This window comes from Cupressus sempervirens, chromosome 1 (genome assembly GCF_028749045.1).
Source record: "Cupressus sempervirens isolate cs-2001-9-10 chromosome 1, ASM2874904v1, whole genome shotgun sequence".
Classification (NCBI taxonomy): Eukaryota; Viridiplantae; Streptophyta; class Pinopsida; order Cupressales; family Cupressaceae; genus Cupressus; species Cupressus sempervirens.
Window position 1 is genome coordinate 853,159,236 of NC_143118.1, and position 72,089 is coordinate 853,231,324.

Here is a 72,089-nt window from a genome sequence, read left to right on the forward strand (position 1 = left end):
TCGTGAAAGATTTTCCACAAAGTTCACTAATAACCTCATTTATTTATTTGAGGTCCTCTACTTAAGAAATCTTGTGTACAATACAAATAATATACATCGCTAATAAATACGTCTGAAATCACAATCTGATTATCACTAATAAACATCTTGATAAGGCATTTCAAATTCATCCTCAACAATAAGTTAAAGAAACCAAAATTTATTTGATAATTAGCTATCATTCATATTATCCTATTATTATTAGTGTATCTTAATTCATTTAATGAAACTCTTAAAGATAAAGGATCTGTGATTATGGAATTATGGAAACTTACTTTTTTTGTGAGTTTGTGAAGCGTAAATGAAGTTGCAAGGTTACTATGGGCTCATGTAAAATAAGAAGCGGAAAAAAGACAATTTAAATAGGTTAAAGGTTCTAAAAAAGCACCAGCATTTCAAAGAACACAATTCAGATGCCATAAACCTCCTTTCAATCTATGCGAGAGAAACACCAATTGTAAGATATTCAGGATTGCGTGTCCTAGACCCTTATATATTAAAGGGTGACTATATTTTCTAAAAATTTGTAAAGCTTCTTGTAAAGTAATTTAAATGTTCTGATAAGTCACGAAGGCCAGTGTATTTGCATGAAATCAGGACAAATGACTCGGACAACACTAGGGGTTTCCTTCCCTATTCTTTTCTCTCCAATGCATGCACTTTGAACGGGGATAATTTGTAAAATATTTTGAATATATATATAGGATTTTTTTTGCCTTCTACCGATCCAAAAAAAATATTATTCATCACACCATAGAATTGGGCCTACAAACTGTTTGTCATATTCATGCTAACAGAAAATGCATTTCCTTGTCATGAGTAGATAATGGTTATAAGATTTATACATCTGTTGCTCTAAATCTTTTCATTTTATTAGGATTGTACAACTGCTACTCTATAGTTTTTTTTCGTACCTAATGAGAGCATCTTTTTCCTTATCCAAAGGCTATGTCCTTGCCTACCAGCCTGAACATAACACAGGATTTTATATCACTCGTGAAAATGTTATTTAAAAATACCAGGTCAACTCGAGCATTTTATGATAGACTAAACACCTCGAATGCTAGAATCGTCTGTCTGGCAGGCAGACGTAGCAGTTTTTTAGTCCCTGCCTATGAACTAATGATCCCAGTGTTGGTCACTATTAATTTTTGCTATCAAGATCAATAGGTTTCTAAAGCTTAAAAATCAATTTATTTTAAAATTAATTTTCATTCATCAAATTCTAATTTCTGATTGGTCAGAAGTAATTTTAGCAGGGGCAAAATTAATTTTTCTGATAACAAAATTCGAGAAAAATTAAATCTGGAATGTTCTACGACCTTCCACAATGGGAAGCTGAAGCTTTGTTTGCCAAAAATATATTCCTTACTCACAGAGTCTCACGTAATCACCCCATGCTAATCTAGATTTGAAAGAAAATCTGTGCAGAAATAGGATGCGTAGGAGCAAACACCGTACACTCCAGCAACGACATCTCCTGTCACGTGTGATCTTTTGAAGCTATGATGGGGACTCTTCTTCAACGCCACTCTCTTGGAGTTGGAGGAAGGAAGAGATATTTGTGGATACACGTACTCCAGCAGATGCCTTTCATTAGAGTCTGCCCTCTTTCCAATAACATCGTTTACCGAAGACTCTATTGAGCGCACTAACTCTAGCGGTCTATTAAAGCCAAGAATCCGAGATGGACTTTGGCTGCTGCATAAATCTCGCTTAGATTGATCGCAAGTTTTCCCTTTTGGACCGGTGATGCTACGGTTGGCAAATACTAGTTTTGGAATGTTTTCATCGCTTCTCGTCTGTGAACAAACATACATCGCATCACAAAAATAATGTGATGCAATGACCAATATAGATGGACTATTTTCGTTGCCGAAATATGATCACATATTCCTCTGATAATGATGAAAAAGCAATAATTTAAACTGATTATAATCACGGTCCAGAGGAAGGGGAAAGCACATAGCAAGCTTGGAAATGTTGCCTTGTTCCTTCATCCGCCACCGCCATGCTGAAGCCTGTAGCAGATTTAACTCAGTAATATCCCTAGATCACCGTTTACACTATGGGCTTGTTGACTAGAACTAGAGGTTAGGTGAAAACGATAATGCTTTATTTATTGCATTTGCATCTGATAACTCCGACTGAAATATATCGCATCGACATTAATATATAGTCGAAATTGCTGCATAGTCGTTCGCCTAAGATATTTTAAATCTCCTAGGATATTTAAAATTGTTTTAAACAAATTTTAATGTTTCAACTTTTAATTTATTTTCAAAGAGTTTAAACTTTTAGTTTATTTTCTAAAGAGTTTTGCGTTGTCAAATATAGGTTTGAAAACATTATATTTATTTTTAGATTTTTTAATTGTTTACTTTGTATTTTTAATATGATATTTTTTTAAAATAAAAATGTAAAATTATCAAGTATAATAATCTATAAGTTTAAATTATGAAAATCTTTTTATTGATTATTTCAACGAATAATTAAAATAATAATAGAATTGAATTATATTTAATATTTAAATACATTATAACAATATTATCTTTAAATAATATCTACTAAAATTTTATATTTTCAAATTATAGAATAATAAATTGATATGTTAAAATTATAAATTATAATACATTAAAATATTACATATACAATAACAAATGAATTTTATAAATAATTTGGCATAGTGATGTAAATGAATATGCACCAAAGTTTTCACATCTTCTAAGTTTGTGGACTAATAGGTCATATTGATGGTAGATAAAGGCTACAATGAAAAACCATCACTTTTAAAATTTGGTGATATCTCTGACTGTTACACATACCACTGATCATTTTTCTGAGGCAAAGCTAGAAGTTTCAAGTTTAAGAATCACCACCAATGGTAGTGTAAATTCAGATAAAGTTTCAACTTTCAGAATCACCACCAATGGTGGTGGTGGTGACGAAGATTCACGAACCCCCTTTTGCATTCAATCACTGCACTTCAACCACATCAAAAATAATCAATCTTCTCTTTCTTCCAAAGGTAGGGACTATAGCTCTTGTTAATTTATTAATTTTGACAATAGAAAGTCTAGCCTCTAGTATTTAATGAATTTGGCACTGACTAGAGATGATTAAAATGCTCTAAGTGCCATCAAAACTATTGAAGCCCATATTTGCAGATCGGGTCAAAAATTATGAGTTACAGTGCAACGTAGGTCGTTAGGTCAAGGTACAATTTGTTTTCCAAAACAAAGAGCAAGGGCTCAGAATGGGCCCTTCCATTTCAAAGCAAATTAATACGCGACACAGAAAATGGCAAATACATTATGAAAAATGTCACAATGAACTTCAACTGGAACGTTGACAATAATTATCAGATATCTCTGAAGTATACATGCTTTTTTCCAGACATGTGCAATTTCCAAGCAGCAGAACTTTTGCTACAAATAACAAATCTCGGTGAAGAATATTAGATTGCCAAATATATTATACGTCATAAATCATTTGGGTCTGTCCCATGTGGTTTCTGACGTTGTCAAATTACCATAGTAAACCTCACCGGAAGATTCATCCCAAAAAGCCTGTCAATATTTTTAAGAATTAGTAAAAAGACAAAGACTGACGCTAAAAAAAAGCTTCAACGCAAACAAATTAGTCTTACCAGCTAAATGAAACAAAATATAGAGAAATAGCTTATTAGAGAAACTCGGTTTAATACTATTCAGCAACAAATAAAACTGATGTTGCAGAAGATGATCTCTCTAACCTGCCATCCGGAAGGAAGATCTTTAGAAAGTTCTGCTAAATTTGGCTTCTTTCCTTCTAGGACTCCATTATATCCAGCATTAACTGTAAGTGATGCAGTCTCAGACTTTGATTTATCAGAACTAATTTGATTTTTTCTTCTTTTCACCCGTTCTCTCCTGGAAACACAACAACAATATTAAAAAGAAAATACAGGATATGTACAACTAATATTAATGTTAACATAAACGTCTAATTGATTTATCGGGCCTTTTTATATGAACCTATTCATTTATATGAGCAGATTTGCTTATAATAAACAATCACTAAATTAATAGGGCCAACTTTGAAGGGTGATGACCCTTGGTGAAGGGGCACCCCCGCTAGGAAGATAGAATCTTCATCTCTTGGTATCCATTATATACATCGAACATACACAATCAGCAGATCTGCATTATTTAGAAGATAAGTGCTCGGGGAGATGATAACCATGTATTGTCTAAGGTTTGGGAGGGCACCAATGATCTGATTCATTGCCCATGGTTAAAACTTAACCGGGCCCATTAAAAAAATATAAAGGTTCAAGGGACATTGGCACTATCCATTCCCTACAGTTTTAAGAACCAAAAGTAAAATTATAGGGGCCAAACCCCAAATAAAAACAGCATGGCATGAAGTTTGAAAGCATAGTGGTCACTCGTAATTTCTGACGATCCAACTTCTTAGATCCCTTTCTTTGAGTAAAAAGAACATCTTGCTTGAATGAATTCATATTTGTTAAAAATATTAGTCCACTCAGAAGTGAAGTTTTGCAATTCATTGGCAAGTCAGACAAATCTACTGTTAAAAATATAAAGACTTCAAGATGAGATTGTGAAACATAACTACTCTAAATTACCCTGGAATATCTCATATTAGATCCTTAATTTAGACATATAGTTTATTTACTTGCACTACCGTCACAATAACCCCCACAGAGCAAAACCATCACAAAGCATATAATCTACACGATCACAAGCACTGAATAGTTGTCAATTCAGAATTTATATGTCACAGAATGACTGGGGAGACTTGATTGTAATCAGTTAAGATATTATCGAGAATTGTTATTTTTCCTTTCTTGCCTGATGATAGAAGTGAAATGGATAGCAAAAACGTGCAATCAGTAAATGTATCTTTCAAAGAAAAATCAAAATGCTGACTACTCTAAATATTAAAGATCATGTCTAGTACAAGCTTCCCACAAGCTTCCAGAGTAGGATAGCACTATTTAGTACTACTAAGCTACTTGTTTAAGATTCAGTGCATAACACCCTGGAAAGAAGGACCCCCCAAACTCCAAAGCATACAGATGATGAACTGATCAAGTATGCTGCTTCAAAGTTCAACAGGATCACATATAGGTACAGGCAATAACACCCTGGAAAGAAGGACCCCCCAAACTTCAAAGCATACAAATGATGAACTGATCAAGTATGCTGCTTCAAAGTTCAAAGGGATCGCGTATAGGTACAGGCATGTGAATACGGCTGGTATAGCAACAACCTTTACCAAACTATAACAATAGAAAGCTGCAAACATGTTAATATTATTTTTAATATATTCAAAAATACATATTAATAGTAACAAACATTTTAACCAAAATAAATATAGTATAGTTAAAATAAACTAAAATTAAAATGCTAAAATCTGAAACCTTATAAGTCGTGTATTGGGCTTATGTTGCATATATGTATGACTGAAGTTCTAATTTGATTCGACTAAAAACATATGCTATTGCTGACTTGCTTTGCTCAGCCTAAAATTTAAAATATTAGGATTTAGCATTTTGATTTTCAAGTACAAAATTATGTTAGGTATAGAAATTTGTGATGAGATGGGAAATGTTTATAATCAAAAGATTAAAAACAATGTATAGCTAAAATTCTAGTTCAGATCAGGTCCAGGTAAACAAGTACGGTAGAAATGAATTGAGGTAAGATTTGTTATATGGGTTCATCCATACACTATAGTAAAAGCATGCAAAAAATATAAAATATAAATATTTGCAGCTTTGCAGACAACATTATCCAGGACTAACAAAAAAAATTATCTCAAAAAATGAAAAAAGAATAAAATATAAAACTAACATTTTGGTGTCATGTAACATGCAACCGCACTAAAAGGTTACCTTAAGAGTAGCAGATAATAACATCTCATAAAATTGACAGGAGGGAAATACAATCACAGTTATAATAAACAATACAATAATTTTAGAGATTAATTATTTTGGAACTACTGAAATCTAAGTGTTAATAAGCTAGTTTGTCCATATGATTGAAATACATATATCATCATTCTATAGTCAACATAAATCTACATTTTAATATGCTACCCCCTTCATAAGCTAATAATATAATTGCTTTATAAACTACATATTTATAAATGTAAAATATATAAAAATTACTTAACAGCCTTAGGATCCGGACTATCAGTATTTTTATTTAACATAATAATCCCCAAAATATATAGGTTTTACTAGCGTTTGCCTTGCAAAGGTTTCTGTTGCACTTCAGTTACAAAACCTACAAGGTCCAACTTTAATCACCAGGGTTTCATTGGAATATGTAGCTTCACAACCTCATGGCCAGTAATAAGGATGAAACAAAGCGTGTGATATTCATGGTGAGGAATGCTATTGCAAATGATCTTCAACAACTACTTATCAATCCAATTGAAATCAGATATTACAGTTATAGCTATATACAAGGCTTAAACCAGCCTATAGAGCAATACCCTTTTTAGCACTCTTAAGCCTCCTTTCATTCTGGCAGAAGATGAACCCTTCGCATTTTTTGGCATGTTGCTCTGCATACACCCAGCCACCTCAACAATGACCACATGTCTCCTGCATTCCAGGGATGTTCTGTGGAGACAGGCTGCCTCATGAACATTTCCCAGGCATCCCCAAAATGTATCTTTTTTTACTTCATATATCCAAGCATCCAAGGACTTCCAGCTTGCAAGGGAACAAATATAATCACCAGGGTTTCATTTGAATATGCAGCTTCACATTGTAATGTCCCCTTTTAGGGCCAGTCATAATTGATACTTATTTAATCAATTGTAATTTTTATAAGTCTTAAGAATATATCCATAACAATAATTCAAATTCCCAATCATATTATTATTTGGTTTACGAATGGAGGGTATAGATGCTATCCAAGTTGCCTAGACACTAGCTATGGATTGCCTCAAAGTATATAGGTCCAAGTCCGCATCCTAAAGGCTTACAGATCACTGACCCCTACCCTCTATAGGGATAAGATCCATTAGCTTGAATTTATACAAACCTCTCCTTGGTAACATCATACTCCTAATGATCTGTTCAAATTTAATAGGATGCGTTAAATTTATACAAGTGAGAAATCTATTTCTACAAGTAGCGATCATATCATCTATAATTATTAAGTTGGTGTAATCTTGATTACTACTTTTGAGTTTATGGAGGCTTTGGGTGTAATCAAGTTGCTTACACACCAATCCTCGATAGGTGTTCCCTCAAAGTTTACAGAACCAAGCCTTTCTTGGTACAATTCCTCAAGGCGCTCCAGTTGCTGATCCTCACCCGATTTTGGAAACATCCGATTGGTTGGAATTTACTCAAGCCTCCCCTTGATCGCCTCGTAGACTCCCCTCCTTAAATACAAGGTAATAATAATATTGGAAACAAATAGTCATTCATAATAATGATAATAAAATTTTAGACATTACATTTTATAGATATTATTGATTCTATTTTCAAATTAATTACATAAGATTTAATTCTATTCTTAATATTTGATGATATTATTTATGTGTTCCTCCTTTTATTATGTTTGATGCCCATAAATTATTTTAATCCTCCTTTTGATATGACTACTTGTTTGTTTCTTATTCACTGGTAATTTATAAATCTTGTTTTATTTTTCATCTATGACCTTCCAAAAAGTCACAACCTTTCATAATCACAATCCTCTGAATAAGTCGCAACATTTTTGAGAAGTCACAACCATTCATAATTACAACCCTTTTGAAGAGTGCAAATTCATACATACCAATCACCTCCAAGCGGCTGAAAATTTGCATTATCCTGTGCTTCCCCACTGGCAATCTGTTGCATGCGCCATTCCTGCAAAATTATGTAATACTCGATTTGTTATTGTTCATGCCACCTAGTCCAGCAGGGACAAAAATCAATAATTAAAAAACACTACCTCAATTTCCCTTTGTCGCTTTTTCTCAAGAACCTCCAAAGCCTTCTCATTTTCATCCTCATCATCACTACCATGAAGCTCCTCCTTGGCTGCCTTCCACTGCAACATTAGCAAGCCATTGTAAGGGCATGAATAAACTACCAAAATCAAACATTTGTAGGCCATTGTAAAATAAAGAATAAACTATCAAAAACAAACGAAGACTGCTTCAATATTATTCATGCATTACTGAATAGTGATATTCAATAGTCGAAAAGAGAAAGACACTGCAAGCATGGAAATATTATCATTACCTTGTCAACCAAGGATGAAACTTTTTTATTGGATCTTAAGGTCGGTGCAGCTGCAATAGATCGTTTTTTACTACGCACATCTACAATTAAATGACAAATTTAGACTGCTTAAAAACACTACATAACAGAAAAATAAGTGATTGATTAAACAATTTTAAAAAAGGAGATTACAAACAAAGACAAAATACAAATACAAATTAAAAATATAGAGTTCAAATACCACAGACAGCATTACCTTTAGAATAAACTTTTACTCCTGCAGTTCCACCTGCTATTGAAGGCACCAAAGCTGTGGAGACAGTTGAGCTACTGGGAACACAAGTCAAAACTTGTGGAGAGGGAACCTCGGCTGTACTCAAGGTGTTCAAGGAAGCACTAGTAACATCAGTGATAATTCCAGAAGAAACTTGGGAGGCATCAGGGATAACACCAGAGCTTCCATAATAAGCACTCGCATCAACATTTTCATAGTATGAAGAATATTCAGGGTTATTCAGCTCTGTGCTTTCAGGAACAGTAATGCTAGAAGACTCATAATATACAGCACTTTCAACAGAATTAGTCAAACTTGAATTATCAACGTAAGCATTTGCAGTGTGTTCATAATAAGGAAGCTGTGTTCCATCAGCTTGGATATCAACAGAACAATAATAATTGGGATTGTCAGATGCAGTGCTTGCAGATGCGTAGTAGTTATAATTGGCCAGGGGAACATAAGCGGAAGTATATTGTGCTGTGTATGGAAGGACTGGGCATAATGGTTCTTCATAGCCATTGGCAGGCACCGGTTGTAGCGAAGGGGATGGAGGGGGTTCATCAGGGGGTGGTGGAGGAATTGAATCGTTATCTGGAGGTGGAGGTGGTGCCCATTCTTCCTCTGGAGGTTGAGGGGGTACTTCCCATTCACTATCACCAAGTTCTGGGAATAAGGATCCTGAACTAGTTGACACAGAAAGAGTCACTGATGGCAATGATGGGTCAATAGGAACTGCTTCCCCAGCCTGACCATCTATGGTTGATAACCCAGCTTCCTCCTTTGCTGATGCCTCTATACCAGTTTGCTCATCAACATCCATGTCAACTTCCATGTCTACATCTTCACAGGCAACATCAGAGCTGTCAACTATCCTTTCAAACAAAGTACCAGCTTCCACTTTCAAAGTAAGCTCATCAATTTTACTTTTCTGAGGACTTAAGGAAACACCTGTAGTAATCTCTGTAACATTGGAATCATCTAACTGCCTTATCTCCCCATCTTCTAAATCATTTGTTATGTCATTGCTATTATGCACTGGACAATCAGGAGAATCCTTATGAATCGGATGCTCAAGAACATGCTTGGGTTCTTCATTCTGAGAAGACACTGTATGCCCATCATCCTCAGAAGACATGTGATCATCCACAGGAGAAGTCGTGCATTGCTCAACATTTGGAATGATTCCATGATATTCATCTTTAACAGGTTCAAGTATTTTACCTTGTTCATGCATAACACTTCCATTTGACACTGCTTCACTACTTTGTAAGGATAAAATTGCCACCTCTTCAACACAAAGAACAGATTCAAGTCGCTTAAGCTGTGTTTGTACATGCAACCAATATGGTTCCAAAGAGCTTTCACATGAACAAAGCGCTTTACAATCAGCAAAGCGCATTTCTGCTTCCACCACATACCTTAGTTGCAAGGTTGGAGCTCGAACAGAATCATTAGTCCTAACATATGAACACAGATAAAATTTGGGAAAGAATATAGAAAATGAAATGTACAGGTAAATAACTCACTTCCAGAAATGGCAAAAAAACAATTAATAGCAATAGTGCCTTATTGTGGTTCTAATCAGACGTTCTATTATCAATTGACTATAAACATGAATTTCCTTCCATATTCATAAATTTTAGATATATCAATGTGTAAGAGGGTACCCTTCAAGAGCTTTGAATCTTTGTAACAATGTTTCACTCCACTTAAGAAGATCAAGAGGATTGAGCCTTTGTTCATGTATATCTTCCTTGAGAGCTGGCACCTCCTGGTTTCCTTTAGATTCTTCAGTAGTTTCTACCACAGCTACACTGCTAGTTTTCATCTCATTGATCTCAGAATCTGCATTTGTAACCTGTTCTGAAACCCTGGAATTAGACATTTCAGCATGTTCCAATCTAGATTCATTTATTAGGGCCGGTACCTCATTCACCTCAACCTTTTGAGGATTCTGTTGGATCTCTCCATTAGAATCCTTCTCTTGTTCATCAAGATGATTTCCAGTCTTAAACTCTGACCTCTTCTCCTGCTCTTTAGGAAAATAAGGACTAGCTGAAATCTCCGAAGCCTGAACATGTATTGAAGTAGAAATTGGTTCCTCTCGAACACCAGGAGCCCCGGGTTCTTCTTCTGTACTATTTTCATTGCAGCCCAAGTAAATATCCTGTGAGCTTTCTAACTTCAAAACATCTCTGTCTTCATGAACTGCTGCAACTTCTTGAACCAATGTAGAAGGGACCACCCATGTGGTTTCTCCAGTTCTGATGTTCCAGTAATAATACTGACCACTTTCTTCATGCCTAACAGCTTTCCATTCATTCTCTATACTTTGTTCACTTTGCTTCTGTACAAGAGCAAGGTCTTGAATATTGGATGTATGAGAGTCATTTATAATAATAGCAGATACTTCTGCATTGTTCACCACAGTTTCCTCTTTTGTGTTTTCTTCTAGAACAGTACAGACAGAATTTACTTGATCCGAACTTTTGCACTCAATGTTATCGTTGTTTTCAGTGATGCCTTTTCCCTTGTCCAAATTATTATCAAGAAGTCCATCGTTTTGCAAGTCTGCCAGGAAATCAACAACCTAAGGAAACAGAAAGAAAGGCAAGAGGACCAATATTTCGGCAGTTAGATATGCAGTGTAAAAGAAGATTTGCTGGAAATCACAAAAAGAAATAAAAATGAAGCGAAGTATAAATAACATTGTCTTCCACTAAAAATATGCGAGCATGGAGAGAAAATTTTGTTGAAATGAAAATCAAGCAATGTATAAATAACAGTATTACAACAAAATGAGCTTAAAACCACACCTGTTCAGATGCACAAACTGAAACTGTTGAATCTGACGCAGCTGCATTCTTGGTCTCTTGGCTTTCCTCTTCACCCAAATCATCGTCACTATATTGACCAAGAAGAGATAAAGGGTTCTCCTGATGTTGACCTGGAAAAGAAAAAGAGAATACATCAGTACAGAACATGGACAAGTAATAGCAGAACACCCAAAACAAATAGCCATTTCCACATTGCAATTGTTAAGCAACAAAACAATTATAACAAGATATAATCTAAAGCTCCATCGCAGAGACCATCCATTCAAAGAGAGGTAAAGCTCTTTAGAGCTTTGGAAGATTATCAGCAGATCGCGCATATTAGACAGGAAGGAACCTGACACAAATAAATCAAGTGTTAGGAGATACAAACCCAATAAAGCTAGAAACATACGAACCGAGGTGGCAATTCCTGCCTGCTGAACTCTCCAAACTGCTTAGATACTGCTCAGATGGCCTCAACAGGTTGGGAGTCATTCAATTTTCACCATTGCATGCTGATAGGATCTGACCCATTGAATGTTCCCAACACCAAAGCCAACCTACATGCTCAGAACCAAATTCTCATGCCAAATAACATTGCAGAACCACTATTTAGCATTTTTCTCATGGACCAAATGGTCTGTGCAGGTAATTCTTCCTTACATAGGCCTCCATTAAGAAGCCCAATGGACCCACCTGATGAGGATGGTGAAGAGGGGACCCCAGCGCCGTGACTCTGATCAACATGGCCTCCAGCTTCATCATGCAAAGAGGTGCTAGCCAAGGCTCCTGGATAGCAAAAATAATGTAGAAACTAATTAAAAGTTTGTTAAATTAAAAAAAAAGCAAAGGAATCAGATCATCCCAAAAGATCCTACAAAAGAAGATAAAATATTCAAGTTTAAACCAGACTTCTTTTATTAAACATTACCCTTCCCATATTTATGAAACGAATATACTATGCTGCACAAAAAACTAACAAAGTGTAACTTCAAGGTTTGCTGAAGACAAAATATGGCATTTATTAACAATCAAGTTTTCATCAATATAGTAGTACAGAGGTTTTCGATTGTAAATACACTTGTTACTCTCTTCTTCTTCTAACAAACAAAACAAATCACTGACTGGCATATAATAAACTCGTAAGTTACTAACTTATAGCCACTCAAAAAGGAGACACATTGGCAAACAAATAGCTATTAATGATTAGAACAGCTGTATGTCCATCTCTGATTGATCTCACTTAAGAAATACTACCAGCATTTCATGCAATAAGATTGTAGAAAACAAATCTTTCAAATGGAAAGACCAAACAAAAAATCAGAGAAAAGAATTTCATGATCGAGATTTTATTCCATAAGCATCAGGGAAAATCATCCCTCAGGAGAGTTACTAGAAAGGTGCAGTGATGTCTATACAGTAGCAAATCAACACTAGCAATTGTCCCTGCAACCCAACAGTTTCATTCATGTCTAAAGGCCATTACATATGTGATGGTGATGGTTTTGACGTGGAGCAGTTTCATTTGTTAAAGGAAATTACATTACTGGCATCCAGTTTCACTTCTTACAATAAATATTTTGTCTTGCAAACTGGGATTTTTTAAACCAATAGCATGTCAAAAAATGTGCCAAAACTCATAAAGAGTTTCTCCCAGTTAACAGTCCTTTATTTTAAAAGAGTAAATATTAGTTACTTACAAGGTACTAAAATAAAAGGCATAGCCAATACTCAGCATAGAAGTTTAGAGGCCTACAGCTTTAGAAAAAGTGTAGAAGCAAACTCAATTGTTAATTGATGTAAAAACACTCCATACTATTCTCTTTAAAGCTAAGTAAGTTGAAAAAAAGGGTGGGGAAGTAAATAACTGCTACTTCCATGCTGTCTACCCTTGGCTTCAAGGGTAAAATTCCTTGTACTCGAGGTGTTATTTTCTAAGTTGCCAGATTTGGACCCTAGAGCTCGGGTCTGGGTCCAGATTCGAGCCCGGGTCCGCAATGGGTCCGGGCAGGGTCCGTATTTTGCCCAGACCCGTCACGGACCCAAATGAATCTGAGCAGACCCCCAGCAAGTGGGGCCAAAAAGTGGCCCAAAAAAGTATTAAAAAAATGTTTTTTTATTTATTTTTTTTGCTAAACCCTAAAGTAAGGCCTATTAGATGCATTTCATTCATCTAATCTCTCATTTGCTTTGTCATTTTGCTCTCTCATTTTGGTGTGGCCATTTTGCAAGTTTGAAGAGAAGGTTGTAGAGATTGTTTGTGGAGTCTCAAATCCTTCAAATAATTAGTGCTGTTTGTTCCAAGTATGCATTTGATCCTTCCTTTTGCTTCTTTCATAGTGTGTTTTTAGTTTTTTTTTTTTTTTTTTAATTGCTCTAAATTTTTATCAAGTTTTGTATAAGTTTTGAAATTGTTTTTAAAATTTGTTTTTATAGAGTGCAAAAATCTAAGAATGAGTAGTCAGGGTTCAGTGGGTGGGGTGGGATCCCAAAGATTTAAAATTTATAGAGGCTCTCCTTTTTGGAAGTATACAACAAGAATTGAGCAATGTGTTGGAGGGGGAGGGTATATATGGAAATACAATTTTTGTCAAAACCAATATAGAAGATCCTATTACCAGGTTAAACATCATTTGATAGGTCCACCAGGTCAAGGGATTTCCATGTGTGAGGGGCCTCCAGAGGAAGGTAAAAAAGGGTTGCCGGCTCCTCAAATAGCAAGCATGTTAAAAGAACAACAAAAGGCTGACAGGTTAGTGTCAAAGGAAAAAAAAAAGATAAGTCAAAGCAAAAACCACCAACACCACCCTCTCAAACAACCAGTAGACCACATCCCTTCCTACCTACCCCATCTGTAGATGAAGATGAAATAGAAACACCCCCATCCCGCAAGAGAGGCCCATTAGATATGGCATTTGAAAATGACAAGAGAGAAATTGTTGACATAAAGATTGGGCGTTGCCTCATTACAAATGGTGTTTCATTCAATCTAGTGAGATCCCCTTATTGGAGAGAGATGGTGAAAGCAATAAATGATGCACCTCATGGTTACCGATCCCCTGGATATGAAAAGTTGAGAACCACCATATTGCATAAAGAGAGAAAGAATGAAGAAAACCTCATCAAACCAATAAGAGATTCTTGGATCCAAACAGGGGTGAGCATTGTCTCTGATGGATGGAAAGATTGCAAAAGCTGTCCATTAATAAATATGATTGCCGTTTGCCCCAAGGGGGCAATGTTTTTGAAGGCGGTTGATTGTGAAGGTCAAGTAAAGGATGCAAATTTTATTGCCCAACTTCTCATTGAATCCATAGAGTCTGTGGGAGCTGAAAATGTTGTCCAAGTAATAACAGACAATGCTAAAGTTTGTAAAGCTGCAAGTGCTTTGGTAGAAGCACGATATGAGCATATCTTTTGGACACCATGCACTGTCCACACCTTGAACTTAGTGATGAAAACAATGGGCAGCCAAATTGAATGGATGAAAAATGTGTATGAGGAGGGTGAGCAGATCCAAATGTTTGTGACAAACCACCATATGTCACAAGCAATTTCCAGAACTTTCTCCCGCTTGGAATTATTGAAGGTAAATTTTAAACTTTATTTAGCTTCATTTATCATTTTAATTTTTGTGTCACACTTTACAAAATTTAATACATATTCTTAAATTTTTGTTTTATCAACTTATCATAATAACTTACAATTTGAATTAACATGGTAATAGGGTGCTGAAACAAGGTTTGCTTCACACACAATCGTCCTTAGATGACTTGTGAGGGTGAAAGAGGCATTGTGTCAAATGGTTATTAGCAACAAATGGGGTGGATGGAAGCAAGCTGATACAGAAAAGGCCAAAACTATAAAGGATTTGATCTTGAGTGATGATTTTTAGAATAGGGTGGAATATGCATTAGAACTCACCGAGCCCATCATGTCTATGCTTCGGTATGCCGACACGGATGAGCCTTGTTTGGGGGACATATATGATGCCATGGACTCCATGCTAGAAAGAATGAACTCAGTAAGTTTAAATTTTTATACAATACTTTATCCTTGTTTATTAAGAGATTTTGATTTTTTATTTTAATTAAGTTATTAACACTATATCAAGATAACTTACATGTACATCATTTGACATCCCAGGTCATTCAAAGGAGAGCGCAGGATCCTGATACCTTGTACAGTAAGGTGGAGAAAATTGTTCTACATCGTTGGAACAAGATGACTACACCTTTACACCTAATGGCATATGCACTTTCTCCTAGATTTTATAGCAGTGAGATACTTGCTATTCCTAGTACCATATAGAGATCCTGAAGTTGTTGTTGGGTATAAGAGGGCACTTAACAGGCTCCTTAGTGATCCTGTTGTGCCATCAAATGTTAAGAGAGAGTTTGTTGATTTTGTCTCAGGCAAAAATGCAGAACTTGATGCAATCAATGACCAAAGTAGATTGGATGCCATTGGATGGTGGTACTTACATGGGGAAAGTTACATGTACCTCCAACCTCTTGCCATTAAGATCTTGTCACAAGTATGTATTTAAGTTTTTTTCGTTTTCATATGGCCACTTAGCTTGTCGAATTAGCACTCTTAAATTCCTATTGTATTGTAAAATTACTTAGCTAATTTTTTAAAATTTGTTGGTTGTCTCTCTAGGTTGTGAGCTCTTCTGCTGCTGAGGGGAATTGGAGTACATACTCCTTTATCCACCCAATAAAGCGTAACCGGTTGGGTTCGAAGAAAGCAGAGGACTTGGTATTTATTCACAACTAGCGCCTCCTATCATGTAAGGATCCAGGATATAATAAGGGACCAAAGAAGTTGTGGATGTACTACCTGAGACTTCTAACTTGGATATGACTGTCCAAGATATATTTAGAATTGCCTTGCTAGATGTTGAGGAGGACGAGGACGAGGATGTGGCTGCCTCTGGGGCTAGTGGAACCAGTTTGGATTCCAAGGATGAGGAAAATGTCAATGATATAGATGAGAATGAAGCTAATAATGAGGAAAATGTCAATGATATAGATGAGGATGAAGCCATTGATCCCTCATATTTTGATGACCCATTTGACCCTTGAAGGGCATTTGCATCTTTGATAAACTATGCTTAAACATTTGTCATTGAGTCATTGAGTCATTTATGATTTATCACCATGTTTCAAACTTTACTAAGTCATAATTTATTATCTATCAATCTGATGAAGTAGTCTATGTTTTGAAATTCCATTTTGCATTTTAGTAATTCAATGTATGATTTTATTTACAACATTAACATAGATTAATGAGTGAGTATTTAATGTTTATCTTTGACATTTGGCATTGATCAATAATCAAGTAACATTGATATATTCATACTATGGAATGACTTAGTTTTACTTTTACAACTATGTGAATTTATTTATTTTTGGCATATACACACACACACACACCACGAACCCAAATGGGGAAAAAAAATTTGCTCGAACCCACAAACAAGAATCCATCCCCGAACCTGAATCAGCAACTTAGGTTATTTTCAGTTGATTAATACAGCTTTATTCATGTTTCCATTTTCAACAAACATTTAAAATATAAACTTAGCACAAACTAAACTCAATCTGACGTCCCTTGACTTTCAATTCGAGCATTATAATAAAACTCTTTAGTTTTGTGTCATTTAAAGTTAAATTCAAGGGAAAATGATCACTCGTGTATTTAACAATTTCCCTACTACACTACTAAAGGATGTTTTTTGTTCAAATGAAGAAACCCAACAAGTCTTGAACAATTTAAATAGGCCATGTGCACAACCCATTTTAATAACATACTTATCACTCAAGGGAATTCCATATGCCTATTAGCTTACAAGAGCCAACAAATAAAGCATAAGAACCCTTCATTTGACTTATAGCAATCCTTTATGGAGTCAAGCAAAATTGTCACTTTTTTAAGGTCAAGAAAGATCATGACAGCCACAAATAGTTTTTAAAGCAAGGCTAACCCTAGATAACCAACAAAAAACAGTGACCAAAATGGTGTGATGTGATTTTAGAATCGTTCGTTAATTAACTGAATTTGAAGTAGGGACAAGTAAATTATGTGGGTCCGATATGCCAGAAAAGCAAAAATAATTGTTGTTGAGCACATACCTACAATGCACATGCATGCAGACACATACACACACACACACACTCAATCTTGTGACAGCAGCTCCAAAGAAGGTCTAATATAGAATTCATTAGTCATCTGATGATCAGGTTGGACAAAGTGAGGCTCTTCAAGCGAATATCCTTGATGACTGAGATTATGAGTATCTTTCTATATCAAGAGGGAGTTTGACACTTCATCAGAGACAACCTTGTACGAGGAGGTCAAGAGGTTGATATCAGATTCAAAGGGAGTTTGACATTCCATCAAAAGCAACCTTGAATGGAAAAAGTCAACTAATACATTCTTTTCTGTGAGAAAGAAATTTGAGATGAAAGCACTTGTTCCCTTGTTCCACCCTCTAGGAGCAGCTATGGATCCACCATCTAACTTGGTTCATTGTGGATATCATAGTTACTATTTTGCATATGTAGATTGTCATGAAAGGTGACAATCTTTCATTGATATATTTGTGAGTTTGCTATTGTAAGGTGACGATCTTAACAATGGCTTGATCTGTTATCATGATGGACTACATTAAGTTGTTGTCCCGAAATGTGTTATGGATCATGATAACGAATGTATCATGATAGACTACATTAAGTTGTTGTCCCGGATTGAGTCGCAAACCATGATACTTGTCACGATGGACTACATTAAGTTGTTGTCCTTGAGATCATGAATGTTATCTAATAGACTCCATTCAGTTGTTGTCCCAAAGTGTGTCAAAGATCAAATAACACGTACCTTCTAGAATATAACATATTCTCTTAGTAGGCATGATGAACTTGATGCCAGTACGCATACCAAGAGAATATAAGTATGATGAATATCATATGATTGATATTTCTTGTTGAAACATACTTTGGACGATATCGAAAGATAACATCTAAGTTGATGGATATATGTTGACATCCTTAAATATGTCATTCCAACATTATCATATTGAGATGATATCTCTCTATATGCTTGAGAGCATAATGTGTTCTTTAAAAATTCTCCCTAACCAAGAGGGAGTGTTAATGTTGTAGGTTCAATCGGATTGAATTGACCAAGAGATAATCCTTCTATGGTTATTGGTTAATCATCAATTAGACAAATCATCATCATCATCATCATCATCATCATCACATATATATATATATATATATAGTCTAATTAATGATTGATTTATAAATCACCATAGAGACATGTCTCTTCTACGCATATGTATATAACATTCAAATCTGCATTTGGAGCACACAGAAATAAGCTACTGTTATTACACTTGCAGAGATCCTTTCCCTCAACACCATATATATAAGGTGGTGTACCTAGTGTGGGGTCTTGTCGTCATTCTCTTTCCTCTCCCACTCTTGAGTATATATTGTCTAATTAATGATTGACTTATAAATCACCACAGAGACATGTATCTTCTACACATATGTATGTAACATTCAAATCTGCATTTGGAGCACACAGAAATGAGCTACTGTTATTACACTTGCAGAGATCCTTTCCCTCAACACCATACATATAAGGTAGCGTACGTAGTGTGGGGTCTTGTCGTCATTCTCCTTCCTCTCCCACTCTTGAATTGCTTCTAATGATTGAACACCAATTTATTATAAGGAGCCTTCACAACAGGGTGCCCTGAAAACCTCTCCTTCCTAAGCCCAAAAGCAGTCCACTTTGCCCCCTTTGGTCCCATGGGGACTCCCCAATCACAACCACTAAGTGGTGAGATTAAAAGCGGCCTCTCCTTGTTCTCCCAACTGTAATTACTTCACTTTCCTTACAACGGTTGATTACATCAGTCAGGAAATATACATACATCTTATACATACTTTCTATATTAAGAAATTCAACCTGCAATATAACATAAATTGCTAAATCGGATAATATAAAATACATATCAACACATTTGTTTGCAGATACATATAAGTCTGTAGGAATCTCTACATATAAACAATCACTTAAGTTTGTAACTCTGATAAGTACACAAGGTCCAAACATAGAATAGTTATAAAAATACTTGTCCTCCAATACATGTATCAGATGATACTCATACCAAGAAATATATAGCCTGAATTATTCTATCCTTTTCTTTTATATCTCTCTTTGCTGAGAATCCCATCGCATTTGACATGAAACTTATCTAATTCAATGTATGAACAGAATGAGCATATCAAGAGTTGCATTATACTTACTCATCAGGCATAGGTATTTGGATTCCATACCACATAGCAGATGCAACAATACCGTTAGAAATATATCTGTAGCTTCTCATTTTATATCGGACTTCTCAATAAATAATATAGTCTGTATACTCTTACTCAATTTTGTCTCTGAAGAGTCTTCACAAACTTGAGATCCTTTGCTAACACCATCTCTCAACATAACTGAAGTAACTTGTAATTATAATATATATTGTAATACATGTTTTTATTGATTTGTTTTTTCAATTTTGTTTTATTTTTTATTTATAAAATAAGTTACCGAATCCCTTTAGAAAGCTCTGGCTACTGATTCGGAAGCGGTTGGACCCCTCTCCAATTCGGGCAGGATTCCAAAATAGAATCCGGATTCTATGTGGATCCTATGCTCAGATCCAAGCGGATCTGTGGCAATCCAGACCTATGGTATGGGAATGGAAAAAGGGACCCACTTCAACATTTTTGATATTTTTTTCACATTGAAGTCAAACGCAACACTAGAATAACACATCCAACCCCTAATTCAACAAATAAAAGTTGCCTAAATTCATTTGATTGTCATTCATTCATCTCTCGAGCATTTTTTTACCATTTTGATTTTGTTCTACAGCTATAGCATTTTTCTTCAAAATTGAGCGCTTTGGAGGTCTAAGACCAGCATCAAAGACTTAGTAATCATTGGAGAATGCAAATTTAGAGAGCCAAGGTAAGTGAATCTTCATTTGTTCAAGTTTTTAATAAACTTTTCAAGATTTTTAAAAACAATTGAAGTATTTTGAAAGTTTTAATTAAGTTTTAAATACTTCTTTATACATTGTATGCATAGTAAGGGGTTATGATGACAAAAAAGTTCAATTGTTTTTATTTTTTTGCAATGATGTGTTTTCTTTTCCATTTAAGTTCATTATTTAAAGTTAGACAGAATGGGCGGAAGTGGAAGTGGAAATTCTAGTTCAGTTGCTGAGACAATAATGGATTTATCATTTTATGAGAATCACACCTCTATCTTCTTATTATTATCAATATATGTTTTAACTGTGAAGCGTGAAACTAATAATGAGTGAGCATTAACATGTTTCATTCATGGATCCATGCATATACATGCATACATACAAACATATATATAATATGTTTTCTTTTTCAAAAAATGTCTATATATATACCCACAGAATCAGTATAGAGCCAAAAACAATTGCCAAATCCCGGAATCCAAAACAGGATCCAAATCCAAACCAGAATCAGGATCAACAACTTAATTTTAAAATCTTATTTTGAGAAAGGGGACCAAAAACTTATATCTTGTTAAAACCAAGATATCACAATTTGTGAGACTTTAGGACAACCATCCTACAAGCTATCCTATCTGCAATGTAATTACAGCCCACAGTTATTGCAGGGGAAAACCATATTCAGCATTAGCAAAAAATTAATTCAACCTCGAAAGAAAATTTGGTCATGACACACATCGGGATGATACAATAAGTGCATCAGCATAAGACAATAGAATTAAAAAGGCATTTTTAAGTAGTGTTTACCCGGGTGTGCACACCCGAGGTTACACCCTGCCGGGGTGCGCATATGTCCTAGGTGTGGGTATGTCATGCACCCATGCTCCACCCCCGCCACCAAAGTAACGCCACAAAGTTCGACTCACCCAGCGGGTGCAAGGGTGCATCCCGAGTGTGGGGAGTGCATCCGGGTGTGGGGGCTGGGGGTGCACACACTAGGTGCCTCCAAGGGATGCGGGGGTGCATCTAATGCCCATGTTGAAAAGTCAATTTTTTTTAAGTTTTTTTTATATTATCTTACTCATGAGGAGTCTAGTAGATCTAGTGATGACTGTTGTGAGGTTTTCACATCATTGCCCCAAAAATTTTGGGGACGCCCTTTTTTCGGTTGCCTTAGCAAAAAATTTTGGAGTTGTCCAGAGGTTTTCAATTTGAAAATTTTACACCTTGGACACCTTCAGGCCAGGTGGGATTAGATTTGGTTTATTTTTCACCCGGTGTGAAACTTGATTTTTCGGAACATGTAATTTTATCCTTAGGCCAAATAGAATTCAAAAACAACATTTTTTTTTATGGTTAAAACGAATACTTGGCAGGATAAAATTACAAATTTTTGGACTTCGATGGAATTTTGAAAATTTGAAATAATTGTATAAGCTTGAGCATTTTCAAAATGAAATTTCTTAAATTTAGTCATTTCAGAAAATCTTGAACTTTTTGGTGAAAAATGAAATTTTTGATAGTGAAATTGAAATTGGAGTTTGAATTTTGATTGCCAGGAAAAGGATTTATTTTGTTAAAAAAAAAAAAAGTTGAAAGTGTATTGCAAAATTTGAAATTGGATTAAATTGCAAAATCTCATTAATTTGGTTGAAATTTAACATAGAGGATTTTAGAAGTGTTAAAGGAAATTGGTAATTTGGAATTGAAAATTGATTTTCACTTGCTAGATTTGATTTTAATGATATTTTAATTGCCAAAACATTATTAAATGAAAGTTTTGACATCTCCTATGCTTACCTTGTTTCTATTTTGCAATTTATGATCAAAACTGGCAATTAAATGGGCTAATTTCACTATGGGCTAAGTAATTTTAATGTTGCATTTAAATCTAGGCCATTAATTAAAGGACTAATTTAATTTTGTTTTCCTTCCAAGCAAGTCGGCCCACTTGGAGAGGCAAATAGTTTGGTATTAGAGGGGCTCCCCCCCTATTTCCTCATTCCTGTTTCCTCCTCCTCCTTGGATGTCCAATTTTCTTCTAAAGGAAGCAAATTTCAGATGTGGGCGATTTTGGGGCAGATTTTCCATTTCTTGGCGGCATTTTTCTCCTTGTTTGGGTGGATTTCTGCCCTAGGGCGATTTTTTGGAGTAGATCTAATTTATCCAGCTTGGGTGATTGTTTTTTGAAGTCTGATTTCTCCATATTTGACAGCGATTTCTCCTTCTAGAATTGGGCAATTTTATGTGGTGAAAGGACCATGTGATTTAAGGTCTAATTTTTGGCAAGTGTGGACAATTTCAAGGAAGTTGAAATTCTGATTTTTGCTAGGACATCATTATTTGCAAGGAAGATTGAAATTTTCGAGATCTGATCCGAACTTGAAGAAGGCCCGGTTATTGGCAAAGGCGGATTTAAGGTAAAATTCTATTCATTTTTAAAGGTGAAGATTGGTTTTAAAGGCGGATTCTATTCCTTGTTCTTGCTTGGTTCGTTTCCCTTATTTTCTTCTTGCACTCATCATCCACCACTTCATCATTTTATTGATAAGCTAAAGTTGGGAGATATAAGTGTAGATTTCATGATAGGACATTTGGAGAGGCAGAAATAAGCTAGACCACCCTAGGATTGAAGTTGGAAGATATAAGTGTAGTCCATCCTAAGGTAACGAAAACGCAGAAATAAGTGGTAGTCCCACCCCTAGGATTGAAGTTTGGAGATTGATAAGTGTAGAGATAAGACTTAGAGAGACAGAAATAAGATAGATTTCATCGATAGAAAAAAGGTTGGAGATTGATAAGTGTAGTCAATATCATCTAAAACAAAGGGGCAGAAATAAGTGTTTAGGATGGTAGGATGTTAGTGCAAACAAGAGCCCAAAGGGAACGAATACCAAAAAAGACAAAGAAGACATGATACCTAAGACCGGCTTCTTCTCGAAAAGTGAGGCGAATAAGTGATACCAATATCGACACAATGAACATGGTACAATTGAAGAATAGACTGAAGGAAGGACAATCCCCCATAGCAAAGAAGATCTACAAGAGCGGAATTGTACACGCGACGGCTTTTCCTTCTACCTTGCCTTGTTCGGAATTGGTAATGGAATGTGCATCCCGATTTGATATTGTTACTAAGTCCATCATTTTTTATGAAGGGAAGAGAGTGTTAGCCAACATCAACAAACAAGTGGTCAAAGAAGTATTTTATATTCCCTAGTATAAAAGCATGACAGTGGTAATGATGGATCAGGTGGCCAAGTTATCTCAGGATAATCAATAGACTTACTTCATTCATCTAAAGCAAAATTGGTTGCACGAAGGCAAGAAGGGAGTTACCAATTCGTCAAAACTCGCCAAGTTAGATTTCAAACCGGAGTACAATGATCTAATTGTGCTTCTCGGCCAAATCATGGGCGTAGCTCAAGGTATGCAATTCGAGAACTGGATGTATTATTTTATTGATGAAATTGAAAATGGAAAGAGAAAATTTGATTGGGCTAGAATTATAAATGAAAATTTAGAGTTGCAACTTAGAACAATGCAAAATCAAAAGCAATTCTACATGGGGTCCTATCTTTTCTATCTGATAGCGAGACTATATGAAAATCTTGGACTTAAGGCCTTACGAATGATTGGTAATGGGCCAAGGCAACATTTGGTGCATGAGTGTTATCAACAACTTCGTTTGCACAACACCAAAGATTATAAGATGTTCTATGACGCCTTTGCCATGAAGACGATAAGAATATTACAAGGGACACCTGCTAGAAGGCTCTCATCGGAAGCAGAAGCAAAAGTTAGGAAGTGTGGGAGTTGGTTTAACCAATTTCACCAATTCACATATATTAGAGTAGCAGGAAGTACAGTTTGTCCCAAGAGACTTCCAAGGTGAAGGTACCCCCCCGACAAGATAGTTTTGATGGAGTTGGCTAGGCAACTCAAACATTATGACAAAATGATGAAACTTAAAGGTGAGACAGGGATTACCTTCTCATTTGGAATAGGCAATGATACTTGTCCCTATCTTGTCGTCTTTGCAACTGCGGAGAAAGAGTTAGAATGGTATCATCTAGGATGGTATAGAGCAAAACAAGGATTCTATCCTAATGGTCTTATCAAGGCATCTCACAGAAATACATTCAAAAATATTCCTAATATAAAAAAATTTTGGGGCAATGCACAGGATGAATTTCATGTGAGAAAGCTAGCTTTCTCAAGATTGTTAGTGGGTATGATGAGGGCAATCAGATGGAGAGGCCTTGATATTCTCAATCAATTGGAAGATGATGAAAGTGTGCTAAGAGAAGATTATGATATAGTGGATGGAACGGAGTTGAGTCCAGTGGATTGGGATGATCATCAGGATCCTTCCTTAGAGGCAGTTACAAGGACAGTTGACTTACACACTAAGTCGTGGTACAATGAGAAGTTAAGGCAATTACAAAGTCCAGAAGGTGCACCTTACTTATGCGAAGATGAAACCGAAGGAAGAAGGTCTAGCGGAGTCAATCGAACAGAAAGGTGGAGGCAGTAGCCAGCAACAAAGAACAATTAAGAATAAGAAGAGAAATTTGGAGGTTGAGAAAAGTAAAGAACATTAGGAACCTTCAGCAAAGAGACAGAATGCAGTACCGTCAAGGGAGAGCATAATTAAGGCTAGAGGCCAAGAGAATAATACAAGTGAACAAGGCACTACAGTAGAGGTGAGCTCTGATTCGGAATCAAGTGGTTACAGTGACAGTATCGAGTACTCTCTTCTCTCGGAGAACCAATGTGGAGATGATGTGGCAGTCACTAGTAAAGAAGAGGATAAGCCAATTGATATTGAGGAAATAAGCCAGGTGCCCGAGGCCATTGGTGATGCTTTGCTAGTCAAACCAAATCCAAATTTAGGGAGATGCACTACACCACTATTGTCAAGGCAAATGCTTATGCCAAGAAACGAAGTGGTGACTGTCAGAACAGTTGAAGATATTCAAGGGTTAGTGGAAAAGGATGATCGCGAGAAACAGAGACAAATTGCAAAAACGGTGGCAAAAGTAATCAAGAGCGATGATGAGGGTCACCGAAAAGTTTAGATTGCTATACCAAAAGTTAGCGAAGCAGTGGATGAGATTGTAGCCTAGGAGTATGAGATTGTAGAGCACAACTTGGGAAGAATCACGATGACATGGACTATGAGAAGGATCATGAGAAGACACTGCAAGCGGCGAGCAACATGATGAATTCCGCTGAGCTCAAGATGACGCATATGCCTTGTCCTCCCATGAAGTCAACAACAAGCTAGCGAAGTTCATTGCCTTGTCTAAAAAGATAAAAGAGAAGGGTAGAATTATATTAGAAGATCATTTGATGTGAGCCCAAGTGGCAAATTCTCCTTCTTCTTGGGTAGGATAGGCGTCTAATTATGATTGGCTACCATTTTGATGCCTTCTCATTGGTTGCCACTTTTTCTTTTTTTATTGGTCCATTGATGAGGTGGCGTCTTCTCATTGGCTGATGGGGTAGCAACCCAAATTAGGGTTTCTAGGATTCAATATGTATCATTGATTTTGCCTCTTAATCTCCACCGTTGGTTGTAATTTTTGCCTCTATATAAGGCCATTTGCTCTCATTCATTTGATGTGAGCCCAAGTGGCAAATTCTCCTTCTTCTTGGGTAGGATAGGCGTCTAATTATGATTGGCTACCATTTTGATGCCTTCTCATTGGTTGCCACTTTTTCTTTTTTTATTGGTCCATTGATGAGGTGGCGTCTTCTCATTGGCTGATGGGGTAGCAACCCAAATTAGGGTTTCTAGGATTCAATATGTATCATTGATTTTGCCTCTTAATCTCCACCGTTGGTTGTAATTTTTGCCTCTATATAAGGCCATTTGCTCTCATTCATTTGATGTGAGCTCAAGTGGCAAATTCTCCTTCTTCTTGGGTAGGATAGGCGTCTAATTATGATTGGCTACCATTTTGATGCCTTCTCATTGGTTGCCACTTTTTCTTTTTTTATTGGTCCATTGATGAGGTGGCGTCTTCTCATTGGCTGATGGGGTAGCAACCCAAATTAGGGTTTCTAGGATTCAATATGTATCATTGATTTTGCCTCTTAATCTCCACCGTTGGTTGTAATTTTTGCCTCTATATAAGGCCATTTGCTCTCATTTGTAAAGGGTTGAAGAAAATTGTTGCTTAAGATAATACCAAAATTGCTTCTCTTAATCATTATTGTGACTTGCATGGTGATTAAGAACACTTGGTGTTATTGCACGGTTTCTACTTCCAATGGTTAAAGTTAGATTCCTTTGAAGTTGTTAAAGTAGATTTTATTTCAAGAAAGTTGTTAAGAGTAAGAGTAGATGGATAGTTGCATGGTGATATTAGTGGATGTTTGATAGGGCTCTATAAACTAGGCCACTAGCATCCTAGCGGCTTGTTAGGAAGCCTTGTGTGGTAATCTAGTCTTTTTCCCTTGAATCATTACATCTATGGAGGTAGAGCCACTAGTAAACTTTCATCAGATTAGATCCCCATCCATTTGCTAATCTTTCAATTCCTTAGAGTAGGAGTAGAGCAGCAAGTAGTTTAGTAGTTGGAGTTTTGAAGAAGAAAGTTAAAAAGGAGAAGCGTCATTGGCAGACACACCCTCCATCATCATCACCATCAACATCATTTGGGGCTCATATACTTTACCAAGCCAAACATCATCACCATCACAACAAGAGTCCGACAATCCTTGAATGAACAACGTAAGGCTGCCCACGTGATTAACTAGCCAATCATATTAATATAACTGAGTTAGTATCCACGGGTGTAAGGAACATTGGAGTTTTTCTCATGTCTTCATGAGTATTTACTTTTCAAGAGAGGGATTCAATGTTTTGATATTCCATGTCTAGTATTCAATCGCTATATGTTATGTAGTGGTACAAAATTGACATCAACAATGACAACTTTGGTTTAGGGGATGATTAGAGAACTCCCACCCCTACATTCTCATTATTGGCATTTTGTAGATTGGAGTATTGCACTCACTTTGATATGGCCATGATACATTGTTTCATGCTACTCTGCTCAGTGTAATCATGCGCATCTTGATCTTTGTGATATACCATATTTATAATTTGACCAATGAATTTTGAATCTCTCATCTTTGTCATTTGATAGTCAATGGTTGACTTAAATGGTACTATGTATGATTTACATTTTTTATTTATCATTATCATTATGTTTAAAACTTTAATGTTATTAATTTTACAACTTACTATGAGTACATTACTAAGTTCAATGGTCATTGATTATGAAATTTCACGTTTGAAGTTTGAATTTATGGTTTGCGAATCGCGTTTCAACTTTCTATATTCATTGTTGAACAATATTTGGTAGTATCATTTCATGATTAGCATTTCAAGTCATATTTGTATACTATGCAACCTCTTTGCACCCCCACCACCGCCCCCTCATCGTGCCCCCACCGTCACCAAATTGAGGCCCCTTTATTCCCACACCCAAAACTCATCCCAACGTCCCCCCACACCAGTGTAACACTTTATTTAAGTAGAATTGGTGTTTCTAAAGCTCTTCCCTACAAGAAAATATCCTCCCAAGAAACTAAAATACAAACTAAAGTTGGTACATAAATAGTATGGTCTTTATATGATGTTGTAGTTGTTGACAATTTGGCTAGGTTAGACATTTTGATGTTATCATTTATGGCAACATATTAGTCATATATAGTGGGCAAATCATGAAGATGAAGTTATAGCATGTATATTTAGAAGATTTTCTAAGTGTCATACAATTTATCTAGCAAAACAAAGAGCTTCGATTGGCGAGCTTCACAGGTACATCATGGATACGTGTGAAGTTAGGTATGGCTACCTGACTTTATGATGATGACATATGCAAGTGCGCAAGACAGTATGGACAATACAGATAAAGTTATGATTAGATTACCAATTACAGCAGTATATAGGCTGAACATAGCATGATGAGGAAATGGATATTTAGGGTTAAGGAATTATTTTGTTTATGAAATAATTACTTAACTAATTAGGGATGACATCTAGACGTTAACCCTAAGTGGACAAAAGTTAATATTGTATTTTGTAGACTGTATAAAGGCATGAAGGCTGACTGGGCAAATAATTGTAAATTAGCAAGGTATAAAGGAAATATCGTGAACGAAGTTATGTGAGTGATCAAGTAATGTAATGTTACATTGATGTGATGCGAATTTTGATGTATGATCAGAGGAATGTGAATTATGTAATGAGCAACAAAGGCAGTATCACTGAAGATATCAACAGCAGTGTAAAGAGGTTTTTGTATCTATCTCTTTGCATTGAATAACTATATTGTACATTACATGTTTGGGCAGTGGGCTCATCTTGTATACATTTTGTAATTGTATATAACAACTTTTAACAAGGCTGAGGCTTCTAACAAGGCCTAGCCCTCTAACAAGGACCGAGACACTATACAGATGCAATAGACTCCTAACAGGGTCAATATCTTTCACAAGATGCTTTTAATTAATGGATCATTTTGTGGGTACCATCCCCACCAGGGTTTTCCCTTGGCCAAGTTTTCCCTAGTTAACAAAATATAGTGTTATGAGTTCTCTTATTGCAAAATTATGTTTACTGTTCAACATAGTTAGATTACTTTCTTATGCATGTTATAAAGTTGTTAAAGATATCCTAGTCATGGTTCCCTTTCAGGTTCCACTTGGGTTCAAACCCAAGCAAGTTGGTTCCTCCATGTCGAACCTAGGTCAAACCAGGGTAGACCAGAGTAGACCGAGTGCAAACTAGTTACAGTTCCATTGGGAGCATTCTATTATTTAGTGCAAAAAACAATTATTATGTAATTTGAATAAAGAATTTTAACATTACAAAACAAAACTTGCTGAAGTTCAAATATTTATTACATCAAATTAAGCTAGTTCTCAAGATTTCTTCGAATGAAATTTTTATGTCCAATTGCTGATAATGATCTTTGTCTGAATAATTGGAAGCTCTATATAGTGATAAATCATATTTGAAACATTAAATAACATTTTCAATAGGTGAAGGGAGTTGCAAGCTACTGTTATTACATTTTTGAAATAGGATGTTGATTACAAACAAACAAGCTCTTTGTACAATGAAAAAGTAATAAGCGTTGAACAACTTGGAAAGCGAGTAATGTTATTAGTGTAGTTGATCCCAATAACATTGACAATGTTTGTGAACAAACTGCCTTCAATGAAGAAGAAGACGACAAAGATTTAGATAATCCATTAGATGATTGACACTTAGCAAAAAGTTCTAATTGTTAAAAGTCTAAACAATGATACTTGAACTCAATATTATTTTAATAGTTTGGTGTTTATAATAGATATGATGCTAAGATTACAAGTTTATAGAGTTTTTGCTGCTTTTATAATACTATGTAGCATTCCAATCTTAATTCATTTTTCTAGGCTGCATATATACATATGTATGTGTGTGTATAACTTTTACCCATTTTTGTACTAATGAACCTAAACAAACCCACACCCCATTTCAAGATTAAGCTGTACCAGCGAAGTAGTTCTTCGAACCCGAACTCGAACAGGTAACTTAGACTTCTCCTGATAAATATTTTATTGTTGTTTGTCTTCAATGATAAATTGTCAAAAAAAATTAATTTATTTATGATGTCAACAAATTTCTGCTGAATTTCTGATCAACATTTCAGCTGACATACAAAAAAACAAAATGTAAAAGATAATGATTCCAAAACATAGGTGATTTATTGGTGAGTAATCACAAGTTTTGATGGTAAATTGGGACTTTCAGTCTAAATATCTACAGTAAGGATTTTGTTGCGTTCCTTAAGGCCACAGGGACTTTAATGGTGGTCTGGGTACAAGGGACAGTCCCTTGGCAACAACACATAGTAGACCCCAGAGGAATGCAAGAGCATCACCTGACATCCCCACACATCCCAGAAACATCTTAACCTCCCCCAAAATATCACAGTTAACAATTAAGGAAAGACAAAATTGCTAAGCTCACATCTCCGTTAATATTTCTTAGAATCACTATTATGGAACTAACTGCAATGGACTCAAATGTCCTTCTAATCACAAAAGTCTGAAGCAACTCTGAACACAATTTGACTCCTCAGTAGAGAGAAATGGTATTGCAATAAAACTCCTGTTCAGAAGAAAACACAGCAATAGAAGGTCAACTTCAAGAAGACATCATTATCTACAAGAGATCAGAATCATCCTTAAACTTGCACAAAACTCTATTCAGATGGGGCCTAAGTGAATCTGATCTGCCACCAAGACATGGAGATGATAGTCTTACATATAAATGTATTTTCTACTTATTACTTGTAAAAAATATAACTTTTACACATCCAAAGTACTTCCGTATATCTACAGAGAATAACAAAATTAAACTTGCAAGAATTATATAAAGTGTACTGATGTGCACAGATATTCAATAATCTCAAGCATGCCTGCAAAAGGGTTAACCTTGCAATACCCTTAAAAATTGTGTGGTAAAAATTATCAGCTCCTTCTCAAATTTCAGTAACTATTAATCAATTTTGTACATTTTTGTGTGAACTATTTAGTATATGCATATACATATATCACGCGCTCCCCCCCCCCCCCGGCCCCACAAAAAAAACCATCCACAAAATTAAAATTGTGAGCCCAGACCCCATCACTATGCCCCAGTTTCTTTCCTTGATTTTTTGTAACAATTTTTTAATTTTTCCTTACCCAATACTTCACAAGTTTTTCCCAATTTTATTCCCATAAAATGAAAATAAATCATCTTTTGGTTTGCCAACAATTCTTAAGGATGTAGTGTTTTTGTTGTTTTTATAATACTATGTAGCATTCCAATCTTAATTCATTTTTCTAGGCTGCATATATACATATGTATGTATGTGTGTATAATTTTCAACCATTTTTGTACTATCGAACCTAAATGAACCCACACCCCATTTCAAGATTAAGCTGTACCAGCGAAATAGTTCTTCGAACCCAAACTCGAACAGGTATCTTAGACTTCTCCTGATAAATATTTTATTCTTGTCTTCAATAATAAATTGTCAAAAAAAAACAAGAATTTTATTTATGATGTCAACAAATTTCTGCTGAATTTCTGACCAACATTTCAGCTGAAATACAAAAAATAAAATGTAAAAGATCATGATTCCAAAACATAGGTGATTTATTGCTGAGTAATAACAAGTTTTGATGATGAATTGGGACTTTCAGTCTAAATATCTACAGTAAGGATTTTGTTGCGTTCCTCAAGGCCACAGGGACTTTAATGGTAGTCTGGGTACAAGGGACAGCCCCTCAACAACAACACATAGTAGACCCCAGAGGAATGCCAGAGCATCACCTGACATCCCCACATATCCCAGAAACATCTTAACCTCCCCAAAAAAAATCACAGTTAACAATGTAAGGAAAGACAAAATTGCTAACTTACATCTTCATTAATATTTCTTAGAATCATTATTATGGAACTAACTGCAATGGACTCAAATGTCCTTCTAATCACAAAAGTCTGAAGCAACTCTGAACACAATTTGACTCTTCAGTAGAGAGAAATGGCATTGCAATAAAACTCCTGCTCAGAAGAATACACAGCAGTAGAAGGTCAACTTCAAGAAGACATCATTATCTACAAGAGATCAGAATCATCCTTAAACTTGCACAAAACTCTATTCAGATGGGGCCTAAGTGAGTCTGATCTGCCACCAAGACATGGAGATGATAGTATTACATATAAATGTATTTTCTACTTATTATAAATATAACTTTTACACATCCCACGTACTTCCATATATCCACGGAGAATAACAAAAATTAAACTTGCAAGAACTATATAAAGTGTACTGATGTGCACAGATATTCAATAATCTCAAGCATGCCCGCAAAAGGGTTAACCTTGCAATACCCTTAAAAATTGTGTGGTAACAATTATCAGCTCCTTCTCAATTTTCAGTAATTATTAATCAATTTTGTACATTTTTGTGTGAATTATTTAGTATATGCATTTACATATAACGCTCCCCACCTCACCCCACCTTCCCCCCCACCCCCCAAAAAAAAACCATCCCCAAAATTTTATCCATAAGATTAAAATTGTGAGCCCAGACCCCATCACTATGCCCCAGTTTCTTTCCTTGATTTTTTGTAGCAATTTTTTAATTTTTCCTAATTCAATACTTCACAAGTTTTTCCCAATTTTATTCCGATAAAACTTAAATAAATCATCTTTTGGTTTGCCAACAAATTCTTAAGGATAAACAACTAGCCGCAAAGTAGGCAGATCTTTGTTTCTGTGACTCATACAACAAACAACCTGCAAAGAGATTGACACATAGAAGAGTCTGAAGTTGGAAGAAGCTACCTGGGAAGATGATCAAATCATTAAACTACCCGCAGCTATTAAATACTGCTTGTTTAAAGAGCGAAATGGCTATGCAGCTGACAGAATGGCTGTATATTGTAATTTATTAATTCTTTTGAAATTTACAAAGCACTCAACTTATAATTTTAATTTAATATTAAATACGAAATTAATACCCATTCTGTCGGCTGGGTAGACGCTTCCGCTTAAAGAGGGGGCGGTGTCATGCCATAAGCCATTGGATGTATAGAGATATTGCGTTGGCTGACATAGGCAGACCTAATCCTTTATCATTTTTTAGTTCATAGATTTCTCTAAAGTTGACTGTAAGTAAGCAGCTTCCTTGGGATTAGCTCTTGAGAAGAGGACTATGTCCAAAGAGTAGTAGTTGTAATTCATCCTTTTGTGTGGCCTGTTCTTGTTAGACTTCTAGATATTGCCCCTTCAAAGTGGCTCGACATTTTAATTAAGTCTTCCAATAAGCCAATAAGCCATCTTAAGGTGCCCATAGTCTCAACTAAAATCTAACATTCCGACTCCTCTCCCATTAGCAGCCAGTCAAGTTAATTGTATTAACCAAGTAAATGTTAACTGGCAATGTTCGGTTTACTTCAGAGCTTTGGTGTGAAGTTGAAACCGAAGGCACAATAAATTAGAAGAATGTGTAAAATCAAATTAAAGAACAAGGGTCGTCACGCGCCAATTGGTAAGGTGAATTGAAAGAACAAAGGGTGCATTGCGTCTGAGTTGTTCTTGACCTAAAAATCAAAATTTAGCTTTTACCATCGAAAGAATTTTTTTTAATCCTTTTTTTTTAAACGGATGTAGTGTCCTTGCATCAAAGGGCTCTCACAATATCAGAAAGCAAAAAAATGAAAATTTAAAGGGAAAAAAACTTCAAACAGGGCCTACCAGTTGCTTCGCTTTTAGGTGCGCCGTCATCAGTCCAAAGATCGAGTTTAACCCTTCGCCCTGCCCCGCCTAGGGCTGCAAGCCGTCGTTCCTTTCTTTTTCCCATTTTCAAAATTTCTTCAAAATGGGCTTTTGCTTTCGATTGCCAAAAAACTTGTGTCGTCCCAAAAGAAAGGCTAACTATAGCAAGTCCGCCAAATTTGCACCAGAGACCTCAAATTTAAGGCGAGAAAAAACAGAAAAATGATTTATAATCTTAAAGCTTGCAAAATAGCCATCTCCACTCCGGCAAAAAGACTAAACACTTACACCACAACCTCCCAATTGGCAGCATAAACTCTTAAAAATGCGAAAAACAAACTAAGAAATTGTGCAACTTTACAGACTCCCCAATATAAAAAGCCTTCAAATCTGCACCTAAATCCTTCAATAACCTCACGGAAACTCAACTATCCATGCTCGAAACCCTAAGAAGGAATTATTTACCGTACCTGTGGCGATGGAAAAAAATTTCGACACGAAATGGATTTCAATTGAATAAATATAAAGAGGATAATGGAGAGGAAAAGGCGTATATAGGAACAAATGTTCATGGTACATTTTACAACATAATAAACGGGTAGATGATGGATATTAAAAGAGGAATGAGAAAGCAAGACGACTTCCTCTGTTTTTTTTTAAATTTTTTAATATAGGGTTGTTGAGACAAGCACCATTTTATGTAGTGTTCGGCAAGTGACATTTTATGTAGAGATTTTAGAGGGAGGTAGTTTGAACTATTTATTAGAGGAAAAAAATTGTGCAACACTCAAACCTGATTTTCAAAATTCATCAATGAAGAGACGAGTTAATCAAGAATTTGCTTAGGTTCTCTTCTTCCTTTCATGGGGTGTGTGTTAGCTTGTGGGTCCTATAGGTTGCTTTGGCCTCGTGGGCGTTATTAAAATCTTTCATTCATTCATTCTATTTTTAGTTATTCGTAGAAGAACATTGTAACCATTTATTCATTTATATTTCATTGTTTGGAAATTTTTATGAGAGCATAGAATCAATAGTTGGGTAGAAGGTGAGGGAAATAGTGTATGAGGACAAACAAGTCTCAAGCTTACACATTCTATCATTGATCATTGCATCATTTTCATCATTTTACAGAAAAAAAAATTGGAATATTGATATTTTGTAGACTTTAAGAAAGTCTTTGATACTATCCTTAGCAGTGTTCCATGGGGATGCGTCCCCTATGCTTTTTGGCTCGTACCTATCCCGGGGACAAAACGGGGATGCGAGGACGGATTTTTGCCATCCCCAAAGCGATCCCCTTTTTGCCAAATTCGGAAACGTCCCTGAAACGGCAAAAAAAATTTGGGCAGGAAACTTGGGGACAACTAGCAGTACCGGGGACTTCCCCGAAACTTCTAGCTGTCCCCTTTTTTCCAGCTAATCGGGTAAAGGCAAAATAGTAAATTTTACTTTTTGTGCGGGTCTGTAGTTGTCTTAAAATCATAATAAAAATGTGCAAACCATATTTGTCCATTAAAACGTTGAAATACTAACTCTTCTACTCATTTTAAGATATGATGTACTTGCTAAGAGGGAAAAAAACATAGAGCAACAACAGTAGCAGCAGTGAGGAAAGATTGCATTTAGTATTTCTATTTACTATTTACTATTTTAGTTGCACTTCTCTTTATTCTATTTTGATTTCATGCATAATACTTGGAGATTTTAGGCATTTTGATTTTACTACATATGTATGTGATATGTTATAATGAAGGTACTTAATATTTGTCATTTGATAATTTTCCATGTATTGATCTTCTAAAATGTCTATGGTGAATTGTTTATCAATGTTATGATATGCATACTTGAATTTTGTCTCTCTATATAAAAAAATCCCCTATGTTTTTAATCATCGTCCCCTAAGATCCCATCCCCTAAATTTTGGCTTTGGCCCGTCCTCGTACCGAAAACACGTCCTTGTCCCCTAAAACGTCCCCGTCCTGGAAACTTTGTGGAGCATAGATCCTTAGAGACAAGTTATGGAATAGAATAGAAGAGTTAGGTATTCATGATGAGTATAGAGCAGTAGTGGATAGATTTATGATAGTGTTAAAGCCAAAGTCAAAACTAGTGAAGGAATGTCCAAAGGTTTTGGGTTATACATTGATAAATCCCTAACCTTATCATTAGTGTTAAATAGGGATGTCATTTATCCCTAACCTTATTTGGGTTATACATTGAGAAATCAAAAACTTAGTTGAAAAAAATGGAAGGGGAAGGTGTTCAATTGCTAGGGTATGTGGTGGAGTTTCTTTTGTATATAGATGATCTTATATAATGTCAAAAATAACTCAATGATTAAGAGATTATTTAGGGGGCTTAAAGCACTTTTACCATGAGGTTGGGATGTAGGTGGACACTAACGAAGCCAAAATCATGATTTGCTCTTTTTAAGGAGAAAATAAAAGCATATTAAATTGCTTTTAAAAGGTAGCAAGTTGGAAATTGTGAACAAATGCAAGCATCTTAGGATTGACTTTCATTTTAATCTTAGTTGGAAGACATGTAGAGTGAAAAGGATAGCTAGAAAGCATCGTATTTACTCCAAAAGAGATGCAAAACAAGTGAACTTCTGGATTGGAAAATCGAGAAGACTCTTTTATGTTTGTTGGTTGCACTAGTGGCTTTGTATTGTTGTAGAGTTTGGGATGGTAGCATGTCAAATTGTAGATGAATATAGCTAAAGAGAATTCAGAAGCACCTAATCACTAGCAATCTCAAAGTTAAAATCAATGTACCTTACGATGTACTTTAAATAGAGGTTGAAACTTTTCCAATAGAGGCATTAGCGATAACTTGGTTATTGAAAGAAAGTTGAAAAAATGCATAACATGTCAGAAAAATTAGATATTTCCTAATTAACTTTAGTTTGCTTAAGCTAAACTTTAGGCATCTAATAATTAATTTTTTTATTAATTATTATGATGCAACCTAAGTTAGACCTTTTTAAGGTTTTGATATCCTTTATAAGGATGATCTCTCATTGTAAACATTAAATCATTCACTTTTGATTATAGCAATTTCTCTTTTTGCTCACTAAGAATGTCTCATCTATGGATCTAGCAAATCCAACCTACATAGCTTTTTGCTTCTCTCTTTCTGTGACAAGTGTTTGCATGTAGATGATTCTTGGGAGTTGTGGGTTTGATTTTTCATCAACTTCAACATGGTATCAGAGCTCCAAATCTCTATGCCCATGTTTTGTTCTTGAGAGATTTGGCATCATTTTCATATCTATGGCTTTCAAAGGATCTTGTATTGGATCTAGGGAGGACCTATTTTTTTGAAGCACTTTGAGCCCAAACAAACATCATTGTTGAACTCAGTGCATTCGAAATCGCATTTCCTTAAAAATACATTCAGTTTGAACATTGTTGAAATCTTAGGCATAAATTTTTTGCACCCATACCGTATTGACTTGGGCATGCAAATTGAGGTGACAATTATTTTATTTTCTCAAAATGAATTAAAATTTGGAAGTGTGATTTTTTGTTTTTTCGTAGCAAAAAATTGCGTGTTTTTTTATAAAGGGGGCAAAAGTAGGTTGTTGAAATTTCTTTTCTATGGGAAGAAAAAAACATTCCAGTCACTCACTGCACCCTTCTATGCAATCTCTATCAGCCTTTTTGGGCCCCTCGTGCCTTGGAAGGCGTGTTTGATTTGTCCAAAGTTAACATTCTTTGGAGATTATGTATGCTTTTTTGGCATCTATTTTTTATGGGCATTTTGGTGGTTCTAACTAGGGTCTCCACCTCATACCCTTGCCTTGGACTTTGCCAGTGGTTGTTCCAGTCATATTTCCACCTTAGCTTCTGCAACTTTGGTTGTTTACGGGTTCATTATGGTCAATGTCAGTGGATGCACTCCATGGTCTCCCAAAGTCAGCGCACGTGATTTGCACTATTGAGCTTCGGAAGGAGTCTCCATCCTGTAGAGGTCCACATGAGCATACTTTTTCATTCACATGCATTTTCCTTATTGGAGTGCATTTTTTAAAAGAAGAAACTATGTGTTGATTTTCTCATAAGCCTTCCTTTTAAACTAAGCCACTTTCATTGCCAATCTCGCCTTCTCATCCTACAAATGAGAAATCATGAGAAAGGCATTGTCGATGGAAGTAATAGAAGCACTTCTTTCAGCTTTCATCGTCCTCCAATCATCGCTTCCTCCTTGATTTGTCACCCGTGCTTATGTTGCCTTTGATTTCTGGCTCACACTGCACTTTTTTTGGCACCATTCTTGGAAGGCATGCTTGTTTTGTAAGTACTAGAGTTTTGCAATTTTTGTGAAGCCTTGCCTTGAAATCTTTCCCCTTGACATGCACTTTTTTCAAGTGTCATCTCTCTTGGCCCTACTTAGACACAATGAATTTATACAATGGATTTGGTGGAGTGGTTTCACACCATTTCTTATGCGGTTTCATGTTTTTTGGCTCTAGCACTCCTTCCCATGATTGCGCCTAATTTGATCCACGTGAGCCCACCAATTGTGCAAATCTCAAATTGATAATAATCGAGCCTCCATTAACTCCCAAATCCAAGTGTTTACAAGCTTCCACCTTGTTTAACCAATGGTTCTTTAGCAATTTATTGCCCTAGATGGTGGTTTTTGGAAATGATGGAGTTTATTTGCATATTTTTGGGCCTTTTTTGGGCCTTGAACACACACTTCAAAGTCACTTATTTTAGTGTGGATGTCTTCTTTTATGTTGCTATGCTGGTGGGCCCCAAGTCACCTACGTTGGCCTTTTTTGAAGGCTTTGTTCCCATATATAGAGTCAGTGTTGGTGGACTCCTACTTGGGCATTCTTTTTTGGTCCAAGAAGTTTATGGTGTCAAAGTTTTTTTTAATAAAACATTTTTTTTGGCACATGCTTATTTTTTGCCACCAGATTTTTCGTCTAGCACTGACCCTTCATTTTCTAGGTAGTCTATCTTTTCCCAACATATTAGATTTTTTTTTTCGGCATCAGGGGTCATTTTTTTTTGCCTTGATGACCATTTGACCATCAAATTTATGCTTGTCACTTGCTAATGCTAGTATTACATCAACATTCTTATCACCTCTTCAAGCTCTAGTTGAATCTACCTTCACATTTTTGCTCATATCTTGGGCATACAAACTCTATTTTCTGCAAACAAGATATTGTTGGAAAGTTGGTTCCGAGCCTGTCATAGTGGTATAGGTAATTTTCAGTTTTGATGCCCTTTTTATGGCATTTTTTGTTGTCAAAGTTAGGGGTACAATTTTGCACTTTGGGAGACATATCTTGAGCATCTAATCTTCGATTTGGGAATTCTCTATATCATTGGAAAGGTCTTTCAAAGCTCTTTTTTGTGATGCTAGTTGTATTTCCGGGTTCTCCTCTAGGCACATTTTAATTAGTCTTTTACTTTTTGTGCATTCTAGTGGATATCTTGGTTGTTTCAGGTTTGGGGATCGATTTCATTACTTTAGATGATTCGTCATAGGTTGTACTATCTATTGTATCAACCTTATGTCTCTTCTTATTTATTTAGACATTATTTGTAGGCATTCTTGCAAATACACTAAGATAAAGTGTCATTTTTCATTTGTATTTTCATTTCAATAGTTTTGCCTTGTTTTGCCTTCTGATTCAATCAATGTCATCTAAGGACACTCGTGCATATTATTGTATTCTTAGGATTCATTATACCTTGTGCCTTATTGTACATGCACTACTCTAATTAAAGTGTTATGGGGGGTTGATGTTTTGCCTTTGTTTTTCATCTTCCTTTGTCTAGTGAGTTTCCATTCAGTGACATTAGCCACATGACATGTCTGAGATTAATCACCTCAGTACATGTATATGTACTCTTTTGTGCATTTTGATCATTGTTCCTTGACATTCAGTTCTTTTGGCCCACTTTTCTAGTTGTCTATCACCTCACCCTTATCTACATTAGTGGGGTTATTCTATTATTTCTCATGCTTCCTTGGTTCGATGGAGTGAGTTATGTATTCAGTATTTGTTTCGATGTACTAGGCAGATGCAGGAGCTTTGTACCTATGCATTATGATGAGATGAATCTTTTACCATGTAGACACTCTTCTTTTTCATTCCTACTTTGGTTACAACCTTCCATGTTCAATTGATCAATGGTTCAGGCTTTGGTGTTCCATGCCATCTATATCTTTAAGTTTAGTTGTTTTCCTTTGTGTGCCTCTTGATTCGATGTAGGTTGTAGTCTTCTCTACCTGGTCAGGTTCTATTTCAGTGGAGGTTTTTCAAATCAATAGTTACTTTTCGACAAGGCTTTGCAACTTCTACATGCTTTAGTGGTGTTCTACATTATCCTCTTTTGGTCCTATCTTCTGAGACATTCCCTAGTTTGGAGGCTTCTTCAGTCATCCACTAGTTCTTTTCAACATTATTTCCATCTCATTTTGGAGTAGAGTTTTTCCCATGTAATTTTCTCTATTTCTCCACTTTTCAAAGATTTAGTTGTGCTTAGGTACCTCATTATGCTTTGTTGTCGGGACCCAAATCTACTTTTTTTAGTAGTTTCTAGGTTTTTGGATACTCCCTAAGTTTATCTTAAGGGGGGGTGTTAGAGTAATTAGATATTTTCTAATTAACTCTAGTTTGCTTAAGCTAAACTTTAGGCATCTAATAATTAATTATTTTATTAATTATTATAATGCAACCTAGGTTAGACCTTTTGAAGGTTTTGATCTCCTTTATAAGGATGATCTCTCATTGTAAATATTAATTAATTCACTTTTGATTATAACAATTTCTCTTTTTTCTCATCAAGAGTGTCTCGTATATGGATCTGGCAATTCTAGCCTCCATTGCTCTATGCTTCTCTTTCTGTGATAGGTGTTTACATGCAAGTGATTCTTGGGAGCTGGGGGTTGATCTTTCATCAACTTCAACATAACCAATGCCAGCCAAAAATTATGGAGGAGAATCTTGATCATTGAAAGAAAACTTGGATGAAACAAAATAAAAAGTGGTTGAATAAATGAAATATTGAGCTACATGAGCATCCTAATACAAATGTGGACATAAATTAAAAAATCTCATAGAGAAGTTTTAGAGTGTTATGTGGACTGCTAATATTGGTCAAATAATCTTCTTACACTCAAGAGTTCAACCCAATCAAAAGGCATGGTCAGAAAGTGTATTTAGGGGTTGTTATTAAAGGGAAGGCGAGGTTATTAAAGGGATCACATTATCTCAAGTGTGAGATGGGTGGATGGAATAGTCCCAAAGAGGCTTGGGAGGAGAGAACTTGCATGTTTTGTAGGACATACACAATTGAAATCAAATAGCACATTTTCACATAATGTAAAGCTTGTGATGAGATTCAAGCTCAATATGAAATCATCTTGAAGGCTAACAACATGCACAAGTTATTTAAAGAGGATAAGATCAACCAAATTGTTGGATTTTTAGGTTAAGATTCATAACAAAATTTTGGACATGGAAAAGAATAGGGAAATTTCTTAAGGTTGTGAGATTTGTTTGGTACCTTAGACTATTTGGTCTTGTGGACATCATTAAAATCATTCATTATCTCTAATCATATGTACCTATGGTTTTCAATTTTTTTGTGGGTGCCTATACATTTTGTAGAGATGTACTTTATTTACAATATTTTGGTTAAGTAATAAAAGATATATTTTATTGTTCTGAAATATGTGAAATTGATGAAAGGTTTAAGTTAAAATTGATTCATCCCCACTTTTAGTTTTCCAATACATTCAACATTTGGTATTAGAACATAGTCCCTTGGGAATAGGATGAAAATAAGACCTATCCTCAACCCAAATTCCCAAAAGGAATGATCCAAATTGATTAACCAAAAGAAAGTGATCAATCCACAAATGGATCAAGCAATGGAGAATAGGGAGAAAGGAGATCCCATGGTCTTGATATTTGAGAGGTAAGTACTTGAAATTTTAAATAAATAGAAGACAAATGCTTACCTTAAAGTAGGATAAATATGGAAAATGTTGATTTTTTATGTTTGTGTATAGTTTCAGGGATCTCTGCAACTTGTTCTGGACTGGATATTATTGTAAATGAATTGACATCATTCCCCAAAGAAAGTATAACTACGATTATAAAGGAGGAAATATCACATAAGAAATACAAAGAAGAATCTTTTTGGACCATGACCTAGAGACCAAAAAGAATAAGTGCTACCAAGTTGTGAATCTAAAAAGATTACACAAGGAAACATGTACGAACAATAACATGGGTACAACATAACATGAAATAACATATATAAGAATAGAGATACATATAGAGGAATAATACAATAGGTTTGATTCATATATCACCTTACACAACAAAGCAACAAAGATTGTATAAAAGAATCTAACAATATTTAGCGAACACATCATGGGAGAAATACAATACAACAGAAAAAAACACACAACAAAGGCTACCGCAAAGAACTAGCCAATCAAGCGCGCCACCTATTATACCCATCTCATTGTATATCATTTAGGGAAGGTGGGGAACTCGCAAGAGGGACTATATCAAGCATAGTAGGAAAGATAGCCAGTTCCAAACAAGGATCCTCTTGAGAATCACAATGTTCAATACTATGTGTAAGTGTCATTTGTGAGGAAAGCATATTAGGTAAATCAATGTCAATGTCAATAGTTTCATATTCATCATTAACATCATTAGTATCATCAAAAGTTTCTTCTTCATCTAGATTAATCAAAACAAGATCTAAGATATGAACAGAATCATTAGAATCAGGCATCTTAACATCATTATTAGCAACAACTTCTTCTAACATATCATGTATAGTTGTATCCAAAGAAGGTAAAGATTTTTAAAGAACATAATTACAAGCTTTAGCTTGAGCACGATGTTCATTAGTAGAGCAATTACATTCTATCCTACTTGAAATATGTTGAGAATTAGGAGGAACAATTACAAGATCCTTCACAGGTTCTATAGGAGGATTAATAGGATTATCATGAGACTGACAAACACTAGGAGGAGCTTGGTTAACAATTGTCGAAGCCATATATAAAGGAGGTATGGAAGGTGTAGGAAAAAGACCACAATTAAGATCCATAGGAGGTAAACTTAACTCAAGAACCTTATCATGCTTATAGGCTTGATATGACTAGAAAAGACGATTAGGTTGAAAAGGACATGAATTAGGTAATGAAGGCCAAATGAAGTCAGTGGTAGCAGAATCCCTAGGTGTAGAAGTATAATACAAACTATGATTAACCATCTTCACTTTTCCATCATAAACAAACTTAAGACATTTATGAATAGGTCAAGCAACAACATGCATGGCATTTAACCATGGTAAACTAAGCTTAACTTGAAACTGATCAGAAGTAGGAACAACAACAAAGGTAGTGTTCACAATTTTTCCACAAAGTTCAACAAATCAATAGAACCGAATGATGGATAAAGAAAACCATTACAAGTTTCAATCCAAACATCCGATGTATCATAAAAATCATGTTGCAATCCTTTCATGAAAATATTTTCTTATGTAATCACATTAACTAAGGAGGTAGAATTAATAAGACAACTATAAGTGGGTATCTCAACAATCTTAGCATAAATATAAAGGGGACCATCACGAGCTTTAATAGTCTCAAAATCATCAAAGATAATCAGAACTTCCCAAGGTCATTTTTTCTTAGGTTGTTGTCAAGGTTTAGGTTGAGGCTTCAATTTAGGCTTAGGTTTTAGTTGAGGTGGAGCTGAAACTTGAGATTGAAGCAGAGGTTGAGACTGACGTGGAGATATAGATTGAACCACATGTTACACTTGATTAACAACATGATTAAGATCATCCATCTTTGAATCATACACAATATCCATAGAAGATGGCTGAGCAATAATATTAGTATCATGTGTAGGTAAAGGATTCATATATATTTGAAGATTTTGACTAGGAGGAGTAACAAATTTATTCTCAATACCATCAAAATGATCAATAGATAAAGCATTAGAATCAATTAAGTCCCAAACTATATATTTTAAAGAATAACATTTCTCAGTATTATGACCATTATGGCGATGGTATTGACAAAAAGCTTTCAGATCAAAAGATTTAGATGCCATAGTAGTAGGTAAAAGAGGTCAAATAAGAGGTAAAACAATCATATTAATAGTTAAAAACCTATTCATAATATAATGTAAAGATTCAGAAAGAGGAGTAAACATATGATTTAATCAAAAAATAGTGGATGCAGAAGTAGCATTGTGAGATGCAACAACACTTTGATTAGCAACTACATTTTCTTGTTTATTTATCTTAACATAGTTGTTGAATTTTTGAACTTTATTTGGATTGGGAGCAGCATCACTTTTATCAACATGAATAGGAGCCATTGGAGTGGTGCTCTCAAATTGACTCACTTGTAATTGATAATGATGAAGCTCTGCACAAAGTTGTTGAAAAGAAGTAAATTCAGTAAGCAAAATCTTATCTCTAATATCCTTTTGCAAATTTGAAATAAACATATGTTGAATATCAATAAAAGGAACATGATAAGAAATCCGAGTATGCAAATGCTTAAATCTACCAATAAATTCAGTCAATTTTTCTTTAGAATTTTATTTACAATGCATCAAATTAGTCAAAGACACTTGCGGGCCAATGTTGTTTTGAAATTGTTGAATAAAAGCATTGGCAAGTTGAGGAAATGAATTAATAGAATGAGGAGTCAAGGAAAAAAACCATTGTAAAGCCTTGTCATGAAAAATTCGAGCAAACAACATAGCTAAAATCCTATGATCATGAGCATAATCACTACAAAGGATTTGAAATGTTTTAACATGATGAACAAGGTCTCCCTTACCATTATAATTCTCAAGACGAGGCATATTAGCTTGCTGAGGAACGAGAGTACAAATGGTATCTTGAGACAAAGGACTACTCATGTCTCAAGTAGGAATCCTACACTTGTTTTGAGTCAAGGATGCAAGTTGTTGTTGTAAAGATGACATAGTTTGAGCCAAACTGATAATTGTTGAATCATGAGAAGAAATAGAAGGAATAACAACATTAGATACACTAGGTAAAGTGTAAGAAGTTGCAAGAATGGAAGACACAACTGGAGGAACACTAGGGACTATAGTTGGTAGAGAAGTAGAATAAGTAAAAGAAACATTATGGTAAGAAGGTTGTGATATAAGAAGGGACATAGGAGGAACACTCACAGGGATAAAGGGAACTGTCGTAGTCACCAAAGAAGGAGTATAGGTAAGAACACTAGGGAAAGGAACATAAGAAGGTTCTACACTAGTGACAGGAGGAATCAACCCTAAATCTTGAGCTTCTTGAGCTAAAGGTTTAACATTGGAATGCACGAGGTGAGTAAAACCATGCAAGAGATTAACACCTTGGTCACTATTATAAAGAACTTTCTTAAGAGCCTCTATAGCTTGAATAAAATCTTGATTATGGTTTGCTTGAATAGGCCAATTACCCATGTTATCAAGTTTAGTTGAAAGTTTTTGGACTTGTTTAGGAGGAACCTTAAAGTGTCATCCTCATCATGAGATGAGTGAGAAGAGTTTTGCTCCATACGAGGATTAGAATAAGGAAGAATCAAAGTCTCATCCAGAATCCTAAGGAAAGGAGAAGAAGACTCAAGCTCAAAAGTACCCATAAGTCTACGACACCGTCTAACCCTAAGATTAGAAGTAGTACTAGAAGCGATAAAGCTCATAAGCAAATGCAATGAAAATGAACTAAACTAATAAAACATAAAGCATAAATGTTTTTGTAATTTAAAAGAAATTTTGCAATGTTTTTGTATTTTTTAATTTTAAAATGCAAGAGCATAAACTAAATCTAACCTTAATGCAAGAAAAGACATAACAAATATAACACCACAAGACACAATAGGACATCTAATTCCATAAAAGAAAAGAGGGTAAGCATGTCGGGTTCACCAAAATGAATAGGAAGAAAATAGGACCTATCCTCAACCCAAATTCCCAAGAGGAATGATCCAAATTGATTAACCACAAGAAAGTGATCAATGCACAAATGGATCAAGCAATGGAGAATAGGGAGAAAGGAGATCCTATGGTCTTGCTATTTGAGAAGTAAGTACTTGAAATCTGAAATAAATAGAAGACAAATACTTACCTTAAAGTAGGATAAATCTAGAAACTACTAATTTCTAATGTTTGTGTACAGTTTCGAGGATCTCTACAACATGTTTTGGACAGGAAATGTTGAGACAGAGAAAACCCCAAAAACTTTTGTTCTTTTGAAGGGAGGTCAACCTTGACCTAGATAGTGGGGCACAATCTTACCTCGAGGCACAATTGTACCCCAAAAAATCAACCTTGACTTGCATTGCTCTGATGAAATTTTTGTTTGTGGATCCTACAAGTTTGATGAAAAGAGTATCTAAATCTTCTCTTTAATTCATTGTTCCACGCCTGTATCTGTAAGAAAAATGTTTTTTTTTTGGATGGGGGTTTTCCTCAGTCATACCCTAGTTTGGAATCAACCTTGAAATGTAATTGAAATTGTAATATGTATAAACAAAGTAATTGGAACTATTCACCTTGTTTATATTGAAATCCTTGTGGAGAATTCAAATCCTTGAATCCACAAGTATGGATGCTCCAAATGAATGTAGAAATGTATGTAGGATGTCTCAAATCAATAACATTAGATCTTCAACACCAATCTTGAATAGATCTTCGCATTGAAAAGGCTTGAATGAATGTGGATGGAGAAATCTTCAACAAGAGGGCTCCATAGAGATTGAATCCTTCAATAGCTAACAATGGACCTCCTTGATGAATTGGATGCTTGAAAACTTGAATGCTTGAATTCTTGATAGATAGTATATCTTCACTTCATAGAATAATTGTTTGTTCGATATCTCTTGTGTGCATAAACTTCATAATAGTTGGATGCCAAAATGATGGAAGAAGGCTTCCTTATATAGAGATCTATGGCACAAACTCCTAGAGAAGGCCGACATGGGAGTATTAAATCCCAATTAACTTTAACCCCTAGAAATGGACCTAGATTAAAAAGAATTTAAGAGTCTACCATTCTGAAACCCAAAATAGTCAACCTAGAAGTGGGAAAAAGAAACTTTCTAAAGCCCAGTATCCCAAAACTCCCAGAAATTAAAAATTGGACCTGGGGTTAGTGATGAGGTCAACCCTGCTCTAGGTCAAAGTTGAGGTTGTCCTTGACCTGGGTTAGGGTCATGGTTGACCTTGACCTAAAAGGTCATCCTTGACCTAGAAAGTCAAAGTCCTTAGTTTCATAGAGGAGTTGTCTAAAATAGGCTAGAGAGAGAGAGAGAGAGAGAGAGAGAGAGAGAGAGAGAGAGAGAGAGAGAGAGAGAGAGAGAGAGAGAGGCAGAACAAGGGGAAAACAACCATATCCATGCGAAGACCCATTTAAGGCACTTGACATGACCCCAAACCACTTACTTGGAGGGGTAAACACTCTTAACATGGAAGTTATTCCATTTTAAGACAATACACCTTGTTACTAGCTTAACTACTTAAGATAGATCAATTTCTATTGAATATATAACATGTAAGGATATTTTAGGAGGGTACTACTTAGATGAAGATTTGAAGATGGAAGTGATTCCATTTTAAGATGATACACCTTGTTACTAGCTTAACTACTTAAGATAGATCAATTTCTGTTGAATATATAACATCTAAGGATATTTTAGGAGGGTACTACTTAGATGAAATTTGAAGACTACCCTTGACAATCTCAAGAGGGTGGTGTCAAAGAATGAATAATTCAAAGAAAGTATTAAGGAAGCAATTGATTATATCAACAAGCTAAGAGAACATATCTTAAAATTTAATATGATAGTTAAGGAAGTTTTTGAATTCATGTTAAAACAGGTTTTGAGGGGAATCAAAACCTCATACAAAAAAAATCATGAAATAAGCATTCAACCCATAGTATCACAGTAGTAGATAAAACCAGGTTTTACAAGGACCTAGAACTTGAGTAGATAATACATAACAACATAGAACAAAATCCCACAGAAAGGCATAATAAATAATTCTTGGAAATGATAGGGACCAATAGACATGACTAGGACCAACGACTAGACATACGACTAATAACCAAAATGCCAAAAAAGAAGTAAAGAACTAAACCAATTCTTTCATTGCCCTAGCTAGATTCTTGGTGAGACTAGTCACTTCTCCAATTGATTCCTTTGTAGTTGAGCTAGGAGACATGTGAATTGCCTTCTTTGTACTCAGCTTGGTACACTTGTTGGGACCTCCGATTAAAGAGACAATAGCAATGGACACAATTTCCTTCACACTTCTCTTTCTCAAACTAGTCATTGCAGCACAAAGGTTCCAAGTCACCGTGTTCCATACTTCTCTCACTATTCTTAACAAGTTGGTGAAGCTTGGCCTCATAATCCATAAGTTTACCTAGAATGTCCTCAACCTTAGCCTCCAACTCCATCCTTCTATTTTTCTCTGTGTCTAGATTTACCTACAAATCCCCAGCCATTCTTTTCAAAAAGTTCCCCTCGTTATACATCTAGGTATCAACCACGAGAGAAATGTTAGCTCACCTTTTAGCTTTATGGAGAAATTCAAGGTTTCCCTTACAAGCCTCCCCAACCATTTCATTAGGTTCATCAATTACATAATTACCTTGCTTCTTGTCATGTTGTGTATTAATTTCTTCCATTTTGGTATCATCTGGAACTATAAACAAATCCTTTTCCTATACCACATTCACACTTGTAGACACTTAAAATCATCCCAAACACTATATTAATTCATTTAATATTTCCTTTGACCTTATAATTAATTATATTTGTCATATTCTTCTACTTATTTAATTAAATAGGTTCACTTTCCTAGTGTATTTAAATTTAATTTAAATACTTCCTCCCCTTAATGTGTTAAATTTATTTAATACATGATTATGCATAAATCCCCTTTTAAATAAATCGTATTTATTTAATTCCCTCCATCTCCATTAAATTCTCAAATCATATGATTAAATTAAATCCTATTTAATTTAGTCTTAAACCTATCCTAAAACCTAGTCTACACCCATCACTTTCATCCTTCTAAGCCTACCCACTTCTTAATCCCACTTATTTATCTTAAACACCTTGCTAAACCCCCTTTTAATTCCCAAGTGTGTGCTCACACATGTGTGAGGCACCCTCACACTTCCCACACCTCTCATGCCTTCCACACCTCTTACACCTTTGTCTCCCACTCCTTTCTTCAAGTTTGCTCACACGTGTGAGCAAACTTTGAATGTTGACCACTTGCATGACTTGCCTACATGTCTCCCTTGTGGCACCTATGTGGATGCCACATAGATGCCACCTCACTAAGGCCTCTCTCAAACCTCTAAATAGAGCCCTTGTCTCAAGCATTTTTCATCTCCCTCATTTGCATTGTTATATGCTAGTTTGTTATTAGAGCTTTTAGTGATTTCTAGAGTTGCATTTGTTACTAACCTTTAGTAGTTGTTAGATTTTCATCTCATCTGCATTGTTAGATTATTTTGTTTTCTTGAATCCATCTCCATATCCTTTGAATGCTCTCAAACATGGCTACTTCCATAGCCATTGTTTGAAGTATTCTCCACTCATTTAGCATAGGTTCATTCTCATATTTGCATTTCCTATCAAGAGATTCACCATAGTTGTGTTTTGGGAGAGCACACCAACATCCCTCCAATCAAAAACACACCAACAGGGCCTCTCACAGGTGCCTTTGTTGAGTTGTTTGAGGTTGCATGAGGACTTGGTCTTTTGGTTGCTTTGAGTTGCAAAACTCAAGCAAGTGTTAGTTATGCTTCATTTTATTTTGAAAACTTGGGTATATCTATTGTAGCTAATGTTTGCTTGTTTTCTCTTGCTTCCAATAGGTTAGTTTTTCTTGCATACAATACCTTCATCCACCTCTCCAATCCTCTAGTTCTCATGAGGTAGGTTATCCTTATGTTCATCCACATAGCCAACTAGAATCTCCTACGACTCTTTGTCTTTGTCATCATAAAGGGCTTCCATCTCCCTTGCTTCCTTCTCCATTACAATCTTCATCACACATTCCCCTTTATTATTTTTAGTCCCTTCCTCCTCCTTTTTGCTAATATTTTCAGTTAGAGCCTTAACTTTTTTTCTTTTAGGCTCCTTGAGGTTTTTATCTTCATTCCCTTTCCTCTTCTTTTTCTGAGTTTTTGGAATTTCATCAGTACCATCTTTTTTGTCAGATATCACCTTCGAACCCTCACCAATTTTATTCTAGACTTAGTAGAGGATTTAGCCTAGATATCATAATAGTCTTCATTGTTGGAGCTACACCCTCAATGATTAGTAAGATTTTCTTCCCCTTGGTCATTATTATGATCCTTTGCCTCCTCTTCCCTGGATTCATTCTTTGACTTAGTTTCCATTTTCCATTGCTTGACCTTCTTCTTACCCGCACTAGTAACCAACTTCCCCTTTTTTCTTAGAGGCCTTGACCTGCTCATCCTCAGAATCAAAATCCTTATCATATTCTATTCCATACCTTTTTTCCATTACAGGAGCCCACCTTTCCCTTTTTAATAGAGCTCTTCTTCATCAAATCCTTAAGGGATTTTTGTTTATTCTTTATTGAAGACATTGACACCCCTAGAGCTCTATCCCTACAATACTTTGCAATTAACAAAATTAAACCTTTATGAAGTATAGGCCAATTTTTTTTTTTTCTGACGAGCCTAAAGCTCTTGTAAAAGGGAATTCGTATGATGGTAGGAGAAAGAGATCTTGTCCTTATACCAAAAATGGTTAAGGAAGACAAATGATAATTATGCACCCTTTTAGATTGACCGTCAAAGATAAAATACTCCCTGACACAATATAAGACTTCCTATAACAGGTCCTTAATCTACTTAAGGTCAAGAAAATTATCCACTTTAACTAGTTTCTTCTCCTCCTTCATAGTCTTAGGGAATTTCTTTAAAGCAAAATTTGAAATCTTTGTTTCCTAAATTTCATACCAGTATTAGGAAGCCTCATCATACCAGCTAAAAACTCCTTGTTAATAGTAAAAATAACCCCATAAAGACACACTTTATCCCTAGTCTAGCCCTTAAATAACTCCTTTGCAACATGTGGCTTGTAACCATGGAGTTTCTCGAGGTAACAAGTAACCTTACCTTTAGAAAGTTTATCCCATACTAATTTCTTCTTCTTCTTCCGGATTGTCCAAATCAATGACTCATGTTTCCTTGGCTCACCCACCATAATAGATAGCTAGTTCAAGTGTTGGAAATATTAAGATAGGCTAAGTTACTGAGAGGGGAGGGGTGAATCAGTAACTTCTAAAACTTTTATCTTTGATTAGCAATTAATCCTTTATATGAATTATGATCTAATTGCATGCATGAGAAATTAAAAACATGAAAGCATACACAATACTTTAACACAAGATTTGGTGACCCAAAAACCTTCCAAATAGAAAGTAAAACTAGAGTGGGGATGATATCCACAAGCTTTAGTATTGTAGCATAAAGTTGGCTTGTTAAGGCTTACAATGATCACTTTTGATGATCTATCCTATTAGGAGCAATAAGGACTGCTAGGTCCACCTTGCAAAAGGATTTACAAATATAAAATGAAGCGTGCACTTGGTAAAGAGATTTACATAAGACTGGTAGGTCTACCTTGTTAAAGGATTTGACTAATCCACCTGTTAGGATGAAGTAGTACCTGATCTCTGATCTGCAACTTGATTTGTTGAATGAGATTCCTCTAAGTGTACAAATCATCTTGTTGTGATAGATGAATCTTTTCTCCTCCATATACTGTTGTAGCCTTTGTAATTCACTCTTCTGCTCTTCTTTTATGATTACATTACATATCCATGATGATTTTGATGTTATATAATACATTACATATATATCAATCCACTTACACAATTACAAAGTCGGCCACAATGCAAGTTTACACAAATATTACAAAGTTGGCCAAACTATAGAAACTTAGGCTTTGAAGACTGACTTGGTGAGGTTCTGATACTTGGCATCCACTATCAATGCTTGGCATCATCATGCACTCGGTAGATGTAGAAGCTCAGTTCATACTGATCACTTCCAAGTAGTCTTGAGCTCGGTCTATATTGGTGACTCAGTGAATATTGTGAAACTTGACATATAAATTGAATCAGTTGATTCACATTGCATAGCTCAGTAAACACTATCACTGCGAGCTTGGTATAAATTGAGTCTCTTGGTTAACACTGAGTAGCTTGGTCAACACTAGAATTACATCACATCAACTACAAACTTGGTAAGCACTACCCAACTTGATTTGCACTGGTAAAATTAGTGAATACTGAAATGTTCGGTTTACACTGCTGATCATTAGCTCTGTAGGAATTGCTCGGTGCAAACTGAAATCTATCCATAGGACTCGGTAGTAACTGTAGAACTTGGTAACAACTAAAATGCTTGGTTAACACTGTTAACTATACGATATGTTCGATATGAACTTATAATTTGAATAAGTGTATGTCACTAATAACAAACATGACTAGACTGCCAACAATCTCCCCCTTTGGCATTAGTGACAAAAACACTTATCAGTGAAAATTGAATTATCCGTCACCTTATGTCTCCAACTTAGTAGAGTATTCTATTTTTTTGAGATTTTTAAAAATTGGTTGTGTAAATGATACATTTCTGTACATGGTAATGCTCCCCTACACATAATATATAGTATACTATACATACAATATATATTTCTTCTACAATTTGCAATTTTCTTTCAAAATTTTCTCATCTTCTCCCCCTTTTATCTCCTTATTACATCTCCTTATAGCTTCTCCTTATAACTTCTATAGTTTCTCCTCCTTTTTGACATTAATGCCAAATATTTATGCTTATATTTACATAGTAATGCCAAAATGAGACAAGAAGTCTGAATGTAACTTTAGTATGAGCGCCAAAGTCTTGTCCCAATTCGCTTGCAAGACCCTGCATGCGTGCAATGCAACCTGCACTTCTGCTGATAGTTCAATCATGTGGTCAGCAATAGAGAAATTAATGTCATGGATGAGGGTTTTTGAATACGCAGTATGCTTCTATAGTGTATCCATTTTAGGGAGAATCATATTCTGGATATCTATCAAAGTAGATCTAATTATAGCCTCTTCTTTGAGTAGTTCTACCTGCATATCTGTTAGAAATCTGATTCTGTTGAAGTGAGCAGAGCTAGAACTCATGTCAAGCTGCAACTACTGTGTATTTGCTTTCAAATATTCGTTAATTTTAGACAATTTGTCTTTAATTTCTTTTTTGAAAATTGATGTGCCACATAACTTATCAAAAAGTAATGACACATTAATACAAGAAGTTTCTAGAGAGCTCAAAATAGTAGATAAATTTACTTGGTGAATGGAAATCTATTGAGCAATAAGTTCTAAAACTTTTTTCTCAATTCTCTGCAATAATTTATCCTATCCATTCAAATCTTCATTGTATTTTTGGACTGCCTCTACCAATTGATACAAAATTGGTTGAGACGTATCAACCTCTATGCCTATAGCCTCTGCTAGAATGTTCTTGGCATCCTTAATGATCTTGAACTCCTTAGTCCTTTCTTCTCTTAGCCTTTGTTGCTTGGCTTTCTTTTGTAGAAGTTAACCAAAGGTTTGCATTTGATCTAGAGTTAGATTGGAGATGTCCCATTTTGGAATGACAATCTCCTCATCAAGATCTATATCTTCTCATCAAGATCTATATCTTCTTCCTTTTCTTTACCTTTACCCAAAAATTTTGTGCTCGATTAAGGCTTGGTTTCAATTGTCCTTGCACTTATTGCTTATGTACTCAGAATGGAAACAATAGTTGAAATAGTAGGACTCACTATAAAAATTGATACTACACTCATTGTAGAAATACTAGTGGAAATACCCATCATAGCCAAAATTGATGTAGAGGGTGGAACTTGCAGCTTGGTAGATGAAGTGTTTGGTACTTTAGTCAATGATGTGCTGAGTTGGACTGGTGCAAAGATTTATTGAATGCTTGTGCTAGTAGTGCTGGTCACAGTCAATCCTGATGAGGTTGTCTCTGTGCTTGGTGTTGTTAATGTTTTGCTTGGAGAATGAGGAAGTGAGGCTATAATCGCTGTAGCAATAGTAACTAGGTCAGTTTCCTCAACATCTTGTGTATCTTCCTTGGTAGCCTCTTGATCTTGTTCCTCTTCACCATCAACATTATCAAAATGAGTTACTTCTTCATCATCTTTTTCTTGATCATCATCATCATCCTTGCCACTTATACTAACTGGAAAATCACTTGGTTTTTGAAGAAGATAGATATTCTTCCATGTATTTGTTGCATTCTTCACAACATGCTCTATTTCATTCAACAAAATAAGACAATTATTGAATCTTAAAGTTAAATTTTCTTCATTTTTCTTTAAAGATTCTTTCACTTCCTTGTCATTCAGATTTGGCATAAGTTGCCTCAAGGTTTGTTCATGAATATCTTTTGCAATTTTTATTGCTTGTTCCCATCTTGGCTCAATTTTGTCCATTAAAGTAGTGGGAATTTGCTGAGTGATTTGATCAAGTGAATATTTCCATTTACTCATCTTAGTTGTCAATATATCTTCAATCTTCTTCTACTCATCCGCTGTTCTAGTCTCATATTTTAATGCTTTGAAGTTTGTTATTCCAGAGCCTGATTCCAATTCTTTCATTCTCTCCTCAAATGTGGGTGGAGACCTCTTGAAAATTATGTCTCCTCCTTCTTTGCCTTTCTTCCTGGAGGATCTCCTGATGAACACTGCAGTGGATGTCTTGGTAGGCTTAGTAATGATTACCTTGCCCTTTTTCTTCAGTGGCTCCTCTTCCTCTGATTCTTCATCCTCTACTTCTTCATCTTCACGTTTGCCCTTGGTCAACAGGAAAGTAGAACTTGTTTTCAACTTGGAAATCCTCTTCTTGCCTTTGTTAACCACCTGAGGGAGCTTGATCTCTAGTTCTATTCAGACCTTAGCCTCATCACATGTGCCAAAATAAGTTGCTTTGGGATCAACTAGTTCATTTATCAGTGCCTCAATTATATCTTTTGTTTCATCAATATTTACCTCATATCCTAGAGGTTTTACCCATGCAATTCTAGGCCTAACTTCCTGAATGTATACCTTATCACTATCCACCATAAAACAAACATCATCTTTGTAGTCCTCAACTAGTTTCTTGGGGATTCGATATCTGTTATTCATTTTGTCCTTAAATGCATCAAAATAATTGTCATGATACTAGTGTAATTTTCTCCCATTTCAACAATGTATTCATTAATCTGATAGAGTACCGGCACATCTTTCCTTCAAACAATAGTACCTTTTGATGCAAAGAATTTTTGAACATAGAAAAATAAACATGTCAATATTGAGCCAAACTTACATGGATTTTTCTTTGATGTCGTGATGTCCTCCATGTTTTTGTTGAATTGATTCGATAGTAGCTCGACAAAGTCAAGAGATAGGTTATTCTTGACTACCTTGTATGCTAGGTCCATAGTTTCACACGACACACTATTCAATCTGCTTGAACTATAGATTTTGTGTGCAATGACATGAATACCAAAATTCAATTCCATGTCAATGACACTACTTATTTTTCGTTCCCTTACCATCCTACTTGGCTAGGGTTTTCTTCTCTAGTTTGACTTGACCTAGGGTTTTAGTCATTTTAGCTTACTGATATTGGGAGACCAGTGATCCTATGGATCATCTTCTTTGTTATCAAAATTGGTTGCTCCAACCACAACTGACTATTGGGCACATGACTAAGGATAAACCTAATCCATTTAACTTGAAATTCTCGTGGCATATGAGGAATATGTGTTAAGCCTTTAGCTTCTAGATGTTGGTATTCAGGTTTCAACATGCCATTAACACATAGCTTCTCTAGGGTTTTGTCCATTTCTAGTGTACTAATATCTTGAATTGCACATTTAAGATGAGAATGGATATCGTTGATCAATAGTACCTTGGGAGGGATTTGCAACTACGCTCCACTTGGATCTAGGGTTTCAACAACTATAGGAGTGAGCTTGAAGTTCGATGCCTTCCATTCTACACCAAAAACCAACATATCTGATCCTCATTTCACCTTACTGCTAGTAGCTACCATCTTCACTCAGTAGGGTTTGAGAGAATTCAAAAACTTTTGGTAACAATTCGCTCAAATTGCTTGAATTCTCTTGAAGATTGCTCTACGCAAATAGCTCTTGAAAATTCATGGTAAAAATGACTGTGATTTCATTCCTTTCATCAAAATTTTCCATAAATGCCTAGTACAAATGTTAGATCAAATTGATAGACTATAATCCACTTCACTAGCATTGATTACTTGATAGAGTCTTCCATCATTCAGTAGCCACATAAGATTTAGTTACTCCTGACCTTGCTCGGTAGAGTTTGTGACCTGATCTTACTCAGTAAGGAAGGTAACTCAGTAGTAACTAGTACTCCTTACTCGGTGATCCCTTTGCATCTTAAATGCTAATATGGATCTTTTCTCTTGTCAACTGGAACTGATTTAGATGTCTTCTTTAGTAGCCTAGTTCCAGTTCTCTTCTAAGAAATCAAGTGGAAATAGTGGAGTTACCTAATTCTTGAGTGACTTGATCATCGTTGCTCGGACTTGCATTCTCAGTAGATTTTGGAACCCATTGTTGTCTCATTGTTTTATGATGTTATCAACTTTTGCCTTCTTTTCATCTTCAATTCTTCCAGTATTCATATAGTTCTTGGCAAGATGACCAAGTTTTATACAAATGAAACATCCTTTGGTAGTATCTCTTTTCCTCATGTGATGCTTTACACAATTCATTCCAATGTGTCCAAATTCTCCACAATAATGACATCTACACCAAGTGTTATAGTCCCAACCAAATATAACTTTCACAATTTGTTCTGTTGGATTCAATATCTTTGTTTTGCATTCTGATGATTTGTACCCATGCTTCTTACATTTGTGACATTTGCCTTCAAATTTTGGTTTCTCTTTGCATTCATTTGCTTTATGACCATGCTGATTACAATTGTAGCATTTTCCATTAATTTTTGCTTTCGTATTGCTCCAATATTTATTTGAAGTGTGACCTATTTTACCACAGTGACTGCAAGTAAGTTTTTTATTCCTTTGAGCTCCTTGCCTGGATGATTCACCGTCTTCTGTGTATCCAATTCCTACTTTTTCTTTTTGTCTGAAATGACTTTGCTCATTCAACTAATTCATGCTTTCTTGGGATTTCATCATTCTTTCATTGGTTTGCCTTTTAATGTTTAGATCATTTTGCAATCTTTCATTTTTTGACCTTAGGTTCATGATTTCTTCATTTGTATTTGTGAGCTAACCGACGAAGTCTGCTTGCTAAAGGGATAGGTGCTAAATTTCATTGTTCTTTCCTTCTATTTCTTCTCTTATCTTGTTTTTCTCTTCCATGACTTCACACAATCTTATGGACTAAATTTCTTGCTCTCTTCTTAGTTTTCTTACTTCTTCTTAAAGAGTACTATTCTTTTCCAATAGTTCTTTGATTGCTTCATCAACTTCATCTGAATTGCTTGAATAAATGTCTTCAATTCTTTCTTCAATGTAGAGTGAATCATTCATCTGGATTGTAAGATCTTTTCTTCTTTTCAGGGATTGGGAGAGTTGCTCTTTTTCTTTCTTGAGTTATCCAATGGCCAATTCCAAATCTAGCTTCTCATTGTCAATAGCCTTGTCAAGTCTGAATACCTCCATTGCCTTTGATCTTTGTTCAACTTGTTAAACTTTTCACTGAGAATCACAATGCTTTCATACCAATTGTTGGAAATATTAAGACAGGCTAAGTTACTAAGAGGGGAGGGGTGAATTAGTAACTTCTAAAACTTTTATCTTTGATTAGCAATTAATCCTTTATATGAATTTTGATCTAACTGCATGCATGAGAAACTGAAAATATGAAAGCATACATAATACTTTAACACAAGATTTAGTGACCCAGAAACCTTCCAAATAGAATGTAAAACTTGAGTGGGGATGATACCCACAAGCTTTAGTACTATAGAATAAAGTTGGCCTATTAAGGCTTACAATGATCACTTTTGATGTTCTACCCTGTTAGGAGCAATAAGGACTACTAGGTCCACCTTGCAAAAGGATTTACAAACATACAATGAAGTATGCACTTGGTAAAGAGATTTACATAAGACTGTTAGGTCTAAGGATTTGACTAATCCACCTATTAGGATGAATCAGTAGTTGATCTTTGATCTGCAACTTGATTTGCTAAATGAGATTCCTCTAAGTGTACAAATCACCTTGCTGTGATAGATGAATCTTTGTTTCTCCTTATATTGTTGTAGCCTTTGTAATTCGCCCTTCTACTCTTCTTTTATGATTACATTACATATCCATGATGATTTTGATGTGATACAATACATTAACATATATATCAATCCAACTACACAAATGCAAAGTCAGCCACAATGCAAATTTACACAAATATTACAAAGTCAGCCAAAGTGTAGAAACTTGGGCTCTTAAGACTAACTCGGTGAGGTTATGATATTTGGCATCCACTGTCAATGCTCGACATCATCATGCACTTAGTGGATGTAGAAGCTCATTCCATATTGATCACTTCCAAGTAGTCTTGAACTCAGTCTGCATTGGTGACTCAGTGAATATTGTGAAACTTGACATATAAACTGAATCACTTGATTCACACTACATAGCTCAGTAAACACTGTTACTGCGAGCTCAGTATAAACTAAGTCTCTTGGTTAATATTGAGTAGCTCAGTCAACAGTAGACTCACATCACATCAACTGCGAACTCGATAAGCACTACACAACTTAGTTTGCACTGGTAAACTCAGTGAATACTAAAATGCTCGGTTTACACTGTTGATCATTAGCTCTATAGGAACTACTCGGTGCAAATTGAAATCTATCAATAGGACTCGGTAGCAACTGTAGAACTCGGTAACAACTGAAATGTTTGGTTAACATTGTTAACTGTACGATATGCTCAGTATGAACTTATAATCTGAATAAGTGTGTGTCACTAATAACAAATATGACTAGAATGTCAACATCAAGTTGATCTTGAGTAGAGAACTTAAAAAACTAGAGGCAATGTCATTCAAGAAAATAAATGACCTTTTTAGCTCAGAAAAATCCCTTAGCGAGACCCAGAATACATGTTGGATTAAGATGAGAATTATGATATAATCAACATGGAACCTTTAAATTAATAGAAAATAATTAACAAATCCTCCCCACAATTGCCTTAGTCACATAAAAATTAATTAAATCTTTAAGCTCCATTCATACACTTATGTCACCATCCCACATCATCTGCTTATTTGAAATGATACTCATGTTGGCAATCTAATTTACCACCCTATTTGTTTCTCTATAACTATGGGAAATGTGGATTTTATTAGAGTTTTGTAGGATCTCTTTAATTATGGAAATAATAGATTATACAATCCAAGAGACTACATTCTTATTATTTACAATGTTAATAATATGCAAAGAATCCCCTTCTAGGTAAAGATCCCCATGACCAGTTTCCATTGCCATTCTAACCTTAAAGATTGAAGCAACTTTATAATTTCTACTAGGATGAAGTCCCCAAACAAGTGAATCACTACAATCCATTTTTATATAGATAAAATTGAGACAATTTTGTATAATCTAGAGGTCTTGATTGATATCCACAAGATTCACCCAATTCCCATCTCTCAAATAGTTAACAACTAAATCCTCAAAAGTCTATTTACATCTTTCAATAATATCTCTATTATTGAAGGTACTTTCCAAATGATAGTCCATAAGCCAACAATGCTCCTAGAACTTCACTCTCCTACCATTTTCCAGTTTCCACTTGCCTCCCATAGCAATAATGTCTTTAACCCACTACACCGTATTCCAATTGGAGGAAGCATTAGCCACTAGAGGAAAGTTAATGAAATCTTGAACTGTAGGAGTATTAAACAAATATTTGTGTTTCCATTTAGTGCTTTGCTCCTGTTAGTCTAAATTTTTTGAGTTGTCATTATATACACTGTCTCTTTTTTATTCTTTCTTCAAGGTTAGGATTTTTGAATCTTATCATCCTACCTATTTTCCATCTCACCCTACCTAGCGTGCTTCTCATGAGTCATATCAATCCCTTCAGAGGTCTTGTGTCATTCTAGGTGTATAGGGTTAAATATATTGTGAAACACCTATTATTAAGTCTTCCAAATCATTTTGAACCTCTTTGTACCAAAGTTGAAAGGAGTTCAAACTAGTTCCATTAAAGGTTTTTGGACTAACACTTGTTTTGCAGGCAAGACCTACAAAATGAACTACAGGTTGTATCTGAACTACTTTGAACCACTTTGTACCAAGGTTCAAAGAGGTTCAATTGAGTTCCAACATTGAAAAATAATGTTGAGAGGTAAAATCAATGATTGATATGACATCTACCTTTAAAGCACAAAAATTGGCACACTATTGATGATGAAAAGGACGTCTTAGAATCAGTACCATTGAGTATGAATGGTGAGTTGGCAATGTAAGTGGAAAAGCCAAATATTCTAATGAAAACTAAATCCAAATTGTTAGAGGGATATTAATGATGATTGGGACATTTTTCTTATGTGATCATTTAATGAAAGGACATCATAATTTATTGAAGTGTGTATTCTGCATCGAGATTAACTCACCATTAAGGCTTGAATATTTAGAGGTACTTTTCAGGTATGCAAACCTTTTTAAAACCAAGTCCAAGATTATTTTTGTTCTAGTTTGTAAAATTGAAGGTTATGCAGTGGACGGAGGATGGGTTCAATGTTTATGGTTTTTAGTTGTTTGCTGGTGAAGGTTGTAAGCTTTTCTTTATGCTCTTTTTATGTCATTTTTCTTCAAGGAGGAATTTGGGAAGTGTTCATCCTTGTTGTAAGTATGAAGTCTATTATGCATTTCTTTGGGAACACTTCTAGTCTAGAATGTCGATAAACTATAGTTTTTTATACAAATCTAATGGGAGTCAAAGTGGAAAAATTACAAGAGAAGTTTTTGGAACAAGCTTAGATTAAGGGATGTCTTGAATCCTTGAACAGTGGACTCCTTGAAGTCATTTCCTTTCTTCCAGCTTTGCCAAGCCTGAAGTTACTCTAGTATTGTCTCAGCCATTATGATGTCAAGTCCAAGAGTATAGTAAAGAACAATGGTGATACTCTTCTATCAATTTCTATAGAGACTATCATGCCAGTCTTAAAATTACTTGAGTTTTCCTTTGCTAGTTTCAATCCTAATCAATCCTTGGTTCAATTTTGAGAGGACCCTCAAAGGAATCATAATCAAAGAGCTAGAAAGTGAACTAAGACCTTCTATAGAGGAGGTTCAAGGCTCCCAAAGGTGTTAACTAAAGATCACATGAAGCCTCACATATATGACTTGGTAGTTTTGTTGCACATAGCTAAAGGTTCGACTGATGTTCTTGTCTTTGAAGAGTGGATATTCCACTACATAGATTGTTGGAATTACAATAGGAAAGGTAAACTTTTGAGAGGGGGGGGGGGGGGGGGTGAATTAGTAGTTTAAACTTTGACCCTTAAAACATTCACCACACATCCATCTCATACATTCACTAAGTAAACTGAAATACCATGTAGAGCATGTACATCTAAATCATGTAAACAAGTAAACAAGTAAACACATATGACGCTAGATATGATTACCTAGAAACCCTCTAATGAGAAGGTAAAATTGGGGTGGGGACGAAACCCACAAATCTTCACTACCGCAGTAATAAAGTGTATCCAATGAAGGTTACAATGTTTTGATCATGAGACATGATCTACCCTGTGAAAGGTATGCCCCGTTAAAGGCTTACAAAGACTGTTAGGTCTCACCCTATTAAAAGATTTCAACACCCTGTTAAAAGTGTGCCTTGTCAAAGGACTTCAACTCACAATTAAGTACCTTATTAAAGGATTTCAATACAACCTATTAGGACTACTGTATTAAGAGACTTAACTAATTCCCCTATTAGAATGATTCAACAATGATCTCGTGGTTAGCACTTGATTGCTTGATAACAGATGACATCTATAATGATGTATTCTTGATCCTTTTGATTAGATGTCTTGTTGCTGTATACTATTTCTTTTCTTTGTTCTCCTCTAACTAATTCTGCAATGTAATCTCAGTTCATAACTCCTTAGCCACCATGGATGCTCTATTTTTGCATGCAAACTTCTCTCTTTGCTCCCTTCACTCCTTCTTCACAACATAGATAGTTTAGGATTTGTCCTCCTTAAAAATATTTTGGTGACTTAGGGTTAGGTATGAATCAACAGTTGTTATTCATCCATTTTTTTGCTTAATCCTTCCCTTTTCTGATTGGTTGTATGCAATGCATTGGGAATCCAAATTAGGATTCATCTTTATCTCCAAATATCATAATTCGATCTTTAAGTCAGCTCAAAAATGGTTTACATAGTTGTTTGTGCCATTACAAACAACTATAAAAAAATTGTCTTAGTCAACATCTATATCACTCGACATGCATTGCTTACTTAGCTCCTAAATTACTCGGCATATACTGTTTGCTCAACACTTGAGCATGACTTGGCACATGAGTGTCTCGACATTCACTGTGGACTCGGCATGCTCTATTATATACATGTTGTGCTTGACATTTACTACTTATTCAACATGAACTAAGTAAATGACTAAAGTGTGTAGACACTCACTTGTCAAAACCAATCTGAGATCAACAATCTCCCCCTATGACATGAGTGTCAAAAAAACTTGGTCATGCATTAATATCCTTAATTTTATGAGCATAGCATATCTCTTATTCAGCTTATATACAAAACTTCAAAATTTTAAAATTTTGTAACTTGTACCTCAAAATCTGATAACTCCCCCTAAGTTGATAGGTCTGTTCTGTATTCAAAATTTTGTGCTCCTTCTGAATAAATGTGCCTCAACTGATGCTCTTTGAAATTGATGCTTTTTGTGCTTGCTCCCCCTTAGTTTATTCTATCTTTTCTCTATCCCTTCTCTTACTCTCTACTCTCATTCTTATTCTTCTTTTTCTTTATCTCCTTTTTATCTCCCCAAAATTTTATATCTTCCCAAAATCTATAGCTCCCCCTTTTGACACTTATGTCAACGAGCTTATACACTAATTGCATGTTTGTCCAAGAAATATTTATGGACATATAGGATAATTTTGAGAGTTGCATCCCAATTTTCACATGCCACATCGAAAGATTTGATTTGGATAGCTAGCTCGGCAACAAGGTCGACTAGACTGTCTAATGTTGAAAGATTTGGGTCTTTCTTTATAAGCATTTCAGCGTAGCCTAATTCCTTGTGCAAAATCTCATGTGTGGGATCAATGTTGTTTGGATGCTAATCAGTTTAGCCCTTATATTGGCTTCATCTGCTGACAATGCAACTAACTGACTCTGAGTTTGTATCAAAGTTTTGAAGTGCTTCTCACTTTGAGCTAGTGTCATAGGAAATTTTGTCCCTGATGCATTAATTTGACTTTCCAAACTCAAAATATGACTTCTTGTCTCTTGTGTGAAGAGTATTAGATTGCACAATTTAGTGTATAGTAAGAAGATATTCTCAAGTACTTTCTTCACTCTTTTTACCTTTGTTGCCAATGAAACTTGTGTGAGTGCTATGTCACTTGATATTTTCTCATTTATTTTGCCTTGGAATTTCTTTTCTGACCATTCTAATAATTTTGCATTTGTGTCTAGGTCTGCATCACTAACCTTCTCCACTATATTTGTTAATTGTTCAATGTGTGGCTTGGTTTCATCTGGAGTTGGTAGGTTAAATGCATCTAAAAAGATGTCTTTGATATCCTGTAATGCTTGTTTCTTCCTATGCTACCTTTTGAGCATTTCCTGATGCTTCTTTTTGGCTAGGGCTTCTTGGAGTATGCCTATCTGCTCAATTGTCATTGTGTCAAAGTCATACTTTGGTAACACAATCTCCTCATCAAGGTTCACATCTCCATATTGTATCACTTCTTCAGCCTTTGATGAGCTTGGATTTGACACTGAGATTTGCAATGGTGTTGTATCTGTGCTTGACTTCTAAAGAGTGTGACTAGAAGGAGTGCTAGTTTCTAGTAAAGTTACCAATGCTTGAATGGCTACTTGCTCCTTCATCTTTGGTGTCAACTAGGTCTCTTTAGGGTTGTCCTTCACTTCCACAATGCCTTGTGATGCACCTTGTACTTGTGTTGGAGGTGCAAATAAGATTATCTAAACTGTTTCACTTTGTGTTTCTGTAGTGGCTTGGGTTTCCATTGTGTCCTTTCCAACTGTATCAACCTTTTCTGATAGGTATTTTATCTAAAGGTTGTACATTAGTGACTTGAGTGGTGATAGTAGGTGGTTCTTGCGTATTCACCTCTTCCCTTGTAGTCTCAGTCACTTTTTTCTGTATCTCACCTACACTCACCAATACCAAATAATAACGTAATTTGGCCTGCAGTGTAGATTAATCAAGTATCTTTTTCAGATCTTCCTCTGTAAGGGGATTGATGTTTTGAGCTCTGAGATCAAAAAAATCCTTTACTGTTATTGTTTTAGTATTGATTACATGTTGAGGGCTGACATTTATATATCTTGTACACTTTGTTCTTGTTGTTGTTTTGCCTCAGCTATTGCCTTGCCAGCTACTTTCATTTATGTATCTCCCTTAATGGTTTCTTCATTGTTGTCATTTTCTTCATCATCCTTCACCTTAATAGGCTCTTGTTCACCACCCTTTACTATAGTAAGTCCATAAGTTATCTTCCACATCTGAGTAGAATTATTAACTACATCTTCAATATAATTTTGTAGTATGCTAAAGGCTCTATGTTTAGGTACAAACCTAACTGCATATTTCTTCATAGCCTTAGAAACTTGTGCCTTACTAAGTTTAGGCATCACTTGTGCAAGTGAAGTCTCCCTTATTTTTCTTTCCAAGTTCAAGCAATAGTGTCATTTCTGCTCAACTCTCTCATATAAACTTTTAGGCATTGAGTTGGCAATTTCTAGTGGGGTTTTCTTAAAATTTGCCATCATGGCATATATAGCTTCCTCCACTTGATTTTTCTCAACTTTACCAAGATTATCAAAATCAACATGAGTAAATCCTGTCAAATCTACACTATTCTTGACATTTTCACATAGATTTTCTAAGTCTGATAGAGGATTGTGACTCACCACTTTGAAGTGGCTATTGTCATTTGATTCTATTTTCTCCTCATCAGATTCATCTTGTGCAATGTACTTTCTCCATGGTCTTTTATGCACTTCACCTCCCTTTTCTATAGGTTTTGTCTTTTCTTTTACCTTTAGTGTAATGACACGTGCACTACCCCTTGTAGCAGGTGCTGTAGATTTGGGCTCACTCAGCTTAGAAATCTTCTTGGCTTTTGTCATTGGTTGGGCCTTGGCCTTCCTCTTCTTTTGATCAGTGGGATTAGGTGCTTCCTCAACTTCTTCTCCCTCGGTACCTTCAGCAACTTCTATCTCCTCCTCTGGTTGATCTTCACCCATTCCTTCAGTTAATGCAAGTGGTGCTTGTGTCTAGATTTCTTCTTCCTCTCCATTCTCTTCTTATTCTTACTTTTCCTGCTCGATACCTCCACCAAATTTAGCTTTTAATTTATTCACGAACTTCTCATTTTTCTTAATAATAGAGGTAGTCTTCAGTTCCATAGTGATTTTAGATTTAGCCATTTCATAGTTTCCAAATGCTTGTGCATTTTTATCAATGTCTTCTACAAGGAAAGATGTAATAGCTGTAGAGGCCTCATCTACATTGACTTCATATCCTAATGGCCTTAGCCATCTTACCCTTGGAGTTGCTGCTTGAAGAAAAGTATAATCAAAATCCACTAGAAAGCAAACATCATCATAATGTTTCTCCACTAAGGATACTAGTATTCTCAATCTTTTCTTCATTGATTGCTTAAAGTCCTCAAAATAGCTGGTCATAATTGACTCAAAGTTCTCTCCCAATTTTTTAATGAACTCACCAATCTATACTGCCATTGACTTGTTGATTTTCCATGCAACTATACCAAATTTAGGAAAAGTGTTTTGAACATAAAAGAAAATGCATATCAAAATAGAACTAAATTTACATTGTGCACTCTTTGTCTTCCTTATTGCTCCTAGATTCTTAATCAGTTATAGTAGTTGTAATTCTGCAAGATAATATGTGTGATCTTTCTTGACAATTTTATAACCAACATCCGCTAGAATACAGGACACATTGTTCAATCTGTTGGATTGGTAAAACTGTGAAATAACCCTTACTGCAAAGTCTATCAAAGGATCTGTAATGGTATCAATTGTCATTCCTCTCTTATTCTATACAGCTCCTGTATTTTTCTCAATAACCTTTTTTGAGTCTCTTCTTAGAGTCTTAGGCCAATCTAGGGTTGGATACCATGTTACTATATGGATTATCCTTTTGGTTATCTTGAAGGGTCCATTATCTAACCAAAGTGAATTGTCATGAATTTTGCTTAACACAATGCTAATCCATTCCGTTTTGAACACATTTGGGAAATCTAGGGCATGAGTTAACCCTTTCTTTTCTACAATTTTGTATTCTTCCATTAATACACCATTTTCACAAAGTTTTTCATATGCTTTCCTGATCTCCATATCACCTATACTTCAAATTTTACAATTGTAGCATTTCCTAACATCTTGCAAGATTAAAGCATTCGGTGGTATCATGGGTAACACACTAGAGGGGTCTTGTTTATAAGCAATGTTTGGCATGGCTTTGAATATTGGTCGCTTGACCTCATTACTAACTATTTGAACATTCAAAACTTCCTTTCCCTCTACATTCTTTGAACTAGATGCCATTGTGCAAAACTAGGGTTTATGAAAATATAAATAGCATAACTCAACACTTGATAAATACCTTGTCAGATCTGACAAAATAATGTAGAATCACTACTAAAATCTTCTACAATTGCTTTAGATGAGTTTTCTAATCACCTTATGCTCTCCTTGCTCTTTCTCAATTTTGAAATGATGTGAAATGAGTTAAAAATTGATTAAATACCCTTTCAAGTTCTACAATAAATTCTGAGTGCTTAGATAGCTGTAAGCTTAGCATAAACCAATTTCAGGCTCACTCGACATCCATTATCATTCCATTTGTTTGGAAACCATTACGAGCTCAACATCAACTAGTCGGTCTGTTAGTTTGACATCTTCTAGCATTCCACTCAACAATCATAGAAAACATTTCATGCTCGATAGTAACATGAAAACTTAAAGATTTTCTTGGATTCCTAATAAAATCTTGCATCTTTATTCATGCTTATATAGTCTTTTTATTACTAAGTCCTTTTGGAATTGATGTGTGATATAACCTTTAAATATCAGTCCCACATACCTCTTGATTGCCTATTTTGATGAGGTGTGATCACCTGACCCATTGGGTGAAGTGATCCCTTCTCCATTTGATGTGCTGTAACCATCCTTTTTCTTCCATGTCTTGTTCATCTCATCTTTGATATTTTCAACATCCGCCTTGCCTTTGCCTTTATCAAATTCACAACTTGGTGCCTTTGACCTTGTTGGACAATAGCGACTAATGTGACCAATTGTCAAACAACTAAAACATCTAATTTGACTCAACCACCTTTTGTAGTCACCTCTGAAGTGTGTCCTAACAAAATTTTTAGGAACATGTCCATATTCTTGACAATAATGACAACTTTATTTTGTATTATAATCCCAGTTGTAAGAGTTGCCATTGTTCCTTACCTTTGTTTGCCTATTTGATGACCACATTGGTTTGGATCTGTACTCAAAAGCTCTATGTCCATACTTCTGATAGTTATAACAATATCCTTCAAATATTTGTGTGTGCGTGGTCTTGGTTCTGCATTCATTTGCTTGATGTCCTTGTTTGTTGCACTTATGGAAATGAACCATGCTCTTATGCTTGACATTCTGATTTATACTCTTTCTCCTACACACATTAGTAGTATGTCCTTTCTTACCACAATTATGAAAAGTAGGTTTAGATTTCTTATCTTTGTTGTTCCTTTATTCAACACTCTTGGATGATTCTCCTTCTTTAGTGCTTGTGTATCCCAGTCCAAATGTATCATTATTAGATTTAGGGGATATCAATAATTGCTCAAAGTATTTGATGGCTTCATTTGGTTTGTTGAAACTTTCAACAAATTCCTTTTCTCTTTTTAGGTCACTCTTTAATTGCTCATTCTGTAGTTTGAAAGTTGTTATATCAATGTCCTTGACATTTAATTCATAGTTGGCATTCATCATTTGACTTAGAGTATCCAATTGCATGTTGTAAATTTTGGTTAACTCTGATGATTTCTCTTCCAGTCTGTTTCTCAGAACTCTTTTTTCATCTTCAATCATGACTTTGTCTTCCATATCTTTCTTTTTCTATTTAGTCACCTCACATAGTAGTATGGCTTATGATTCTTGCTCTAACTTGGAATTTTTAATTTTTGATTTCCTTAGCTTGGGCTCTGTTCTTTTCCATTAGATCTGCAATTGCTACATCAAATTCATTGGAGTCTCCATTAACAAATAGCTTAGTAGTGTCTATCTCTCTATATTGTGTGGCATTCTCCTCAATGACAATTTCCTCCCTTCTCTTCAAATATTTCTTTAGTTCTTTTCTTGCTTCATCCAGTTGATGTAGAATCAGTTGTATTTCAATTCCCTGACTCTCAATGATCTTTCCCAAGTTGTAGACTTCCATTTTCAAGATCTTTCCTCAAAGTTGCAAGGCTTTTCTTTCAGAGAACTAGGCTTTGATACCAATTGTTGGAATTACAATAGGAAAGGTAAACTTTTGGGGGGGCTGTAAATTAGTAGTTTAAACTTTGACCCTTAAAACATTCACCACACATCCATCTCATACATTCACTAAGTAAACTAAAATACTATGTAGAGCATGTACATCTAAATCATGTAAACAAGTAAACACATACAACACTAGATATAATTACCTAGAAACCCTCCAATGAGAAGGTAAAATTGGGGTGGGAATGACACCCACAAATCTTCACTACTACAGTAATAAAGTGTATCCAATGAAGGTTACAATATTTTGATGATGAGACGTGATCTACCCTATGAAAGGTCTGCCCTGTTAAAGGCTTGCAAAGACTGTTAAGTCTCACCTTGTTAAAGGATTTCAATGCCTTGTTAGAAGTGTGCCTTGTTAAAGGACTTCAACTCACAATTAAGTAAGTACCCTATTAAAGGATTTCAATATAGCCTATTAGGACCACTCTGTTAAGAGATTTAACTGACTCACCTGTTAGAATAATTCAAAAATGATCCTACGGTTAGCACTTGATTGCCTGATGATAGATCACCTCTATATTGATGTATTCTTGATCCTTTTGATTAGATGTCTCACTGATGTATACTATTTCTTTCGTCTATTCTCCTTTAATTGATTCTATAATGTAGTCTCATTTCATAACTCCTTAGCCACCTTGAATGCTTTGTTTTTGCATGCAAACTTCTCTCTTTGCTCCCTTCACTCCTTGACAACATAGATAGTTTAGGGTTTGTCCTCCTTAAGAAGACTTCAATGACTTAGGGTTAGGTATGAATCAGCAGTTGTGATTCATCCATTTTGCCATTTAATCCTTCCATTTTTTTGATTGGCTATATGTAATGCATTGGGAATCCAAATTAGGGTTCGTCTTTATCTCCAAATATCATAATTCAATCTTTAAGTCAGCTCAAAAATGGTTTAAATAGTTGTTTGTGCCATTACAAACAACAATAATAAAATTGTCTTACTAGGAATTTGAAGTCTCTGATGCTCAGCATATACTGTTCTCTATACTCTTACTCAACGTCTGTATCACTCAACATGCACTGCTTACTCAACTCCTAATTACTCAGCATATACTATCTGGTCAACACTTGAGTGACTCAACACATGAGTGGCTTGGCACTCACTATGGACTCAACATGTTCTATCATATACATGTTGTGCTCGGCATGTACTACTTATTCGACATGAACTAAGTAAATGACTAAAGTGTGTAGACACTCACTTGTCAAAATCGATTTGGGATCAACATAGATATCATTTTGACTAGTAATAAAATCCTTGATTGGGTTGAATTGATAGCTAGTTCACTAAGGAATCAACTCAAACGTTCACAAGCTACTAGGAAAGAATTCTACATGTCCTCATATTTAACCTATTTTCTTACATGCGTGTGTAATACAACCATAATTCCTTATGAACCATGGAGTGAAGAAACCATAGTGTACCAATATTACCCTTTACTAAGAAACGATAGTGTTGGAGAATTTCTCAAAAGTATATGATGTCTTTTTAGAAAAGTTGTACCTCAACTTCACTGAAACCCCGATGCAAAGGATGTCCCTAGAAGCCCAATTTTAGTTCAAAACTATGGAAGCTTCTACATACAATTGCCCAAATTTTCTTATATAAGAATAGGAGGGTTTGAGGAAGAATCACTTAGGTTGCAAAGGTATGTGTTGGACTATTTTGTTCTTGTTGAAGTTTGTAGATAAATGTTTTCTGTGATTAAGGACAATCTCCCTAAAATAAAATTAGAATATGTGTTCCCCATAAGCTAGGTTCCTTGATTTGTAACACCAAAATTAATGCCTCAACAATTGGGAGTAATTTATTAAATTTAAATTTAGGGTTCTATCATGAAAGGATGAATTTTGATAACAAGAGTTTTGTAAAACTAGTGCTTGGCCTAGGAGATCGAATCAAGTCACTGCCTCATATTGAAGACCTGCAAGAAGATTGCAATAATGAACATGAGGACATGAAGAGGGATCACTCATGGCTAATTATTCCCCAAATTAAAGCATTACAGTTGAAACTCAATGCAAAAGGACCCGTTTAAGATGGTTAAGATATTATTGAAACATGATATATAGAAACAAGTGAACAAGCCCTCCTTGAAATTGATTGGAGTTGAGAGGAAGAAGATGATATAAATCTTAGGTCAAAGTTCATACTAGAATTTATTAACAATTGGTTGCAGGAGAAGAAGCACAAACTGACTAGTTCAATGTAGATGGAAAAAGCTAAAGAGGTTGTTTCTTTATCACAATCCTCACCTTCTGATGTCCACCTTTTGTTGAATGATGCAAGTAGCATTCCCTTGGTCAAGAAGAAAAAGGTCATGTCCTCACTTAAACCAAAAACCAAGGCATCACTAGTTCATCCAAAAACTCTTAGAATGAGGTCTAAACCTAAGTTTATGGCACTGGTTTAAATAGTGGTTCAAGATCCCAACTTCATGGATTTGGAACTAGACAAAGAAGACAACCTTGTGCTACTTGAAAATCAAGTGATGGACACCTAAGTGTCTTACAGTATAAAGATGATTGAACAAGGCTTCATGACTTGTACTAAATAGGATGAAGGGACAACAGTCACAAGTGCTATTCCCCCTTGGCTATCTAGCTTTGTAAAAGAAAGTGTAGCCTAAGACTTGTCTCTTTGTCAGTCAAGGACATAGTTACTAAGTATGCCTCTTGCACTCCTAAAACTAAAAAGGTAAAGAATAATGCTCACTTGACCAAAGACCCTACTATGGGGAAGGTGACTATGAAGATTGCCACTTATAGATAGAAAGAAGGTGTACATGAGGTGAAGGCTGAGGATTTTGAGGTTACAAAAATGGAATTGGGAGTTCTAAGTCATGATACCAATAATCATCTGTTTAAGTTCTCAACTGATCACATGTTGAACCAATCTAAGATGGATGGCCAAGAAAAGAGGGAATTGAAAAAGTCAGTTATCACTATGGTTGAGTACATTGATTCCATGATGAATGTTGGGGTGCTTCCCTTGATCCAGGCTCCCCAAACATTTGATCCTAACTCCTCTAACAACAATTAACTATTAAAGAAAATGCAAAGGGGAAAACTCTTATTGGAAGTGATGAACACATAGATATGAGCTATCATAGAAGAAGGAAATAGGTTTTTCCAAGAGTTCACTATTATCTATGCAGAGGAGAGGTGCTTATTGGAAATATCCAAACCCTCATAATGTTATGGGAAGGTGATGAAGCTAGATGCTAGGTGATAGTTTTTCAAGTATAGGGAGTCGAGAAACACATAGTAATTAAGTTCCTTGCTAAAATCATGTGAAAATCATAGACCCTTGCATGCTTTATATATTTAAAAGCAATATGAATTAGAATAATTCCT

At 35.4% G+C, this 72,089-nt stretch overlaps 1 protein-coding gene across 3 annotated transcripts; it reads right to left on the minus strand.

The window, feature by feature from the left end:
• Positions 1 to 3,173: 3,173 nt before the first annotated feature.
• On the minus strand, positions 3,174 to 34,292 carry LOC149580523 (WW domain-containing protein). Of its 3 annotated transcripts, none has more exons than XM_089791674.1 (10): positions 33,748 to 34,292; positions 11,788 to 12,160; positions 11,372 to 11,502; positions 10,223 to 11,145; positions 8,535 to 10,012; positions 8,300 to 8,379; positions 8,007 to 8,105; positions 7,848 to 7,921; positions 3,794 to 3,950; positions 3,174 to 3,608 (listed from the first exon to the last, which is right to left on the minus strand). In XM_089791674.1, the coding sequence occupies exons 2-10, from the start codon at positions 11,864 to 11,866 to the stop codon at positions 3,528 to 3,530; spliced, it is 3,102 nt and encodes a 1,033-aa protein (XP_089647800.1). In that variant the 5' UTR covers positions 11,867 to 12,160; positions 33,748 to 34,292; the 3' UTR covers positions 3,174 to 3,527. The 3 variants fall into 3 exon arrangements, with proteins under 3 accessions (XP_089647800.1, XP_089647793.1, XP_089647809.1); XM_089791667.1 differs by having other exon boundaries at positions 12,068 to 12,160; positions 33,748 to 33,994; XM_089791683.1 differs by lacking the exon at positions 33,748 to 34,292 and having other exon boundaries at positions 11,763 to 11,926.
• Between the last annotated feature and the right edge of the window lie 37,797 nt (positions 34,293 to 72,089).

Excerpts from the sequence above, each read along its gene's own strand:
- LOC149580523 (XM_089791667.1), bottom strand. The coding sequence starts at position 33,853 with ATGGGAAAAAGAAAGGAACGACGGCTTGCAGCCCTAGGCGGGGCAGGG. Across the intron at positions 11,503-12,067 it reads CTCTTCACCATCCTCATCAG|GTCAACATCAGGAGAACCCT; the intron begins GTGGGTCCATTG and ends TTTCTTTTCCAG. Across the intron at positions 11,146-11,371 it reads CAGTTTGTGCATCTGAACAG|GTTGTTGATTTCCTGGCAGA; the intron begins GTGTGGTTTTAA and ends CTGTTTCCTTAG.